The sequence below is a fragment of the Schistosoma mansoni genome, chromosome W, assembly GCF_000237925.1.
Source record: "Schistosoma mansoni strain Puerto Rico chromosome W, complete genome".
Classification (NCBI taxonomy): domain Eukaryota; kingdom Metazoa; phylum Platyhelminthes; class Trematoda; order Strigeidida; family Schistosomatidae; genus Schistosoma; species Schistosoma mansoni.
The window spans coordinates 7,252,545-7,313,492 of NC_031502.1; the positions used below are offsets into that span (position 1 = coordinate 7,252,545).

Genomic DNA, 60,948 nt, shown 5'->3' on the forward strand with positions numbered 1-60,948 from the left:
TTTAGCTTATCGTTAACTGTTTTTATACATTTTTGATAGTTTTTGTTTACTGTGTGTTTTTTTATCGGTCCTAAATTTACTGCTTATATTTTTAAGACAGTCTAAATCACTAGCCATGAAAAATTCATGCAAGAGACCTGGTTGCCGTTTTGCCGTTACATCTGGCATGCAATGTGACAACTGTAAAGGTTGGTTCCATGAAGCATGTACAGATCTAACAGCAGCAGCCTATAGCAGACTCAGCAAGTCTGATCGTAGGTGGGTATGTGTTACCTGCAACACCGATACGGTAGTTATGTTGGGTACTATCATTACTTTACTGACAGGTCTGAGAGATAAGTTGTCTAAGAATTCGGTAAATGATATCATCATGACGGGTAACAAAGCTGGAACGCATAGGGCAATTAAGAAAAAGGATACTGACAGGTCGGATATCGACGGTGCTGTTAACAGCACGAGTGATGATGTGTTGAAACTCAGCACCATCCTAACATCGACTGTCATTGACTCCCTCAGTAAACTTGGGTCCCTCGGGGAACGGTCCTTGAATGAGACAGTGGTTCCTAAAAATCCTGTAGGTGGATGGACTCACGCTAACAGGAGTAATAAAGCCCAAGCGTCCCCTCCGAAACTGAACGTCCCAAGTATCGTGCGTAAATCAATTGATGCTTTGGCCGCACAGTCTACACCCAAGACTGTCCGCCCGGTCATCACTGAGCCCAGGAATCGAAAACGCGCCTCGACATCCAAACAACAAGATACCAAACCTAGACGCCTTGGAAAACCTGGGAAATCAATTGCGGTTCGTGACGACTCTGTCATAATCATGAACCTTATTGACAACCCCGACCTTCCTCTCAGTTTGCAGGACAAAAACGACAGGATGCTCTGGGGAGAATTAATCAAGAGGCTGGAACTCCCTAGAATAGAGCCTTTGACCGTCACACGGCTCACTCGGGGGAAGGACTCTAACCACCTAAACCACCCGAGGCTGCTTCGTGTTACACTTAAGAATGCCTCCGACGTAGAGGACGTCCTGCTAGCCAGTCACTTACTGAGGTCCGATGAGAACGTAAGAATACTGCCCGACATACCGTATTCTGAACGAAATCTCATCCGGAACATCCCTAAGGAATCTCGTGAGGCGTTCTTCCGTGGACGAAATATCATTGTGCAAGGTGTGCCGGAAAATACGGACCCAGCTCAAGCAAACTCTGATATTCGGGAATGGAAATTCATCAAGCATTCCTTAAAACTCAAGAACATATTGACCCAACAGGTAATGAGACTGGCCAAGAGAGACGGAGACTCTAGGCCCCGGCTGCTGAAGATAACCTTCCCCTCCTCCCACATGGCGGCTGCAACTCTGGAAGCATTTCGTGCCAATAGACGTCGGTTGCCAACTGGCATCCATATGCATCCGGGTAGGCCCCACGACAGCAGGATCAAGCACAAACGAAAGCTGGAGCTGACAATTCCACTCGTGGACTGTCTTGATCATAAAAAAAACGTGTAAAGGACAGGGACTACCAACTCGGTAAACATCGTATAGGTAGGCTACCTGTCCACTCACACACGGCTCATATAGACAAACAAGAAGAGGCTCACGCGTTCCAAATTGAAAGCATAAACTGCCTATACACGAACGCCGCGAGCTTGCCAAACAAAATGGATGAGCTACGTGAACTTAGCAACGCTAATGATGCCCATCTGATAGGAATATCCGAAACTTGGATAACGTCTCAGTTTACGGACCAAGAGTTAGCAATAACTGGGATGTCTTTATTTCGCAACGACAGAAAAACAGGAATGGGGGGTGGGGTAGCACTATACGTACGGTCATGCCTGGATGCGCACCAACTTCACAATCAAGAGTTTCACAATCTTGACGAGTCAGTATGGTGCTCAGTAAGATTATCTACCACCTCGAGGTGCCTAGTTGGGGTCGTTTACAGGAAGCCCACTGCCGACATCGAATATGACAAACGTCTGCTGGAAGGATTAACTCGCTCTACGCGTCTTGGATTCTCTCATATCCTGATTCTAGGGGATTTCAATCTCCCTAGAATCAACTTCGTGGAACATACATACATTGGTGGTGCCAACTCTACTGAAGCTCTGTTCTTCAACCTTATCGGCGACCTGGGATTATTTGAAAATGTGAAGTCGGCAACCCGTTGGAGAAACAGTCAGACGCCGTCACGCTTAGACTGGGTATTCACAAACGAAGAATTCCTAGTTGACGACCTCTCAATCCTGGCTCCCCTGGGCAAAAGTGATCACGCCGTCTTATCATTCAGCTTTGTCAGCAAGACGGAGCTACGATATCCTACTAGCAACAAGCGCTGGAACTTCAAACGGTTGAATGTGTTAGCTTTACAGGACTATCTTCAACAGGTGGATTGGAATGTTCGCCCTGAAATTGAAGTGGATGCTCATTGGAATTTTTTACTGCACACGATCTTATGTGCTACTGAGCATTCAGTTCCTAAAATGGTCCCAAAAAGCTACAAGCAACCTGCAATCATCAAGAACCGCACTCGTCGTTTGCTAAGCCGCAAAAGGCACTGTTGGGCTGAATATAAACGAACGGATAACAACGGCGCGTACAGGCAATACAAACATATAAGGAACACATGCACAAAGGCAATAAGAGAAGACAGGCTTCAGTTCCAGACCAAGCTTATCGATAGATTCGTCTCCAATCCGAAAAGCTTGTTCAGTTATGCAGCTTCTCTTCGACAAGGCAAAACTGGAGTTTCCCAACTGCTTGGTCCTAATGCCCCGACCAACAACGACAGTGATGCCGCTAACCTTTTGGCTGAACATTACTCCCGGACATTCCAACTGACCCACATCAACCATACTGACGAAAGCTTCACCTGCACCTGTACAGGACTTTCCGAAGTGGACCTGAGTGCTGACTTGGTGCTCCGTAAACTGCAGAACCTAAAAAAAGACACTTCTCCTGGTCCGGACATGGTTCATTCCGCCGTATTGAGGGAAGCAGCTTCAATCCTGGCGACACCACTTAGCGTGATGTTTGCACACTCGCTAAGCAGAGGCAAACTACCGGAAATATGGAAGCTGGCCCACATCACACCAATTTTCAAAGGAGGTCGACGCAGTAAACCCTCAAGCTACCGACCAGTGGCCCTTCTCTCCATACCTTCAAAAATTATGGAATCCCTAGTATTCGACGGCATACTAGAACACTTATCATCCTCAAAGTTCTTCTCGCCTCAACAGCATGGTTTCAGAAAAGGTCATTCTTGTACGACCAACCTGCTGACTGCGGTGGATGAATGGACAACCATCCTTGATCGCAAGGGGAAGGTTGACGTCATTTACCTGGACTTCTCAAAAGCTTTTGATAGGGTCAACCATGCATGTCTTATCAAGAAGCTTGGACGATTGGGTATAAAACCCCCTTTAATTGACTGGATCACTTCATACCTAGAAAACCGACATTTTAAGGTCAGGGTTAACTTCACTCTCTCTCAGGCTATGGAATGTCCTAGTGGGGTCCCCCAGGGTTCAATACTAGGACCTCTTCTCTTCTTGATTTATATTAACGATCTTCCTCAACAAGTTTCATCTGATTTATTGCTTTTTGCTGATGATGTGAAACTTTGGAGAGAGATACGTACTCACAATGATATACTAGTTCTGCAGGAGGATCTGACTCGACTTCAAAGTTGGGCAGACGACAACGGACTTACCTTCAACACTTCAAAGTGCAAAGTAGTCCATCTGAGACATGTTGCAGACTATAGTTATAACTTAGGTAACTCACCTCTAGAAGTTTCCCAAGTTGAAAAAGATTTAGGAGTGTTGGTACCCTACGACCTGAAATCGTATGCGAACTGTGACAAAAACGCCTCTCAAGCAAACCTTGCACTGGTAACATTGAAGCGCATTTTTGGCCAGTTTGACGGTAGAACCTTCCACATAATCTTCAACAGTTTTATTCGTCCCCACTTAGAGTACGGAAACATAGTATTTCCTCCCTCCCTCCAAAAGGATAAGGTCACTCTGGAACGTATACAACGTCGAGCCACGAAATCAGTTCGGGGTCTCAAATTCAAACCTTATGAAGAGCGCCTCAAATCACTTAACCTTTACCCGTTAGAGTATAGGCGTCTTAGAGGTGATCTTCTTATGACTTATAGCATCCTTAATACTTCTGGTCATCCCCTTAAACAACTTCTTAAGCTTAGTCATAACACTAACCTCAGAGGTAACACCCAGAAATTGGAGACCCTACATAGCAGAACAGACTGCAGACACAACTTCTACTCCGTTAGAGTTGTCAAGTGCTGGAATTCGCTGCCGACTGAGCTAGTCCAAGCGACCTCCCAGGAGTCCTTTAAGAGAAAACTTGACTTATTCCTAAGGACTAAGGATAACATATTATTATGATTTACCAAATTCTTTTTTCCCTCTATTATCGTTCATATACCTAGGTTCTTGCCTGGAGGTATTGGTGATCCACTGCTATCAGACACGGAAGCCCGTTAAGCGAAAGCTTCTTCTATTCCGTCCTCAACCATTTGAACCATTTGAATCTTAAAACCCTCTTATTTCTTGTAAATGCAACTATTGTGCTTATTAGGGAAACGGGGTTTAAATCATTCATGTCTAATCACTTCTTGCGCGTAGATAACTATATTTTCTTTCCAACCGATAGACGTAAAGGAATAGGAGATGGCACAATTATCTATGTCCGTTTGGACATCTCGGCGTGTATATTTGAGAATGCATCTCTTGATGCCATAGATGATTCCACTTGGGTTACCGTAAATCGTGGATCGCGAAATTGTCTACTGGTGGGATGCGTATAACAACTACCTCATGAAGATACAAACTTTGGTAGATTACTAACAAATATATTCTTCACTGCTTCGGACCAACCGCAAACGTCTAAAATGATTGTAGGTGATTTTATTCTGCCGAATATCACATGTAGTTCGACTTCGGTACCAAGACGATATAAAAAGTTAGTTGGAACATTAAAACTTTGCGGATGGGTCCAACAAGTCCGAAAACCGACTACTTACTTACTTACTTACTTACGCCTGTTACCCCTCGTCGAGGAGCATAGGCCGCTCACCAGCATTCTCCATCCAACTCTGTCCTGAGCCTTCCTTTCCAGTTGTAATTCGTCCTTTTCATATCTGCTTCTATTTCCCAACGTAATGTGTTCTTTGGCCTTCCTCTTTTCCGCTTCCTTTCCGGATTCCAAGTTAGGGATTGCCTTGTAATACACATTGGTGATTTCCTTAATGTATGTCCGATCCACTTCCAACGTCTTTTCCTAATTTCCTCTTCAGCTGGAAGCTGGTTTGTCCTCTCCCATAAAACGCTGTTGCTGATAGTATCCGGCCTATGGATGTTGAGTATTTTGCGTAGACAACTGTTTATAAATACTTGTACCTTCCTGATGATAGTTGTGGTAGTTCTCCACGTACAGTAGGACTGTCTTGACGTTGGTATTGAAGATTCTGACTTTGAAATTAGTTGACAGTTGTTTTGAGTTCCATATGTTCTTCAATTGTAAAAATGCTGCCCTTGCTTTGCTTATCCTCGCCTTTACATCTGCATCCGATCCTCTTTGTTTATCAACGATGCTTCCCAGGTACGTGAATGTTTCCACCTCTTCCAGAGTTTCTCCATCAAGTGTGATTGGGTTGGTGTTCTCCGTGTTGTATTTGAGAATCTTGCTTTTTCCTTTGTGAATGTAGAGGCCTATTGATGCAGAGGCTGCTGCTACATTTGCTGTCTTCATCTGTATTTGTTCGTGTGTATGAGAGAGGAGGGCTAGGTCATCTGCGAAGTCCAAATCATCTAATTGATTCTGAGAAGTCCATTGTATTCCGTATTTCCCGTCAGATGTCGAAGTCTTCATAATCCAGTCAATCACCAGAAGGAAGAGGAATGGGGAGAGTAGACAGCCTTGTCTGACTCCTATCCTTACTGAAAATGCATCTGTCAGCTGTCCTCCATGCACCACTTTGCACTGTAGTCCATCGTATGAGTTTTGGATAATGTTGACAATCTTTTCAGGAACTCCATAGTGTCGAAGTAGTTTCCATAATGTTCTCCTGTCCACGCTGTCAAACGCATTCTCATAGTCAACGAAGTTGTCGTATAGTGATGAGTTCCACTCAACTGATTGTTCCACGATGATCCGCAGTGTCGCAATTTGGTCTGTGCACGACTGATTCCATCTGTTCCATAGTTTCTCCATCAAGTGTGACTGATGGTGTTCTCCACGTTGAATTTGAGGGTTTTGCTTTCACCTTTGTGTATGTTGAGGCCTACTGATTCAGGGGATGCTGCTGCACTGTTTGCCTTGACCCGCATTTGTCGTTGTGTATAGAATAGAAGAGACAGGTCAACCGCAAAGTCCAAATTTTCTAGTTGCATTCACTCCGTTCATTTTTTCCATGCTTCACGTCAAATTTTCAGTTTTTCATAACCCATTCAACCATCAAAAGAAAGAGGAAGGGTAAGCAGTGTTGTCTGACTCCGGTCCTAACTGGAAATGCATCTGTCACTTTCCTCCATGTACCACTTTGCACTGTAGTCCATTGTATGAATTCTGAATGTTGTTGGAGACTTTCTCAGCTACTCAATAGTGCCAAATATGCTTCCATAATGTTCACCTAACCACACTATCAATTGATATCTATCAATTACAGAAGTTGGTGTGTGGTGACGACTATCATTCAATTAATTGTCCAACGATAGTCTGTAGTGTCGCGAATCAGTCTGTGCATTTCATTTATCATTTACAACCAACAAAAACTCTATCTCAGTGCAAATCAGTCATGAGTGTTTTGTTAGTGATTATAGAGTTGTATTGAATAGTATTCATCCTCTAAATACTATGCAGTTGAACTCCAAGGCTGCAATAATGTGCCGAGGTAGACAGTTTGATCAACAAACCTGGAAACGCACTGAAACTCTTGTTCAATGGTTACTATGGGAACTTTGTTTTGCCACAAATAACATTGATAGTGCGCTTTCCGACTTATACCACAACCTGACATATTGCGTTGACTACAGTTCTACAATCATTGGCCTATGTAAGTCAAACTACTTTTAAAACCTGAAAAAGTTGAGAAAACTGAAACACCACCACCACCACAAACATCATGACATGTATGCACTTTAGAGTATACTTAACTTGATCGACAGAATTTCTTGATCTAAACTCAAGTATCTTATGAATAAAGAAAATAAAATCCTAGGTAGCAAAAGCCCAGAGTTTTCAATACTTCGGCTTTTCAAATCCCATGTCGAATCTAATTCTCTTGGCACAACTAAATTCTTCATAGTTGACGGAAGCGCTGTTGACGACCCTGATACTAGTTGTGAACTATTCAGTCATCATTTCTTGCAATGCCAGAACACTGAAGCTGAAACATCTATTAATACATTTCCAATGTTTATATCTAGATATCTATCCAAAATTGGTTTCATAGCCACCAGCATCAAGCCCTGAAAAAGTCTTGTGACGGTAGACCTGACAGGTTTCCTTCATTATTTGTGAAATATGGCAGTAGAGGATTCCAAATATTCCTTTTGAAATTGTGCAAACAATCTGTGGAATATGGAGTCTATCCATCTGTATGGAGAACATCTCTTATCATCCCTAGATTCAAAACGGAATCACGTGGTGATATTGCTAACTATAGACCCAATAATTTGACATCTGTGCTATTAAGCACCATGGAAAATATCATCCACAAACAGCTACTATCGTTTTTACTTTCAGCTGGCCTGACAAGCCCGTTCCAACACGGATTTATGACTAAACGCTCATGCTTCACATCGCACCTGCTATTTTTGATCAAATTACCCAGAGAAGAGATGTTGGTAAACCAGTGATAATTCTGTACTCACACAAACTTTTAAAACTCTCTGCATTTGGCATACAGAATCCCCTCTTATCTTGGCTCAAGTCTTTTCTAACGGAAGGTAGTCGAATTGTCTGCTTTGTATCTTGCCAATCCAAGCCTGTAAATGTAACTAGTGGAGTTACACAAGGAAGTGTGATTGGCACACCACTCTATTTCCTTTTCATCAATGACTTATGTTCTCTCTTTCAATAAGGCAAAACCTTCCTTTCCTCTAGTGACCCAAAAGTGGTTTATTCGTTGTCTTCTCCCATCAAAGAAAGCTACACTTCAGCGGCAATCTATGAAGAAATAAATAAGTTGTACGAATGGACAGTGTCTTGTGACCTACCACCGAATGTTGATCATATTGGCCACTGCCTCAACCTCCATCTGGCTATACACAAACATATAGTGAAACATCTCAATACTGCGACTTGAGATATAGAAACAGTTTAAACTTTTCCCAGCACATGGCATCCCAAGTATCCAAAGCTAGAAAGCTCATTGAATTCATAATGTTAGGCTTCAATAACATCGAGTCCAGATTAATACTATGCGAGGAATGTGTATTACCCATTCTTGAATATGGTATTTTAGTTTACAGTAATTGCAGGCATAATGATCTGATCAAAATTGGAGGTGTTAAAAGAAGGTTAACTTAAGTTGTTTTGGGTATTCCGACAACAAAAATTATCACCGAAAATGTCAACAACTCAAATTAGAACCTCTCTGGATCAAGCGTATCAAATTAAACCTTGTCCATATCTACCGGCTTATTCAGAGTATTTCTTACTCTTCGGTATCCACCCCTCCGTATTCTATGATATAATCCCACAACCTATTCAATAAGAAAAATATTCTAGCGATTCCGAAAACCTACACAAACGTACACCAGAATTTTTCGTTATTCCCTACTCAACCATGCGGAACAGACTGCCAGTGAACCTCCGATGCAGTGAAACTACAAACCGGTTCAAAAGTCTCCTTGATGATTTTCTATCCGAAAGTGGATTGTGTCACCTATCAAATATCAATGTGTTTAGCGATGATTTCTACAAACAAGGTCAGTCATCACTGTGACTGACCGAAAAACAAAGTAGAACTCTTGAAACCTTTCCCCTTTATTTTCTCTTTTTATTCACCTTGATATATGAAGTTCGATTACGTTCATATTTATGATAACTATTATTGTAATTGGTCTCCTGACACATCAGACACTCTTTTCGTTTAAAACCTAAAAACAAGTTATTTTATGTTACCATCAGAAAAATTAACTCAGATTCATTTAATCTTCATCACATATTTATAACACATAGGAATTTATATTCATTCATCCTTTGCAATTAGTTGTGACACCTATAGCATTATTCTAAATTGTTATTGCACAAGAGTTTATACTGATATCAAGTTCTACTCAGTATCCTATAACATAAATTTACATGTATTTACCCAAATGGAATGAAAAGTAATGATAATATTTTTAAACTACTGGTTTATTTCAGAGGTCAATATTATGATGTTTGTACCGTTTCACTAGAAGTTTTTAAAGAAATATTTTCCTCTCTCTTTCTTCAAAGTAACCATTATTATTCCTACGTATCCGAAGTTTGTAATTAAGACAATATCTTATATCGTACTCAAATTAACTTCTCAGACTAGCTTTATCTTCACTATATATGTATGTATATGTATTAATATTTGGTTATCCTTTGCTCCTAATAGCGTCGCTTCAAACTATTACTGCATAAAATCCTATTCTACCATCATATCTTACCGTAGTAATTAGTTACATTCTTATTTATTGATTTATAATCTTTTTTGCATTTCCCTTGTGTTATTCATTTGGCAATACATACATAGCCGTTTATCCTTGATCTGTGTTTACAAACATGCTTATTAGACTATTAACGTATTTTGCGTTTCCTTGATTTCTCTTCCCTTATTTTCACCCCAACATTATTGAAACCTGTATAACATTGTTTTTCTGAAGAAACCCGAAATGGTTTCTTCACAACGCTTATGTACTCACAAGATGTTTGTGAATAATAATAGTGAGTGGATGAAGCATGTACTCTGTTATGTATGTACTCAGTGAGAAGAGATCGATGAGTGCACATGCTTTTTCAGCCCATCGCCTTGACAATCATGGAGGATTTATGGTCGTTAGACATAATGAGGCCGTCTCCTCAAACGTACCGGATAGTGACGATAATGCACGTCACATGATGGCCGGACACGATCGCAATTCACTTCGGAGTATTATCAACTTTCGTGCTTGTAATAATCAGAAGCATATACATATCTACTAAAACATGTAAACAGAGGACGTTAAGAAATAGGGCTAACTAAAAAACGTGTGCATTGACAAAAATCCGATTTCATTGATATAGAAATTTATTGAACTCCAAAGTAAATGACATAAAGTCGTATTTGTCGGAGAAATGTATGGGGCGGATTTTTATTAACTTCAAGAGCTTTTGTTAAATAAGATATAAAAAGAGATAACACGAAACCTTCCGGTAGTGGTCACAGACTTTCCACCAAGGAAAGGTCAGATGATAAACTTGGTTATTAGAAAACGTCTATGTGAAAATACACACCAGAAGAAACCCGATGACAGATGTTCTGAAAGTGACGAAACTGGGAAGACAACCTTCTTCCTTCATCTCCGGTTCAATGGAGTTGAAGCTAGTTAAAAATATGGTCAGGGAATAAATAATTAAATAAAGATCGATTACTAAATTAAAAGGTTGATCAAACTATATATAAAAATGCTAAAGCAAAGAAAACACGAGTCCTCTTTCCTCAAGGCCTTCAAATTTAAGTGTCCATTTGCACGTGTTTACCAAAACACACAGTGGGGGAACAGAGAAGTGAGCACATGTTCAAGTTTTCCAGAACTCTCGACTATTTGATACTGAAGGGTTGAGCAGCTGTAAACAATGGATATTAAACGATAGATGTTGACACACAAAGTACATCAGCCCGCGATCACGAGGAAACACCACCGATTTGAAATGAACGGACGTAATCTTTGGGGCAAAAATGCATGGTTTCCAGGAAAGTTGAAAGATTGCTGTGCAAAAGATACACCATTTATCGTGTTCTGCTACAGGGATGTTGCATTGCTATGTAGAATTATGGTCTAAATCGTTATTAGTACTGCTCTTACAATAGACTTGATTCTAAAATTGTAGGTATGTCAAGATGTAACCGCTCAATCTACAAGATCTTACGTGGAGATCACATCGTTGTCTACACCAACTCATCACATCCTAATAATCACCAATATATGATGAAGAACATATTTATGCTGGAGATAGAACAATATATTTAATATGACTAAAAGAGATAAGACGATACGCAAGGGGAACCACGCTTACAAGGCTTAGCCATGCCATCCGATGAAGTGAATTAATTCTTCCCACCTTCTCTGTTGTTTGGTTTTCTCCGGATCAAATGTTGAATATTTATTTTCCCTGATGTCTCATGTTCAGCTTTGAGGATTATGTGATTAGGGCTCAATGACACCACAGTTACTTATTGACATACAACTGCCACTTACAGTGTTAAAATTTTTTATTGGAATTTCCAGTGTATCTTACAATAAAATGGGGTAATGTATACACCATATTAAAGTGATCCCCTAAAATGCCTTATCTAGCCACTGAGGAAACATGAAATGCACTGCATGACGCACCACTTCTAGATGTCATGTGAAATACTTCCAGTCGTATGACTGTTTTCATGTTGACTATCTATAACAAAAGTGAAAGATCTAGAGCCTTTGAACATTTTACCGTTCACTTAGTGTCAGAGGTGCATAACAATCTCCACAACCCCATGCTTTATCGATAGTTCGTTGTACGGGATTTGTTTTAAATTTTCGGAGTTGAACAAGCGTCCTACCAGAACATCACCACCAAGCTTCTCTGGATAACACCCGAAAAGTTTCAGGTCGAAGAGCTTCCACCTTCTCCCATCAAGAGTCAATCTCTTTTAGAACGCTCTCTCAGCCGAGGTGACCAAAGCCTCCTCAGCGGATAGTCCCAAGAGGAGACTTGAGAAACGTATACCCACCCATGGATTACCTTCTCTCACTTGGATTAGTTATCCCTGATGTTTGTCTCGTAACTTATCTGGCATTATCACTGTCATATGTCGTTACCTCATTCCTATCTCGCATGCTATTATTTCCTTTTCCCCTTTTGTCCTTACATTTCAGTCCTCTCACGCTGTCTTCAATACCAAATACTTAGCTTATTTACCTTGAAGATTCCACAGATATTGTATTTTGACAACACTTTACCAGTAACACCTATAATCGAATCGCGCCCACTTGGTGAAATCAAAAGTCAGAAGCGAGGAGGTTGGAAGATATATTTGATGGCTTATCAACATACCGAGAACTGACCGATCTAATCTGGCTAATGATCGCGGGAGATGTTGCGCACGCCGTCCCGAAACGTGATCTGGTATGGATGAATGACCGAGCGCCCTCAGCTAAATGAGTCCAATAAAACTAATGTGGTCAGCATCCAATGTCGAACACTTACAGAGCTATTGATTTGGGGGATTTATTTACAGCTACAACCTATTTTGTCCTCAAAACAGTCGTACTTTTGACTTCGGATTTCCTCTGTATTATGTTTCCTATTTCAGTCAATCGAAATTCCTCATGGCAGTGTATTAGCTACTTGTATCGACAATCCTTGCTGACCTGAGGCAAACGCACTGGCTGAGATTACATGGTCTGCAAACCAACAGATAACTACCAAACTGAAGTTGAGTGGCTAGACTATCACCTGCTGGATATTACTTAACGCTTAAAACCGTGCCAAAACAACAAGAAGCAAGCGCAGATAAATTAATCGCTTTTTAAGAGCTCGTGACAAAGACAGTGGATATTGGATATATTGATTATATATTGGAGCCTTTAAGCCACATTTAGATTATGGAGTTCAAGCAGCTGGTCCTTGTTCCTAGTATAAGGTGGATATACAAGAACGATTTCAATCATGAAGGACTGAAATGGTAACAATTGTCTCTGGCCTACATTTAAAAGACAAGCTGAGACTCCCAAACCGCAGGTTACGGGTTGATCTAACACTGACGTACTGTATGCTGTGATAAGTCTCTCCTTGTATTTCCATACAAGACTGATCACTTTAAGGACGTTTTGAGAAATTTCAGAAACCGAGATTAAATTTTTTACGTCTGCAGTTCAGTGAGTAGCGTATTAGTGGAATTCTCTATTAGTAGCTTCTGTTGTTACAGTGTAAAAGAAATTGGATCTTCACAGTGCTGAGAATTGATAGGTTGATAGACATCCTATAATCACTGCTGAAGACTGAAGGCTGTTTATCTATATCATGTCAAGGTTATCGAAACAAGCGATGCTCCAAAATTAGGTACCCAACATGCTTAAGTGGTCTAAGTAAGTTAGTCTTTGTGTCTCTGTCGGTGACGGCAGGGTTTAGTCGTCTAGAAAAATATATCGTTTTGACCTACAGTCTTTAGACCTCACTTTTGGATTATTTTATTTATTACGTACTTAATCTAGGAGTGCGGCGTAAGTGCTGTTAAAGGTACAGTGGTCTTGAGTGCTGTTAGTGGGGAGTAAACCTATCATGGACAGTCATGTATTGTGAAAAGCACATTGGTCAGTCCCAGGCTCTTAAGGAACTAGGTTTACATATAGTCACTTTGTGTTTGAAATTCGTTTTGCGAAGTTTTCCTGATAATTAAGTGACTAACGAAATTCAGATATTTCACGTTTGTTGTTATACAAGGAACGCATTGAACTTGTAGTTAACTGTTACGGTGTATATAAGTTTCATCTAGAATGTGTGGTCCTGCTAGTGCACGCGCTTATATTGGGATGGGATCTTTACAAAAATCTCTCCAACCTATCTTTTTGTTCAAAATACTGTGTGCAAATGAAAAAAAGTTCTGAGTTTTGGGACATTATCCTTGTGTTAATCCGTGTCTAGTAGATTCCCTATTCTACACAGTTTTCGTAAGTGGTCAGCATTGCAAGTGCGTTTTTTTTGGTATTATATCCCCTAAATTGAGTGATTATAGGTTTCTGTATAATGATATGGCCCATTTCAGTTTTTATGTTATGTTACTAATATAAGTGGTTGGGTTATTCCAGTTTTAAAACGAATTCATAGTAGTTGATAAGCTGGAATATTGTAGCGATACAGATCTTTCCTATAGTTTTCATCAAGTCTCGACGGTTTTTCTCTCCGTTTGTCTGGTTGTCAAAACTAACCAAACTTTCCGTTATACACCGATTGTAAACCAACTATACGGTGCACACTAAGCTAGTCTCTTGCTCTGTATGTTCGCTAAGTTAGTGCATTTTGTCTTCAAAACGGTGTAAAGTTTAGTCAACCTCCGTAGTTTTGGATTTCAAATTATTGACATGTTACTTGTCCAAAGAAAGCACTTACACTTCTTTACAATCATAGACACCCTAACTTATTGTTCTTAACATTAGCGTTTCTTAATCAGAGGTTTAATTCTTCATTACCTCTGGTTTAAATCCGTATAATACGAAGTCCTTAGTCATCACTTTCTGCTCTTTTGCAAACTCCAACCTCACATTGTTCAAACATTCCAGAACAAAACCGACTGTGTCTTCATGAATTGTTTTGGCTAACCCCATTTTACTCTCGCTTTAAGTCGAAGACTTGAAATAATGTAACCCGATGTTTAAGTACAAGTCATATACTCATTTGGGAGCCGAAATTCTATGTAGTGATAGGTGATACTTCTAGACTGCCCTACCTGAAGTGCATATAGTAGGGTTCGAGTTTGGGCTATAGTGGCTAAAATTCAGGTGCTTTAATCAGTAGACAACCACTTGACCCAGATAGTATCTCAGCTCTAGTTATTGACGTTTCAGTCACCCAAATACATTTCATTAGTTGATTTATCCACTTTAGTTGTTGCACGTATGGCAGACAAGTTTCTATGAATGGCATAGAAATATCGAATTCGTTAATATATCAAGAATTCTACCAAATTAAACAAAACGATATTACTATGACAATATAAGAGACAAATTTGTACAGAAGGAGAGAAAGATATTTCATAAGCGTAGTTTGACTAAAAATACAATCAAGATTTATTTCTTTGTTATTAAGTCCACATTACTGGTGTAATAAACAGTATTGAACTTACTTACTTACTTACTTACGCCTGTTACCCCTCGTTGAGGGGCATAGGCCGCTCACCAGCATTCTCCATCCAACTCTGTCCTGAGCCTTCCTTTCCAGTTGTAATTCGTCCTTTTCATATCTGCTTCTATTTCCCAACGTAATGTGTTCTTTGGCCTTCCTCTTTTCCGCTTCCTTTCCGGATTCCAAGTTAGGGATTGCCTTGTAATACACATTGGTGATTTCCTTAATGTATGTCCGATCCACTTCCAACGTCTTTTCCTAATTTCCTCTTCAGCTGGAAGCTGGTTTGTCCTCTCCCATAAAACGCTGTTGCTGATAGTATCCGGCCTATGGATGTTGAGTATTTTGCGTAGACAACTGTTTATAAATACTTGTACCTTCCTGATGATAGTTGTGGTAGTTCTCCACGTACAGTAGGACTGTCTTGACGTTGGTATTGAAGATTCTGACTTTGAAATTAGTTGACAGTTGTTTTGAGTTCCATATGTTCTTCAATTGTAAAAATGCTGCCCTTGCTTTGCTTATCCTCGCCTTTACATCTGCATCCGATCCTCTTTGTTTATCAACGATGCTTCCCAGGTACGTGAATGTTTCCACCTCTTCCAGAGTTTCTCCATCAAGTGTGATTGGGTTGGTGTTCTCCGTGTTGTATTTGAGAATCTTGCTTTTTCCTTTGTGAATGTAGAGGCCTATTGATGCAGAGGCTGCTGCTACATTTGCTGTCTTCATCTGTATTTGTTCGTGTGTATGAGAGAGGAGGGCTAGGTCATCTGCGAAGTCCAAATCATCTAATTGATTCTGAGAAGTCCATTGTATTCCGTATTTCCCGTCAGATGTCGAAGTCTTCATAATCCAGTCAATCACCAGAAGGAAGAGGAATGGGGAGAGTAGACAGCCTTGTCTGACTCCTATCCTTACTGAAAATGCATCTGTCAGCTGTCCTCCATGCACCACTTTGCACTGTAGTCCATCGTATGAGTTTTGGATAATGTTGACAATCTTTTCAGGAACTCCATAGTGTCGAAGTAGTTTCCATAATGTTCTCCTGTCCACGCTGTCAAACGCATTCTCATAGTCAACGAAGTTGTCGTATAGTGATGAGTTCCACTCAACTGGTTGTTCCACGATGATCCGCAGTGTCGCAATCTGGTCTGTGCACGACCGATCCTTACGGAAGCCAGCCTGATGATCCCTAAGTTCGGCGTCTACTGCGTCTTTCATCCGATTCAGCAGCACTCTGTTGAAAACTTTTCCTGGTACTGATAGCAAACTGATGCCTCTGTAATTCTCACATTTGCTCAGATCTCCCTTCTTTGGTATCTTGATGAGGTATCTTTCTTTCCAGTCCGTTGGCACTTGTTCTTCCTCTCAAATCTTCTTGAATAGAAGGTGAAGCATGTTTGCAGTTACTTCAATGTCTGACTTCAGTGCTTCAGCTGGTATATTGTCAGGTCCTGCTGCCTTCCCATTTTTGATTTGTCTGATGGCCATCTTGACTTCTTCGATCGTTGGTGGAGTGACATCTATAGGAAGGTCAGTGTGTGCTGCTTCGATGTCCGGTGCATTCAATGGGGCTGGTCTATTCAGCAGTTCTTCGAAGTATTCTGCCCATCTTTTCCTCTGTTCTTGAACCTCTGTGTTTGTCTTCCCTTTTTTGTCCTTGAATGGTCTCTCTTGTTTACTATATCTCCCCGCCAATTTCTTCGTTGTATCATATAGTTGTTTCATATTCCCTTCTCTTGCGGCTTTTTCCTCCGTCGTTGCTAGTTCTCCCATGTATTTCTGCTTGTCGGCCTTAATGCTTTTCTTCACTTCCTTGTTTGCTTTTGCGTAGTCTGCTTGTGCTTTGACTTTCTCTGCTCGTGTTCGGCTGTTGTTAATTGCTAGTTTCTTGTTCTTCCTTTCTTGAATCTTGTTGAGGGTTCCCATAGAGATCCATTCCTTATGATGATGTTTTTTGCAGCCCAGAACCTCCTGACACGTTGACGTTAGTGCTTCTTTGATCTTTTTCCAGTTGTCCTCCATCGTAGTTTCTTGTTCTTTCAGTAGATCCTGTAGAGCTTGGAACCTGTTGTTGAGAGTTATCTTGAATTCGTGGAGCTTGTCAGTATCTCGAAGGAAGGCTGTATTGAACCTTTGTAGTGCTGTTTGTCCAGTTGTCCAGTGTTTCTTTAGCTTGAGCCCCATCTTGGCCACAACCAGGTGGTGATCTGAAGCTATGTCAGCTCCTCTCCGGGTTCTCACATCTCCCATTGACCTTCGGAATTTTTTGTTGATACAGATGTGATCTATCTGGTTCTCTGTGGTTTGGTCCGATGAGATCCATGTAGTTTTGTGTATGCGCTTGTGTGGGAATATGGTGCCATCTACGACCAGTTTATTGAAGGCACATAGGTTTGCAAATCTTTCACCATTTTCGTTCCTTTCTCCCAGTTCATGTCGTCCCATGACGTCTTCGTATCCAGTGTTGTCCATTCCAACCTTAGTATTGAGATCTCCCATCAGAATGGTCAAGTCCTTGGTTGGGCATTTCTCGAAGATCGATTGCAACCTATCGTAGAATTGGTCTTTAGCGTCTTCATCGTAGTCATTGGTAGGCGCATAGTATTGGATGACGTTCATTGTAATGCCCTCTCTCTGTTTCGAAGGAGGCTTTGATGATCCTTGGTCCATGAGATTCCCATCCAATAAGTGCATTTTGTACTTTTCTGGACAGCATCAATGCCACTCCTTGTGTATGTGGGTCATTTTCTTCTTCATGACGGGAGTATAACAGAAGTTCCCCTGAAGATAGTCGTTGTTGTCCAACCTGTGTCCAATGTGTTTCACTGATTCCAAGCACCTCCAGGTTGTATTTTCTCATTTCTGCAGCAATTTGGAAGACTCTTCCGGTCTCCCACATTGTTGTTAGAAGGATCATCGGCCTCATGACTTCCGAAGGAACTCGGCTTTCATCATGAGACGTCATAATTATTCCTTCTACTCCCAGGGCAGAGTTTAAATGGTTTGAATAATTTTTTCTGGTTAGCGTTATTTTAGCGAGTTGGTTTTCTACGGGATAGGGTCGCTAACCCCATGCCCAACCCTCCTCCTTTACCCGGGCTTGGGACCGTCAGTAGTCCCCGGAGGAGCTACAGGCGGAGTTAATAAACAGTATTAATGTGCCAAAATCAGGTATGGTATCAACTGTAAAGTTATTGGTTTCTAATTTTTCTGTGAACTCTCACCATGCGAACCTTGGGATATTGAAATTTCTCTCCAGAAATAAGATTGTTCAGTGCAGATCCTCATTGAAAGTCAACCAGTCAGTCGCAGCGTAGAACGTAGCACGTGTATGCATCGGTTCAAGTTGCCATATCCATTAGTATATAGAAATGAAATTGTCAGACCAAATCCCAGTATATTGGAAGTAACAACGGTAGTGGTAACAGAAAAGATTAGGCGTCGGAGGTGCAAATCAAGAGAATATAAATTAGTAAAACAAAATAATTATGGGGAATTTAGAAGCTTGGGATCTAAGGGGAGACAAAGAATGGATGAATCTGCGTCATCCCAAACGATTTTGAACCATATCATTCAAAGTCTCTAACCACTGATTACGATAACCACACAGTTCTCAGCCAGGTAGTTTATACCTATTAACATAACTTTGATTGTCAGTGACTTCGTAAACTGGCCCCACGTCTTGATTTGGCAGCCCTAGCTTTCTTCCGACTCACTCCTACACCACACAACATCGCCCGTCGAGGTAGAGGGTGGTTGAACATACGTAACATTTGTCCCAACCATCCCAGTTGATGAAGGTTTACTGCCTCATCAATCGAGCTGCCATATTTACTTAGTACCCTATCTCTGACCCAGTCACTGCTTACCTAGTGGTTCCAAAATATACAAGCAATGCTCCAAGACACTTATGATCTAATACTGTTAACCTACAAATATCTTCTACTCTCAGTGGTCATGTTTCACACCTAAAAATTAAAATAGGTGTGAGGACTTAGTTGTATTAACGTTTTGCTTTCTAATTTTTGCCTTAAAAATATGTAGCGCATTAGCTGTAAATTTCTAACTTCCATTCACTGTTTTCTTACCAAATGATTCAACTAATATCATTAGTTTTACAGAATTCAATCTGTTAGAGGAAATTTAGAATTTAACACACAAGCAACTCTGGATTATATTCATATTCAGACCGTATTAACGAACATTTTGTTAGTCAAATTCATTTTCTGTTGGTCTCTATGACCCTATCATCACTTAACATGTTATTAACTTTTAGGGATAAAAAAGATGAGCAGCCTACAGATTGGCCTAAATATGCTGAACATTTGGAACACTGTGTTGACGATGTACGACGTATCGCAAGTGATGTACACAGAGGTCTAGTGCAAAATGTCCTCGTCAGTAAGAAAAATGTATGTTATCTTGTTCTATAAAACATTTTATTTTTACTTCCAAACTGTTCACGATTTTAATAAAACTTCTTCAACGATTTTTTAAAACATACAATAGTTACCGTGAAACGTTTTTATTTTACAAACCACTTTCCCCGTTTTCGTTTGTATTTCGACTGCTTTGTATAGATTATCTTTTTTAGTCCAGCTAGATATCAACTCTCCATTTCTTAGTGACGCATAAGCTAGTCTATGACTTACTATTTTTCCAACCGTTAATCCGCTAGTTCTAAACCCGCTTTGCTTATTTCAATTATGTCAGCTGGATAGCAAGTACAACTTTTACACAAAAGATGTGGCTCAAAGGTGGAAAAACAAACAAATTTGAAGCTAACACAAGTGTACACCAGTTGGTATGATTCACACCTCCATAGCCAGAAAAAAATAGCAGCTAGGACAAATAATTGGAGGTAATGGTTAGCAATAGTATTGGGAACTAAGCAGGTAATACAGTTCAAAAGTAACAGAAAATTTCGAGGAATAAAAAGTATGGGATGATATTCAGCTCAAGATGCAGGAGAAGATAAAAATAAGTGTATCTGTACCAAAGAAACTAACTTTGAGCCATGCTATATGACATATTTAACCATAGATTACATCAAACTTGCAGGACCAAGAAGTGTCCATGTACGTGCTACACACCTCAGAACAGCAGTGACTCCGTAGACCTAGAGTTTTCTAAACTACTTTTGTTCAATCAGGATAGCTCATTAAGTTAGTGTCTGAGAATGCGCATCATATGCCTCAACCATATTAGTCGATGCAGGTTCACAACCTAATTAACAAATATATCACTTCTATTGTAGTATGCTATATACAACACTGCTCATTTGGCGGTCTCGTCATGCAGCCGCGCATATATAGTCATTGTCAAGGAAGTCTTACTGAATTTACGCGGCGGGGGATTTGTCTATGAAATTGAGAGGACAAAAAGTGAATGTTCAGCGCTTAGACCGGGTTAGTGGGTACTGTTGTAATTTGTAACCGCCTGAATGCCCTGTTAATGCATAACGTGATAATACGGCCAATTAGAGAGCAATGATTTATCGATCGGACCAATGACACACGAAACCCGTACGAGCAGTCTAGAGTACTTGTCGGTCCTGCTTCTGCCTAGCCCAGACAGTTAAGTCCAGAACACCAATAACAGCCCCTGCAGTATGAATCATTTATTTCAAGCATACTGGGTTTATACACCAAACAGACAGACCACATCATACCATAAAATAGGAAACAATATTTGTACAATATTTAGCCAAATGTGGATGTGAGTGTGGGGGAAGTAATTAATAGATTGGGGATAACTCAAGAACGATAAATCGTGTAGTAATAGTTCATAGGTCAAAACAAAGCTTATAATAGAAGCAACACGAATATGAATAGTTAGCAATTATGCAATAGGAAATATACGTGTCATATTGGTCCATAAATAGTTCTCAAAAGTTACCATTCATAATTCTCTTCAGGATATAACAGGTACAGAGGATCCACCTAGGGGAGTTGGAAACCCTGACCACAAACCGATGATGCACATAGACTCCATGATCCTGAGGAAATAAATAGCGTTTGAGCCTATTGTTGGTCACCGGCTACCATGGGACCGCATCTCTTAACATTTTCCCACTACATTGTGCAATAGACCATTTGATAAAAGTCTTGAGGAGTAGTCCTCTAAGGAAACCAACTGTTTCGATTTATGCATTTGGACAGTGTGCAATCGCACAAAACAGTGAGTAATAACCACTTTGTGTATCGCATACATATTTTGGTGCCCCTTAGTACCAATGGTTGAATGGCTAAACAAATAAATAAATAAGGTTCATCATATGCTGGTAATACTTTGAAGATTCTTGTGAATAATTATTCTCAACTTATATCTTCTGTCTTCGAAAGCTACTTTTATAGGGTTAACCAAATACGAATAACCTTCACCGCTCTCAAAACCAAGCAAGCTTAGTACTCAAGGGATATTGTGCAAACCAGTACTTTTGGTTAGTTGATTAAATTACATATTACTAATTGCGAAGACATTACAATGACAAGAAAGCGTTTATGATTAATATCTAGTGATCGTATTCAAGTCTCTCCTGTTGCAGAAATGAATAATATATCAGGATATAAACTGGGAAGAGAGTTGTCCAATCAGATCTTCAGCCACCATATACTCACAGAACACGGACAGCTTTTCTTCATCCTAGTCATCTCTGTAGGTATCATTATCATCTAGATGTTGCTGACTACTATCAAATTTCTGATGAAATCACAACTTCAAAATCTGAGTACTTTACTGTTTATCTTTCCATGAGCATCAGTGTTTCAAAGATGCTTAAAAGGTCTCATAACTATTTTAACAATTCAGTGATATTGTTCAGGAAGTCTTGTTGTAATAATCAGTAGGTCATCATAGATTCGTGGTTAACATTTACATTATTTCACAACTTACATCACAGAAAGATCTCAGTTGGACAAACAATAATAATCAGGGACTAATATACACCCGTTTTGTCCCAGATTGGCTCTCCTCATCAATGGGGTCGTGGCTGTGGATCGTCGTGGAGTACCGCACTATGATGAAACAACTGTCCATTGCCCCCTGGTTTTCACTGTTTGTCCTAATAAGATCAGTCCGTTATATAAACCATGGGATCTAGCTATCTTTACAACCCCCCCCGTAGTAATTACTCAGTTTCTTATAATTGGTTACATACAAAAATCTAAATTATCGTGATGGCAATAACAAAAACAGGTGTTCAGATTCATATACAATAATAGTATACTTCGAGGGATCATAAATATGTATGCATAATAAACACCTTTTTCTGCTATAATTGATCGTTTTCGTTGTAGAAAAAGTATCCTGAGTATGTACTATCAACCATTTTAAAAGAATCCGTCGATAAACCCAATACAGATGACCGACTTTTTGTGTAAGTGCTAATTTATCAACGTTAATTTTTGACGTTTTACTATACTTTTTTATTTAAAGATGAATGTAACTTCTCATTTGAACTATTTTATTATATGCTTATCCGTTTATGATTTAGTTTGCCGAAAATTGAAATGATTGCAAATGAGTAAAATTTGCTTACAGAGGATAAAAAAATCTATTTAGATATCTCGACTTTTCTATTTATAACCAATTTAAATAAGTTTTTCATTTGTAAGATAAAGGGTTTTTGAGATAACATGCTACACTTAATCTTTAGTAAAAGTGAACTTTAGGTAGCTGTAAAATCTAGAACGCACATTTTTTCATGTTTGAGACACATTATCTGAATAGATTCGCATCTCAGTATTGATGTTTACACTAAGATTCGAACCTAGTACCTATCGCTTCAAATAACAAAAACGCGTTATCGGCTGAGCTACCAATTAAATATCAACAATGGGAGGACTCAAACTTTTACATATATATGGCACACTTAATTCTCCTAAAAGTGTTTCATCTAATTTTAATGAAAACGGATTATATTGATCAAATGACCAAGTTTTTGGAATTAAAGTTCACTAATCTGGTTTTTGAAACCCTAGCCCACAGACTAATAAATTCCATATTCATTATGAAAGTAACTGGCTGGAGCAGATGAGTTGTCCATCAATGAAGATTCTAATATTATTGGTATCATTCTTATTATGTATAATATGGTTATATATTTAATACACATTGATCATGAGTACATTCCAGTGATGAAGAAGAGTCACTAAAGATGACTGTTCAATTCATAATTAACATCACTGACTGATCTTAGTTAAACGACTACTGAAAATCACTAAGCACTGGACTATAGTTTCATTTTAATATGGGACTTTTCGGGAGTGCACATCCATGACCCCACCATCAGTGATCAAACTTAAGACCCTCAGTGTCGCACGCAAACGCTCAACCTCTAAACTACTGAGCCGGATTCCAATAGTTTAAATGTTTAACGTCAACCAAATTGTAATATCACCCGACCATCTAGTGTACTTGGTGGATCACTGTCTCACACTTAACATAATCGAAATCCACCAGTCACGGCTTTCCAATAGAACGCTGAAATTGCTTCTCGAAATTAGTAAGTAGTGCATGATCAATTACTATGTGGAGGGGTATGGAGATTTTTCGAATATCATTAGAAAAATAATGTTAATTCCTAACACAGGATATATTCTATTAATTATTAATGAAATACAGAAGCTGATTAGAAAGCAGATGGAGCAGTTTTATAGCTGATGATGGTTGTTTTATTTTCAAGGCACTCAGTCATCCATCTGGTGAGTAGGTTGCTAGTTCGAACTTCTGTTTGTCCCGTTTTGGTTAGGACACCGGGGTGGTATCAGTAGTCCTTACACCAAACACTAGTTGTGACCCCGACTACTTGGTTACTAAGTTAATCGAGCAACTGACATAATCTGGATTACCCAACCATCTTTAACTTCCTAGTCTCTGTACTTTTCATCGCAAACTAACGTATATGGAAAAGTCATTTAAGAAAAATAGTTGCATCTTATCTCAAGACTATTCCATTTGCTGTTGCCCACCCTCTGAAATATTTCAATTCCCACTTATTTTATCATGGTTTTTACCTTGTTTTGTAAACTATCTGGAGTTTCGGAGAGTCGCATTTCATTGAATAAGCTAGTTGTCATGTTAAATGTTCTATAAAAGTACTTTCTTGTCTTCGAAAATGTGAACAGTTTTATAGATTAGAAATAAACAAATTAGCTTATTTAAAAATACTTAGTAGTCCAGTTTTCTTACCTAACGAACTAAAGGTTACTTGTCTGAATAACAAATAATTGAATTGTTTGTTAAACAATTATAGATGACTTATTAAAATATTGTCTTTATCATGAATCAGTATTAGTGAAAAAAATTATTGAAAATTCAAAAAGCCAGATTCTCAGTAATGCATAGATATAATCGATTCTGAGATTGTTAAAGATATCTAAAGAACTCCCGTCAAAATAACCCATTTACTCGTTATACTGTTATTCCCTTTTCTAAAAATAAATTAGATTTCGGTTCCTTTTGCATCAAAACCGTCCATAAGATCCATCCTTGATTTTTACCGCAGTTTAAGATATTTTTTCTTGTTAGGTTGTTACCCTTTCAATACTCTAAATCTGCCTCATACTCCCAAGGTTATTATAAGTCCATTTATACTCAACAGAAGTTTGTCTGATTTATTCTAGAGCTGTATGCAATGTATTCGAATTTAGTCTGAGTTTCTTATCGTATCGACAAGCTGTATCAAGGATCCAACCCAAAACGTATAAGTCATATGACTTTGTGTTCACTTATTATGTTGACTTCAACCATATGTGATAGAGTTCGTTTCCCAGCGCATCAAGTTTCTGATGGATTAATAAAATTAGTGTAAATTTTTCCATCTTTAAGTCTTTTCTGTATTAAACATACTTTTAAAGATGTTTAGATTATTATACAGTTCTAGAACTAAGTTTATTTGAGGATAGTTTCAGGTGTGGGTTGTAATCAAGTGTAAAAAGCATTGGAAACCAAATAGAATTGATAACTGTTTCGCCTTCGTTTGAGAATTCTTCCTATTCTTCCCTGATTTTCAGTAGTTATTTTCCAGCTAATTTTCTTATAATGGCTAACAAGTTCCGGAAAAATTATGAGGTAAGGACATCTGTCGGTCTAGATATTGTCTTAACTGCTTTATTGTTCACTGAATCTGAAATCTTTCCGTACTTATCCACTATGAATTTCCGACATTGTACCCGTCACTTGTAGATAACACATTTTCCTTCATAGTCAAAACCCGTATGCAGCTACACAAAATAATGAAGTCTATTTTTTTCTAAATATACTTGATCTGTTTCTATGATTATTACATTATCCAAACAATCTACAGCATGAGGGAGATCTTATAATATAATTTTCACTACTCACTGAACAATTAAGGGTACTGTATTATCCTTGAATGGTTGTTGGTTATGCAGAAATAAACTTTTATGTGTATCAACAGTAAGCGATTATCTTCATTCTCCAGCTACGTGGATATGTAGATAAACCTTAGATAAATTTAACTTTTACGAATATTTTTACCCAGTCATTTTGTCAAACACAGTTTTCAGACAATGTTAATGGATACTGGTGGGTTTCTGGAGCTGCAAGAAGTCCGGTTGAGTTGTCAACAAACTAGTGGACAGTACCCTTAGGTTTTCTAACTGTAATTAGTGTAGCCCTTGTTAAAAACGCTAGTGGGTTAATGATATTAATCTTCTTAAGTCGTTTAAGTTGTTTGACAGGTACCAGCTCTGCGTATGACATTATTCTTCTAGGATCAAATACTGGTGTTACTCCTGAACAAGGCATATGATTATGATCCAGTGAGATAAAACAATTAAACGCATGTTGCTGCGGCACTTCCACTAAACACTCTAATGAACTCGGTGTATGCTTAGAACTAAATAGGCAAAGTATTATTAAAATATTCCAACACATCGGAAGATGAAATGTCGAAAATCCGTTGAAAATTCTCAGATAAATCCAAGGAAGCATTTATTTTCCAAAGCCATGTCAAAGAATGAATGTTGAGTGTCCTCGATAATTTTGTAGAAGCTAGGGAAAGGACCGAAAATACTTCGTTTGATAAACGTTTTTTGAAAAACTTCCAAGAAAAATTAAGGGAATGATTATTTGCCCACTATTTGTTTTGATTGCAAAACTGTCGAATTTGCTACCAATTTTAGCATTCTTTCTTGAAGACTCTAGAAGCTCAAGACTACCTATCATTTTATGAATACCTTTCTGTATATCCTCTTAACTTCAAGGTAAACTTCAATATCTTTTGCCTTCTATTTTCCGTTAGGGTTTCAAAAGTAGAAAATTTCTATGAACTAGAAAACGATTAGAAAATCAGTTTGTAAAGTTTTCACTGTACAGGGCTTAACAATCGACAATAGACATTATTTTAAAACTATGAAGATTACTTAATTGAAGATTTGTTCAGGAAGCACGTAATGTCCTAGTGATTGAAGTACTCAACTACTAAGTCTCTTGTTAGAACCCCACAACGCTTCGATTTGGGCAGTCTTATGGTTTCGATAACACTCGCATACAAATAGTTTTCCGCAAGCCGAGTGTACATAAAAGCTTGTACTTGTGCAGTGACTGAGTGAGTGATTTTGATGTTAGACACGGGGTACTAGGTAAATATGGCAAGTAAATTGATGAGGTAATGAATCTTCACAAACTGAGGTAGTTGGTACATGTGTTACGTGTACTTAACCACCGCCTATCTCAACGAACGATGTTTGCTAGTGCAGAGGTAGGTTAGAAGAAAGTTAGGGGCATCAGTCTATAAAATAATTAACTGTTGATTTAAATCATTTTGGTGGTTGCAGACTATCTGGTTGGGGTCTACGTGATAATGGTTTTCAGTGTTTGAGAACATTGGGTAACATGGCTCAGAATCGTTCACAATAGCTCAGATGCGTTCACTCTTTATTTTTTTCTTGATCTTAAATACCAGTATCCTTTCATGTCATACCTTCCATTCTATTTTTTCAAACCAGATGTAGTCTCTCCACTTATCCTTGATACTACATTATTTCTATCTCTTTGTTATTTTCATCATATCTCGCTAATTAGGTGTGGTAACAGGCTAATGCACATCTATTTCAGGCTGTATCTTGAGGACATCTATCTGCTTGTACTTGATAGAGAAGTTAAATCAAATCAGATCAGAATAAAATCACACTTATGATTATCTCATTAATTTTACTTTCCGTTTTTATGCTGATAAAATTAGCTAATAACAAATGAGTAAATCAAGTCAAATACTATTAATTACGTACAAGATCAATTAGTTAATTAATGGAGCATTCCAATGAAATAAAAAGAATAATTATAATTTATTGAACTCTTTCAGTAGTTACTTTATTTATGTATTCATTATTTTAGGTCTAGATGTCAAAAGTATCATTTTTGCTTGTTCCTGTATATTTTGAAAACTATGGAACTTTTTTAATCTAACCTTTTTTTTTTTTAAAACAATGTCAGTGATGTTCTACAATATCATACTTTCTCTCTTAATGTATTTTTCGATTGGTTAGTGTTCAATTAGTGAATGACCACGTGTTACTAAATATGGTAGATGTGGTATTCTGAATGTTTTCTAATTTTCCATAAAGTAAACCGTTTTTTTTACTCAAAACCTTCAAATATACCCTATTCCTTATGACTGTTACTTGTTTCCAATGAAATGCATTTGTCAGTGTTACTTATTTTTACAATCTGTGGAAAACCTGCACAGCTTGTTATTCCTTGCACATGTTACTATTGATTACAATGTTTGGTCAAATTCATTCTGTTTCATTTAAGACTGCCCTTCCATTTCATTGTTGATAAAGGTTTCTAGTTATTTTATGTGGACAAAATAGAGTTTTCCCTCTTGGTGAAAGACCACCCATCCGTGAATAATGCACAATGTTTGAAAAAAACCTGTTGCAACCTTAAACTAAAATAACTGAAAATGCTACAAAGTCTTACTATTGATGGTTACTTACTTTCTTAATTACGCCTGTTACTCCTCGTGGAGGAGCATAGGCCATGGCTTTAATTTCTAAACACTTTCAGATGAATTTGTTCACAAGATGTCTTATGTCATGTTATTTGTGAATCTATCACCTCGGTGTCTTTTCTTGTATTTGTTTGTTCTCTTAAATACTCAGGTTGAGTCTTCAATGTTGTCAGAGAGACAAACCCCAAATCGATTTTCTCGTTTTATCGGTAAGCCTCGGACGCCGAAGATTTGACTTACTTATGAAATATACTTGGTCTACACTGCACTGCGGTTTGCTAGCTACCCTGTTGTAGTCTAGCTGTAGCATAAAAGGGGACGGTATATATGTATTTATCTAATGCAAATAAGTAACATTTTTCGGATCCAATCTGTCTTTTCGTTACTCTACCATGTATGTATATAGTGATTCAGTGGATAAAGCAAATGACTTTCAGCCACTCAGTAGTAAGTTCGAATATCGCCCGATTTTCTGTTTGAGCGACTTAATAGTATCACTAGCTCCCATTACCAAAGTTCAACTCAAAGCCAAAAAAAGAGTCTGCCGAGAAAGATTATAATAACTTCACGATCAAACTGTCCGGCCAAGAGAGCACGATACCTTCAAAATCCTCATCTAGAGCTACAAATATTCTTCATAATTTCAACACCAGTCCGTGCCTGGTGAATAAATTAATAAGGAACTTTATTTTTATCTAAAGTTTTGATATGGTTTTACGTAAGGCTTGTATTTTCTTTTAGATAACCTTAGTATTATCACTAAATGTAACACAAAATGTTTTGCTCAAAACCGAATACGTAGATTTGTATTTCGCAGGTTATTATGCTTTAACCAAATTTAAGTCAAACATTAAGACTGATAATTTAAACTTCACTTGTTTAGTTCATTGATTACAGTCAAAATAGAACCAAAGATTCAGTAGTGTACGCTCATATTTTCGTTGGCGCACCATTCCTAACCATTTATGTCCGGTGAATATACTGTATATTGACAATCTATAGTGTAAAACGATTAATCTACCTCCATTGTCTAAATTGAATCTGACCACTGATTGATAAGCAATAATAAGTGATTTGTGCATATTATCTATCTACGAATGGGTTGCAGTTTATTTAAAAATGAAATATTTGTAAAAATCTCAGTGATCAAAGCAAAATGTGACGTTTTACTCGACATTTTAATCCGAGCTTCTTCAGGGAAGTAATCTAAATTATCTGATATGCCCAAGGCTCACAACACAGCTGTATACTAAACACTTGTCCAGTTATGTCGAGTGGTTAAATTCTGATTGTATTAAAATATGGATATGAATTATTTAGTGACATGTAGCGAAATTGTAATAGGAAAAGAAAAGTATATGTATTTGTGAGTGATGTGATGTGAAAAAACCGTTGATAGTATTGTTATGAAACTAGTGGCTCAGATTTGGAAAATAATCCTTCTAAAATATATTTTTTCTGGTTTGTTTTTCTCATCAGTTGTGTTACTCGTGAGGCTAGTAAAGCTTTGTCAATTCTATCTACATATCATCGAGATCATGAGACTAAAGTAGAACGTCAAATTGTTGAACCATTAAATCGTCTAACTGAAGAAACATGTGTTAACATTACAAAAGGTCGACGTAATTTACAAAAATGTTTGACAGATGTTCGTAATGCACGTGGACAATTACAAAAAACTATGCAATGTATTCAAACAAGTACAAATTCAAGTTATCCTGGTTCTTGTAATCCGTCTGTGACAATTGATGCAGTCAATCGAATTAGTCAAGCTCAACATCAATTAGAAGAGAAAGAAAGTGAATTGGAATCTTCAAAAGTACAAGCGAAAAACTCATTGGTTTCTTTTATTTTCTTTAAACACATAGATTTCACTTGAATTTCCCAACAACTTCTTGGGCTATTATTTGTTAGATAACGTATGTTTTTAATAGAGATCTACTGTAAACCAAGGTTGTATGAAGAAAGCAGAGAGATTGCCTGGTTATAGGTATAAAAGACTAGAATTAGTTTGTTCATCGCAACCTCTGTTTGAGGTCCTAGAGATGGTGCCACTCAATCAAACATAGATCAAAATAAAAGCTAATATCGATTCTCCCATGGTTTTCTTTTACATTCTTCACAAAAGTGAAATAAACTTCGTTAACTTAAGGAAATGTCTTGCTTAGTTGTATCGTCAACCGAACTGTAACCATCCATCATACACCGTTCTTATCCAGTTATTTTTTTAAATTGCATTTCCTCTCCATCCTTTATTTCTTCACAGTATAGTCGTTTCGTTTGCTTGTTGTATACTATTTTCGGTGTTCAGTCGTATCAGACTTTATGCAAATTAAATAACAAGTTAATAAAATTAAGGTTTTCTTTAATTTGTAATTTTTGAGGACTATACTAATCATCGGTTGTGCTGGAACTTCACATATTTACAGTATATGGTTTTTGAAGATTGTTGAATTTCATTGAATTCATGAACCGATCAATATTGCAGTATGCATATTGAGTGCCGATCGCATTTTTGATACTTTTGTAAAGTTTATTAAAAGAGAATACATTTTCCCTATTTATTTAGTATTTATTTCTATTAGAACACTCTATGTAATAGTTTTGTGAATAGTACTAAGTAAAATTAACTATCCTGTATATTGTATGGGCTGGGATTAGTACTAATTAGGGATAGAGAACTCTACATGGGTAAAAGAAAACCTGTAGATGTCTCATATCTCAATTGTTGCTTAGAGTGGATGATAAAACTTACGAATCTATAAACAAAAAGATGATATTACACCACATCCATTTGTGTTTTGAAAAATGCCTGAATTCGTGAATAATGGTCTTTTTCTTACAGTTTTGCTGTCACTCTAACAGCATGAAGTTTATATTTCCTTGAGTGAACATGTTCCATATGTGTACTACATTATAGGGAAAGAAAGCAGGGTGATTCTTGTGTCTTAGGGATTTAAGTCTATCATTTAGTATAATCTATTGTTGAAAGGATATTGAGACGCTAAGTCAACCATTATATTTATCTTATACATAAGAGTGTTTAAAATGAATAATAATAATAAATAGGAAAAATAACATAATATCTCGTCAAAGTAGTACATGCTAATCAAAGTTATTTGTCAGAAAGTGATATAAATAAGTAGGAATTCTACATAAGTTATAAAACGAAGACAGACACGAAAGATATACTCAATTGCTGTAAGTGATCCTGGTAAACATTCAGTGTATGAAAGTAGTAATACGTCTAGAAGCCATTCTTGGAGATTCAGAAATCCACTCATTCTTTATCCTTTCATAGATTTTACACCCCAATATTATTTCATAGTCTTAGATTTTGTATCACAGAATGACCTAAGTTAGACAACCATTGAGGTTAAAAAATAATGGACAGCTATCTCGTCCAAATATGGGACTCCTCAGCAATGAACATTTGAGACCCTAGGAGTATTCAACCGTGGATTTTAAGGCCTCATAGCTAGCGTTTGACCTTTAGACTGCTGATTCTGGATTCAATAGTTTACACTAACAATAGTAATAATCGTGTGCTCCCTAGTAAATAATCTCGAAAGGTTCTACGGAGAAAATGTGGTCAGTGGAGTTCAACCATTTTGGCTGTGAGGCGGTTAGCTATTAATGTCATTAGAAGATGATTGGACAATATCGCTAATTGGCTCAAGCTAGATATGTAGACAACTGGATCCCTACTTGATGATCTCAAGGTTAAACGCTTACTGAGAGACCTGAAGGTCCTGCGTCCGACTCCCGGTGGGACCACGAGTGGTCGCTGCTGAGGAGTCCCATACTAGGACTAAACCGCTGTTCAGTACTTCTTGGTTTTCAGTGGTTGTTTAGGACCAGCCGGTGATAAACACATTTATTTAGACAAAGGCTCTATTTATAATTCTTTTTTATCGTTTGGTGTAGAACTCGGTACAAATTCATTAATAATAATAGTAATTCCACCCATCTAAAATTTGTAATTTGTTCTTATCAAAAAATCCAGGAACAATTACTTCGTGATCTGTATTCATTCGCCTCTGAAGAAGAAAACTATTCACGCCTTATACTTAAATACTTTCAATTACAAGAAAATTATTTATCTGATAGTTTACAGTTGGTTCAAAAAGCGATTTCCGATATGTCTCAAACTATCAGTAAGTTATCATTTTAATATACACTTCCGTTAATTTTTACCTTACGACAACTGTCAACATACTATCGTTTTTTTCCATGTTTAAATTCAGGCGTACATAGTGAGTGAGCTATTGTTTCGATAGTGTAATGGAATATGATAGTGCACGATAAAGCTTTATCCACCTTATGCGTTGTATCCTACTTACTAATAAGTGATGTGTTTTACTGGATTTCGATTGATATACTCACCGTCACTCGAAAAGGGTGATGATTTGGAAAATGGATAATTGGTAAAACTAACTTCCTATTTTATGCAACCCTAAACAAATGAGAGAGTTCACTTTCCCTTTCAAAATCCTCCCATATGGCCACGCATATATAGTCACTGCCTTTTCGCGGTGGGGGATTTGTCTATGAAATTGAGAGAACGGAAAGCAAATGTCTGACACTTAAACCCGGTTGGTGGACACGGATAATCCACCTAAGGGAGGCGGAAATCCTGGTCGCAAATTAGTGATGCACATAGGCCCCATGGTCCTGAGGGAACAAATGGCGTTTAAGCCTATTGTTGGTCACCAGCTACCACGAGACCATATCTAACATTTTCCACTACATTGTGGGTTCGACCACTTGATAAAAGTCTTGAGGAGTGGTCCCCTAAGGAAACCAACTGTTTCGATTTATGCACTTGGACAGTATGCCATCCCATAAAAAGATTGAGTGATGATAAAAACTCAAAAGAATTATTCTCGTTTCTATCCTCTCATAAATTATGCTCACAATTATTCAGTAACATTTGTTATTATTTTACATTGCATCACGTGTCGACTGTCTTTTATTCTCACGTTGTATATTCTTTTTTTGTCAATCCATACATCAGCTCGCCTATGGTTGAAAACCTGTTCTATCCAAACGATCTCAAGTCACTGACTGACCTTAAGTCGAGTGCTACCACCAAATGGGAATTTTGAATCGAGCTTTCTGAAATCTCGTGTGTCATTCAAACTAGCCTCCTTCAACTCTTGCATACTAATGCAGGTCGGACTACAGACACGATTGGCTGTCTTCAGGATGTCTCAACATAGATGTCTGTTATCTATCCGAGACCCGTACTCAAGAATCCAGTGAAGTACCACAAATTCGCTCTCCATCTTAAGCTAAGAAACGCTTGGTATATGTACGTTTATCCGTAGACCATTTGGCATATTCATTTTGTTTCGCCGGTGTTGGTGTCGCAGTAAGCTCTAAAGCCGAGATAGCACTAATTGATTAAGTCCCCATGAACAGTCGATTGTGCTCTGTTAGATTAGAAAGCTCTATCGTAGCGATAAGTCGATGTAAAATATCATGTCTTCTCGTTAACTCTGCCTACGCCCTGATCAATGGCAGTCCGGATGCAATCGAAGTTGAGTTTTCCCACCAGTTAAGTGATTCTCAGAAAGTGCGTTGTAGTGCTAGCTTGAGATTCGAATGCACAGGTTGGCCGTCTAGGCACAGAAGAGAGTCGTTTCCGTGGCCACTTATAAGTATTGGTTTCTACAGGCCGCTTGTAACTCGTTGAGGTATGCCGGTCTACCCCGTGCAACTGCTAGTCTGACAATAAACGTGGTTCAAGGCTTTCATTCAGAATGCATATATACTAACAGTGACTGATTAAAATTCAATTCTTGAATGTCAACAGTAGGGTAATAAAAATTTACATATTCGTAAGCTATAATTTTACAGATCACAATTTGTATCTAACGTATATTATTTTAAATGTCTAACCACTTTTTCTTAATTCTCTTGTATACACTAAATAAATTTCCAACATTTCCTCATATTAGCATTATTATTATTATCATTATTATTTTTATAGCTGAAAAATAAATATGGTAACAATCATTTAATCTGAAACTTATCGTCAAAATCAGGCCCAAAACTAAACATTGGGACCATATCAATAAAATCATAGGAGTTTTATTGTTAGGTTTGTCTTAATAATAGGCGGTAATGTTTCACGTTCGTTCATAACGTATATGTGTTTATGCTCTGTCAGTGTGTGGTTGTATAATGTCAAATATATTCATACAAGTGAACCTGTCTTAAACTTACAATCGTGTAATATGTTATTTATTCCATGAAAAAATATTTTCTATGCATGTTTTCTGATCAGTTTTAAGTTTATATATTAACATTATAGTTTTTTTCGATCAATTAAATACGGACTTAAATAGTATCTATGATAAAAGTTTATTCATTATGTAACCAACTAATTTGTAACTCCTTGACATTCAAACAACGTAATCTGATTATCAGCAGCTGGTATTTTGTTGTTGCGATAGTTGAATATTACCCCTAGCTTGACTGAAATAGTTTTTTCCGTTGTCTCGTAACTAAAAGTTTATAATATCGTTAAGTTTGTTATTGAACCGAAATTTAGCCAACGTTATGCGCATCATTGCAAACGCTCAGTAAATGTGTTGCACACTGGGCGTTAAATTTTCCTCTCCTTCACTTAGTATTCATTAGATATTAATGTGTAGTTTTCACCATATCTGTCTCTTCATCCAGCATATTATTTTGGGCTTCACTACCATGCCCGATCTAGATGCTTACAGATTTCTCTAGACGCTTTAAATGGAATCCTTAGGGAAAATTACACACTGATACTCAAAACATCCTCTAAATAATCGGAAAAATGGTTGAAAATGCCTTATCCAACACACTTGTTGAAGGTCGAGGAGCTTGTTGACGAACGTTCAAAAAATAATCCTGACTCAATTCAAAAGATTCATAATTGACGGCATTATTTACTAACAAAACACTATGATTTTTCAAAAAAAATTGATGCATAAAATCAAAGAATACATTTTTATGTTACATAAAATAGGTGGGATAAAACGAAAAGTGCGTCTTAGATTCTACCTCCAACTACATCCCATCTATTATATAAGAACGATAACATTTTTTACAAACTTTCACTCTATTATTTCTATCCGTTAGATCGTTCTTTTTCTTTTTCATTACTGTACAAGCCCAATATATTTATTTATCATTGGTTCTTGTTTTTTCTGGACGACAGGACTACAGAAACGTCTTACTACATTTGGCCGACATCTACCCGATCATCTAGCAGAAACTAAACGATCTATCGCCTATGTTCTAGACGTATGTATTAATTATTTGGATCAAGAATCTATCATGCAAGAAGAGGTAAGCTGGAATGCTGCAGTGATTATTTCTAAATCATATCTTAAATCGTCCATATCCATTATGCATTGTTCAAAAGTTATTTGCTCCGCTATTCATAGCGTATATTACAAAGTCTATTTTCATTTAATTTATGAAATAAAGGTCAATTTTATCGCTTTTTTGAAACCCTAACTACTACTAAATATCATAAAGCCTTATTTTTTAAATATTAATTGTTCTATCGAGGTGATACGCTAGTAAAATCATTTATCAAAAGTTATTATTATTATTATTAATGGCTTTATTCAGTATTATATTTTTGGTACAGAATAAAATCCTCAGCACAAAATATTTCACCAAGTTTTCTTCTCATATTTCTTGATTGATCCTGACGATAAATATGGGGTGGTCGCCAATTAGATGTTAGCAGTTCAGGAATTGACACCCGAATGATGTTCATTTTTTCTAATGTACATTGTCAGCCTCCACGATATCTCTGATCGTACTTTTTTGTAACTTGAACAGTGAAAAGTGGTAAACTTTTCATAGATGCACCTGAACAGGTTATGCGTTTAATAGACATAATGATATGTTAAAACAAACAAAGACATATAACTTATTAAAATATCTAGATGGTAGGAACAGGTGGCCCAGATATTTAAGCAGGCCGCCAAGGTTTTCTTTGTATCTGTCAATTGTGTTTACTCATTTGGCTTTAATATGCACATTGTTTGTATAAAAACTAAATGATAGTACATATCTACCGAAATACCGAAGTTAGTGTAGCAAAATTTGAATGGAAGGTTCAGCACTTGAAAACCAAGTGTTTCAATCCTTAAATCACTGCTCTATTTCTTAAGATTGACTATTAATATGATCATTGAGATGTATCATAGATATAATATACCATATTATCATCAGCTATCATTGGAGATATACATTATATTTGTGTGCACAATGACATGATAGTGTGGCGGCTATCCTTCAACATATTCAAAGTAACACTTTTTCCATTATCAATATATTACGTCTTGTTGTACTATTCGTTCAGTTTAGTGTAACTACGTTTAATTAACATTTACTTTTACATTAGACTGAGTTTAATATCTCCTGTATGATCAGGTATTTTCATTTAGTGGTGATAAATTTTACTATTTACATTAATTGATCCCTACTGGATAGTTGTTAATTTCATATTTGCCCTGTCATTATTTCTGATCGAGTGACATGATCAAGTTGCAAAAAATCTTGATCAAGGATTTTCTTTCAATCGCCTAAAACTAACTAGACATCAAAACACAGTTCATGTTATGTTTAAGTCAGATTAGTGGTTATATTATAACCTGATTGGTAGATTTCAATCAGTACTAAGGACTCAAAAGTATGATATTGACTACCAATCAATGTTCAATCAATGTAAATACTTCAGCCCTATGTGAGGGTCGTATAACTTACTTTTAGCGTCTCAAGTTATAAAACTGAATGGTCCAGTTTCAAATTTACCAGATACCATCAGTTCCGTAGATATTGCATGTACTCTTTGCTGACGAGTACCAACGAGCACAAAACGTAAATCTAAGGTTTTCTCTTGACTACTTCAAACTACCTAACTCCTTAGCGTTGCTTATCCACAACCTCAGGACTTTTGGGTTCCATTCCTGCATATATAACGCCAAAAATTCACATATCTAAATTACATGTCCCATTGTTTCTTTTAGCTAGTATGCTTGAACTATAACTACTAATTGTCTCAATTTTAACTTTAATACTTCTCAAAATATCCCATTCTCTATCTTTATAATTAAGTTCTAAATGATTTTTTCTAAAGTATGCTAACGTATGTCTATAAGTAGTGAAGTTTATCTGAGTACGGGGTTGCCAACACTAAATTACCAATCATTAACTGATGTTATCAGCCTGGTCCTCGGGCTCAGGCTGAATTTTTGATGCCTCTTTAATTAGGGACAAATGTTTTTGTGGTTTGGCAGCCTGCATGAACATCTGGGCTACCTGTTCCTGCTATCTAGATATTTCAACAACTTATCTAATTTTTTTTGTTCTAATACATCATTATGGCTATTAATCTCATAACCTATTCAGGTGTATTTCTGAAAAGTCTACAACCTTTCATTGTACAAGTTACAAAAGGTCCAATCAGAGATATCGTGGTTGCTGGCAAGCAATATACAGCGAAAAGAATGTACATTATTTAGATGTCGACTTATTGGATTGTTAACTTCTAACTGGTGACCACTCAATATTTATCGTCAGGATCGACCAAGAAGTAAGAAACGGAATCTTGTTGAAATACTTTGTGCTGAGAATTCTATATTGTACCAAAAATATAATATTGAATTAAGCTAATAATAATAATAATTTAGTCATTTACTTCAATGAATTTAACTGATTTACATCTAATATACATTGTGCTATTATTTAAGAGATCTAGCGTGTTTTTTTTCTTAAAAAAAAAATAAAAGAATAGATTTATCCAAGTATTCATTGTTCTTTAATCAATTTTCAACAAATCTATATACCATTGGTGTTCGTTCACTGTATATTTAATTCTGAATATTATTGTTGAATACCTTACATCCATTCTTTTTTTTTTCTCTCTCTTATTCGTTATCATTTTGCATTATATATTCTGTCGATCAATAAATGTCAAAAAATAATGTCAAACATTTTTGTACGTTTGTATTTTTTTTTAATATAAACATAGATTATCATGTATAGATGATTGGTGGTGGTATTGTTTCCATCTTTAAAATTTCTTATTGTACCTCGTTGTAAGAATGTGAGTTGGTTCTACCTTTAGATGATGTTACATATACATGTGTAAATGAATTGATTTTACAAAATGATACATCACATGAACATCATGTTAATTATAAAAAATTTCTCAAAAATGTTTCACTAAAGTAAAGTAAAATAAATTGGTGCACCTAAAAGTGAATTGACTTATATGAAGTTATCAGTTTTTGTGAATGAGAACATAAGTGGAGCCAACAGAGTGTACCTCAATACAAAATTACAGAGTTCTTTCTCGTAAAATATGAAAACTATATGTTCAATCTTTTATTTGCAAATTCTCCATCAATTGTTTCAAACTTCATTGTTCCTTCTTTGTCATAACAATTACTCTCTGTTCCAGTTCTCTTCGATTCGATCATCCCAACCTTCTGTTTTCAGGCGTTCCATTTCTGATCGGTGTTACATACTACTTATGTTTGTCGAAATAAGTAGCATACACCACAAAATGACCAAACTTAGTTGATTATCTTACATGACTAGATGCAATCTTAATGTTAATTGATCACTGAATATAGTTAATGCGCCACTAATATTATTTTATCTAGCCGGTTTTATTACTGCTATCGGGGAACAAACTCCGAACCTTCAATCTAGCGTGCGAATAGCTAAGTTGTACACTACTGAATGTTCGTGCACAATACCAGAGGTCCTGGTTTCGGCCCCTAGAGACAGGGTTATGAATGCACACTACTAAGGAGTCTTGTACTTGAACGAAATAACTGTTCAGTGCTTCCAGGTTTCCAATGGCTATGTAGCTGAAATCGGTCTACAATCTCAATAGCACTTAACAACATCGCGTCAATTTCCATAAGTTCGATCGAATCAAGTTTTTATATGAGCATTAAGTGGCTGATTGATGCAGCAGGTCGCATGACTATTTTTTATTTTTATTTTTGTAATTATTGATATTCATCAACGATAGTGCATATATATAATATATCAGATTAAATTTCGAGATTTTTTATTGTATTTGAAAGAACAAAGTATACTAGTACATCACTTTGGCCACTCAGTAAACGGTGTTTTCGTATATGCTTCTATGTATATTCGCTTACTCACTTATTTGAACTAGAGTATAACAAAGAGGATTTTTACTAAAATATGTACTAAAATTAATGAAACTGAACATGTCAACATTTACTATAACATGAGTTCAACCATAATTATTACACTCATTACGACAGATGTTCGTACTGCTTTGTGTACCAAATACCTCTCATTTATGCTATTTTTTCTTTCCTTTTTGGAAGTTCTTTGCAATGATAAACAGAACCAAAATATATCTAACCTATCAAATTGATGCGCTTGAGATCCGAAGTTTGTATTTTGGATATACATTAGGCGGTTACATAGTAAAATTGTGAATCTATTGTTCTTTAGCGCCTTGTACTCAGTATTTATAAATAAAAACAGATCTATTTGTGTATTTAGCTGAATATCTATCATAAATAAATACAATTAACACGTTCTGTAAACTACCGCTATTCGGATTAATCAAGTTCATATGTTCAAAAACAAATTCATGTCTTTAGAAAAAATATGTTTAATGGTTTAATGATGTTATGTCGGAAGGTGATGTAGAATTTACACCATAATATACTTTATTTTTTAACCTATATAGACTGTTAACACGAAAATAGATATGATTAGATGATTATTATTATTTTGTATCTAAGTGCTATCGTGTAATGTGGGTCGCCATATTTTATATCTACCCTTAGTCTTGTTTACAGTTTTCTTGATAATTCCTTAATGTTTACTCTAACAGTCATGATGTTATTCATATATAAACTTACATAAATTTTTTTACCTTCTTTAAGTGCAATATTATTGTTATTTCAATGAGACAATATCCATGTACACATTAATATGTTATCTCTTTTTATTATGGTTATCACTCATCTATGTCTATCCAAGTTATTTAAACAACAAAAAGCCTGGTATATATGTTTATTTGTCATTTTTTCTGTATTCTTATCATATTAATCCTGACAATTGGTTAGACAATAACCTTTGGACCTGTCATATGAATGATACCTTGTCATTTAGTACTAATTACTAATAATGAACACGTAATTAGAAGAAAGTGAGTGTATCGAGAGAAAATGTAAAATTAATCTCAGCTTCACTAATGTCATACAAAACAGTATACAGTGATACCTTAGCTGTATCTAAGTGGTTAGATACATTTCAATAGTAATTTTTACTGAACGTATATGGAACTGTTAATTGATATTGGATTCCAGCTAACCAATGTTAGTAGATTGGAATCATATATGTTATCGGATTAACTTAGTTTTTCGTTTTTCATTCATTGGGACAAATTGTCATAAACAGATTGATCTCAATTTGAATTACTCCTTTTTTTCAACTATTCATCTGCAATTAGGGCCAGATAACTTATCGCCTCTGTTAGTTGGTCGTTTTTACTTCGTTTGACTATTCAGGGGTTCCATATTTCTACTAAACAATTTTCTGTGAATATCTGCATAACAGCTAGTCGCTTTCTAAAATCTTTGTAACCTTCTCCCAGAAATTAGTTTGATTTCAATATGTGGTTACTGTTGTTATATGATGTGAATTTTCAATCGATCAGTGTCAGTAAGGTGGTAATGTTTATTTGTTGTATTTTTACGTACAAGAGTTTCTTGTTTGATACTGGAATGTCAATAAACTAATTCACTGGGATATGGCTTTTCTATGTATCCATTATTTGTTTGTATGTTGTATCTTATATTATTAGTGTTATTCTATTATTTTTAAATTCTTCCTGTTATCTGTTTCAGGGTCTTTTTCGAAAGTCTGGATCCCAGAAACGGACAGACCTTTTAGTAGTAAGTAAAAATACTCATTATAGACTGTAAAAAATGCTTACAAATAATAATATTGTGGACATTTCCTATGACTACCTATGTACTTCTTTATAACATTAATAATCATGACGATAATAATTATAACAGCTCTGTCCAGTGCTATAAATTTCGGTACGGTGAAGAATTTTCAGCACCAGTTGTGTGACGTTACAACAAATCTCTTTTTAATATACATTCAGGTAGTAATTATTCAAAACACTTTTTAAAAATCTTTTTCTGCAGTCAATATGTCAACAATATTCAGTTGACCTTATCTTGATAGGCTTTCTGTCAGTGTTAAAATGATTGTTATACCCGAATTTTTAATTACATTTATGCTTTGACTAAAGCAAAAACAATTAATGTAGCAGAATAAGATTAATATTATTCGCGATTTTTGGTCAACTGTTTACATCTTTAAACATAATGGTATCATTCATTAAAAATCACTGTACATAGTTAACGTATCATAAAATCGGAAAAGTTCTCATCAGAGAAGATGAATGAAAAGAGCAATAAGTATTGGAAGAACTATCAAGGATGTTCACTTGTCAACTAATGTAAATATTCATAGGCTGAATATTTACGAATATCTTAATTATTTTAATTACTGTTTCACTGAAACTGTTCCAAGTCCTTTATCTACTAATTGTCTAACTAATATTTGTTATTATGCATCTATACATAAAACTGATGAGGACTATCTACTTATATGTGCTCTTATTGTTATTTTTACCTTTTGATTTCTATTTGATACAACTTTATACATTGCTTTTATTTTATTCACTCCATTATATGAATATTCAGTATTGTATTCAAATGTTAGTTTATGATTCACCAACTCATAATGTTGTTTTTGGGCAAAATATCCGTCTTCTAACTTGTTGGGGATGTCAAATCCCCAGAACTTACTTGATAAGTGGCTTAATTTTGTAATTTTATTTTGGAAATTTGAATTTAACTGTTTTCGCGCCAAACGCGCTCTTTTTACCTTCACATCATATTTCCCACTTGTAAACTATCTTAAACGCTATTGGTCCATTGTTTCTTTGTGTGTGCTATTTATTAATGATGCCCAAGGACAATCTGTTGCTGTATATATACGCTTGACTTTTTTCCTTATTTGATTGCTGTGCTTCTGGCTGCTACGGAATATGACTTCCCCGCTTCCAACTTGGACTTCTTACTCTAGTTAGCTGGGTCTGGGTCGCGTCAGAATAGCTAGCTTATCGGTCCCTGGTCACAAGTCTTTGTTCCGTTCGCTACTAGTGAATTCGTGACGCTTCAGATATAACACAACTAAAGGATGACTTTACTAAGCAGCTGTTCGCTCTTTCCTACTTTACGAATGTAAAACATGACCACTAAAAGTAGAGGACATTCCTAGGTTAATGGTATCCGACCATAAGTGTTTCTAAAGCATTGTTCGTATATTTTGCGACCACTGAGTAAGCAATGACTCGGTTAGGGATCAGTACTGGGTAAAGACGGGAAATCGATTGGTAATGTGGTAAACCCTCATTAACTGAGGTGGCTGTTACGCATGTCCGACCATCCCATACCTCGACGAGTGATTTTTTTCTTGTGCAGGAGTAGGCTAGAAGAAATGTAGGGGCTGCCGAACCAAAATATGGCATCAGTCTATGAAGTCACTAACAATTGGACTTAACCACGTTAATAGGTATAGATTACCTGGTTAGGGCCCACGTGATTATCGTGATCAGTGGTTAGAGGCTTTGAATGACATGGATCGCAATCGTCTGGATGGCGCAGATGCATCCATTCTTTGTCTTTCCTTAAATTCTGAGATACTAAATTCCTCATAACGTTTCGTTGTTTATAATCCACTAATTTATATTTCATTTTCGAATTGTACCTCCAATACCTTACCTTTCTTTTTACCATTGATACTATTACTGCCTCTACCATTCGTAAATTTGGCCTGCCAATTTCATCTCTTTTGTACTAATGGTCTATGTTAACTTGAGCTGACGTACGCATATGCTAGGTTCTACGTTGTGACTGGCTTTTGCTGATTACTTTACCAAACGTTTTTAATTGAAATATCATAGGATGGACACATTTTTTGGTTATAAGCGTTTGGAAATCACTCGGAGGCTCGTTATTAGTTTATATCTCATGTTTGAAGGCTTATTATTAGTTCTGTCAACCTGAAAAATTGGTAAATAAAATCTGAATACCAATTATCTTAACACTACTTCACATGCTTAACGGTTGGGTTGAGGTTGGTTAAGTAATGTCACAAGCGTTATGTAATGAGTTCCCTAGTAAGACAATTATCTTTTCAATTTTTAAACTCTGAAGTAGGTTGTTGCCTAAGTTGTAATCCAGTGCTTTCAAGTCGATGGTTTACACCACTGTGTCACATTTATGTAATCAATTCACCTTAAATTAGCTTGTTTTGTAAATAGGTGTTTCATGTCAAGTGGTTAGAGGTAGTCTCCAGGATACCATGGACTTAGGTTTCATGCACTTTCAAAAAAGACACGCCTGTCGTCTTAGAGAATTTGTGTTCTCTGTGGTATTTGAACCCGCATTACTCAGCTTCACAGTCTGAGGTGGTATAATTAACTATTTGGGCCGCGACTAATCTTTAATGATACTGAGACACTTACAATTAATTGATCACTAAGTGATCACCAATGTCTTGCCGATTACCTCCGATCATTTGATATCTTAACAGATGGTCCCGTGTAGTATTCCAGCCCTTACACAAATTGAGTGACGAAGTGTGGCGCATATGCATATGTTTAGTGTCTCCTTGTAACAATGTAAATGTGTTTTAATAAACCTATAATAAATGTTGGTAATAATGATGTTATTTCAATCCTATAGTTTTAACCACACATATATAAGTCGACATTTTCTGTACATTACCTCATTATTATTATTAATAACATTTTTTTTATATCATTATTCAGAAAGCCTTAAATGTCATGCAAATCGATGAACATTTATTTAGAAAATGTGACTGTGCTGTTGTTGCTGGTGCTTTGAAACAATATTTGCTTAGTCTTCCTGAGCCACTAATCACTTATGATTTTGCTGATCAATGGGCTGCTGCTTCTAAAAAGTAACTTACTATTTTTGGATAAAAGATTTCAATTAGAAACACCTTATTTTTTTTACTGCATAAAAAATGTTTTGCGTTTAGTGAATGATCATATGTTTCTCTCAAATTGTGAATATTGTTTGGTTTGTGTATTTCTAGGTGATGAATGTGTTATTTCATCGGCGTATCATTATTAATGAAACGCCGATGATCGTTATAAGAAATTTCGATTAAGTAAAGGTTTATATAAAATGCATCGTAAATTTCTGCTTTTCTCGCTAATCATTTTATCTTATCTATTAAAACATTTAACAGATGTGTTCATATTTATATATGCTACTTACAAAATTAAAAGTAGCATTTTGGAGACAGTTTTTCAGTATTTATATTGAGTAGATAAAAATTGGGTCTGTTAGTCAGGTTGCAAATTTTTTTAGCTGATGAGTGACCTCCAAATTAACTTCCTCCAACCGGTTATTTATTGAGTGATATTGAATCAAGTTTGATTTTTGTGTAAAGGTATATCACCTTGTTCGAAGAGAAACCTATTCTGCCAGTTTCTCTTTTCATATCTTGAAAAGCTATCAGCCAATCTCATTGTTTGATTGCTCATCATCTGTCAGTAAGCATTATATCTGTCAGTTAATTAACCATAAAACTTGTACACCATTATCAAAATATTCTCTGTAAACAATTGACATAAAATTACTAAAATAATTAAAGAGATGTTTTGTTAATTCTTATTCTGTTAACTTGGAGAACTACTAGATATGAGATAGTCCTGTGAGTTTGTTTTGTTCTAATTCGACACATCTCAATAGCATTCATCCATCACGACCATACACGTGTTGGGCTTTTAGTACGGCTTCGACTAGTTAGTTATAAGCTGACCTGGGAGGTTGTTTGTTCCGAGAAAGTCGGAACTTGATTTATTTCCCGAATTTGCTTCTCAGTACGTTATGCTTTATATACCCTCTTTAAAGCTGTAATAACCTCATAGTTTATCACTTAGTATTTTTCTGATCTTTAGATAATTTATATTCAGATGGCTATGTTTTTTTTCTTTTGGGTAGTTTAACTTAATAGACGAACTCGTTTTCCCATGATTATCTACTTTTTTAAAGATTACATTATAGTTTTCTTGTCTTGAATTCGAAAATTATTCGATACAGAAACTGATTCATCTTTGCTTGGGGACCCTGTCATAGTAGTAAATAGTTGCTTAAACGAAATCATATGGCTCCCGACATTTTGATGCTTACTCTCGTAATGATCGTACCAAAATTCTACAGTAAAAAAATATCAATCAATTAGTCATACTGCAGATGATCCTAACACATCCGTCAAAGTAACTGTTGTGACTACTTAAGTTCTTATTGCCTTATTGTATTATAAGTAGAATTGTTTGTTTGAATTTCAAATTTAAATCCTCATGTTCACAATCACAGGAGAGGGATTTTCTCAATAACCCAACTTCTTAGCAATAGGTTCTCACTAAAATTATTCACGCTTCGGTTCGATATAATACCTTTTTCAATTGTAATCATTTCTTCTATATAGTTAGAAATAGTTTACTTGTATTTACTATCACTGTTTTTAACACATAAATCATTCATTCTGTCTGTCTTTTCCTCTTTTTAATCATAGACCGAATTCAACAGCGGTTAATCTACAGTTAATTCGTAGTTGCCTTGAAAAAATGCCTAAGGAGTTTCGTTTAAATTTAGGCTATTTAATGTGTTTCTTGCAGAAATTGTCTAGTCAATCAGATGTGAATAAAATGACTTCTGATAATTTATCAATAGTAATTGCACCAAACGTGTATAGACTTTCATCCTGTTCCATGAGTACTGGTAATAATATTGTCAATGGTAGTTCAGTACGACCAACTGAAGATTTGTAAGTAATTGTTATTATTTTCATCTGCATGAATTTTGGATTTATTTTGACTAATCCAGTTACTATGCGTAAATCATCTCAATCTTAATTCTTACATCATGGCATAGTGATAAAAACTGTTTTTATATTTGCTTAACGGTCTGCTACTGTTATTAGTAACGGCTTTGTATGTGTTTGTTGCATCATCGATATCCAAGGCTACTGAGTGTGATTAGTCTATGTTGTTCTGCAGAAAATCCGTAAACTTCATGAATATATCGGTGTCTATCATCACTTTAAGGCTTAGTAGTGGTAAACACCCCGATATTTGAAACCGTAAGTATAAAGTCCTAACATCATTATGATTCTCTAAAAACTAACCCGTACAACAATGTCACATTATTGAAGGATATTCACTCAAACATTCATGATCATGTTCGTATTTATCATTAGCTATCATTATCATAGTTCTACACTGCTAACTTACAAAGTGGGACGAAATACCCTTCCATTGCTCTTTGATTTTCAATGCTACACTAACTAATGCCAATCTGTGACGAATACAGTCTGCTAACTCTGCCAATCACCATTAAACTACTTGAACCGAACTACAAATCATCGTAGTTTTGAACAACTAACTTCTATTTCAAGTTTTGTTAGATCGTTAAGTTGATTAGTTTATTAGTTAGACTGAATAACCAGGCTGCATAAATGATAAATTCAATGATTAAGGGTCTGTAAAACAACAACACATTCTGTTGTACTGTAAATAATACAGAATTCTTTTAGGTCATAAGTGTGATTGATTATAGTCTCGTTATTTAAGGTCAGAGTAACTATGTAGCTTAAAATATGGTATATATATAATATGGTATATATATATATATATATATATATATATATATATATATATATATAATTTTAGTCTTATTTACAATGTAACTCACATAAAAATGATTTCCATTTCTATTTTGTGATTAAGTTTCTGTTTTCAGTTTATTCGTACGTTTTTGTTCATTTTGTGTATGTTATTAGTCAACTTGATTTGTTACTTTCCAGTTGAATTGTTATTCAACATAATCTATTCATCTGAGTACCGAAAATACTGTTTTGTTCTACCATACATAACCATATGACTTCTGTTTAGTTGAAGTAACAATATTTTATGAGTAAAGTTGTTATTGTCATATTCCTTTAAGGGTTGGATAATGATTAGCAATGAAATCCATACTGTGCATTTGCTCTTGCTCAGGGTTTGTCAGTTTGATGTTCCTACATTTCAGTGCTGATATTCATATAGGGATTCGAACCCAGTGTCTATACACGTAAAATTCATAATTTTTTCACCATAGTGACGTTATCGTCAGTTTATCTCATCGTTCTTTCAACTTTTTCTCTAATTTGGAATAATTTAATTTTTAATTGACTGATGTCATGTTAGTCTTAACGAACTATTAATGTGTTTAGCTACCTCATTACATAATCAGTTATCTTTTAGCTTTGTGATCACTTATTATCATATTTGCTGATCCAGAGTCTTCTCTCACGTATTCTATTTATTTACAACAGTCCATTTGTTCAATTTCATCACATTTATTAGAATCACCATTCCACCATGACGATACATAACAACATCTAACCGATTTCACTGTCATTTATCTTTTAACTTATATGATAACTTTGATTTTAAAATATAGGTTGTAAACAGCCGATGAGAGAAGCTAACAAAATAAAATGGATTCATGTCATTGTGCTCAATTCTTCGTTTCTGCTCACTTTACAATTTAAAAAAAGTGGAACTAAGTTTATGGTCTTTTGACTAATTTGTTTTTCAGATGGGATTGTGTGCTATGGCGCGAGACTGGTAGGTCCTGGGTTCGAATCTCGCGAGGCGGGATCGTGGATGCGCACTGCTGAGGAGTCCAACAATCGGACGAAACGGTCGTCCAGTGCTTCCAGGTTTTCCATGGTGGTCTAGCTTCAATTGACTCATAATTTATCTTTACAAACTCAATGAATAGGGAAATTTTCTTCATCTTTCATACATTTTTAAATGTTTTTTTCTTCAAAACCATTTTGGTTTACTTGAGTTTAAGTTTTTAATTTAGAAATAAATTAAGCATTGGGTGGATATGTCTTATGATAATAAAACTTATACAGCAGCAAAATGTAAGAATTCAATTTTTCACCGATTAGGATATTACAAATACATCACCATTTTATCATTCATTGTCTGTTATTATTAATGAAATGTTATAACACCATATTCAATTAATTTTATTATTTTTGTATTCAGAGGAAAATCTTTAGATTTCTTACAAAGCAATGGTCCAGGAATTCATTTAGTAGATATTCTTATTCAAAATGCAGAACAGTTATTTGGTCAAGAACAAGGTAACGACTGATTTGATACATTTCTTCATACATAATTCTGTAGTTTTACAGTAATGAACTAACCTAATTGATTACAGAATTTGGAGTTTCACTACATGATCTAACTTCGGTTGCACAAATATTGAAAACCAGGCAACACTAGACATCTGTTTTATCATAGTATTGAACTCATTTATTCAGTACACATTTACAGCCTCACTAGGGCTTAACCCATGACTTTCAATTCTGACAGCGATTTCGTATCAGAAATTGTTAGTGCTGATTTTAATGATTTAATGGAATTTAGTTATTATTTCTTGCATCATCTGAAGGAATACGAAGAATAAAAAGCACTAGACAGTAGCTTAATCTATCTCTGTTTGTTATTTACTTTTCATCAAAATATATCCCTGATTCTCTTTGCAGTAATCAATTATTAAAGGTAATCCAGGTAAGTACATCAACGTTCTATGGACGCTCTACCCTAACACTATTGGTCGAATCAAAGCTGAATATATATATATATATATATATATATATATATATGTTTGAGTCCACACTGGCTTATATCAAATTTTCTTACCTAATATTTTATTTATAATATGTACTACAGTTTATCTTACAATTTTCTTCTTGATTAGTTTTTGTAGATCTTTTTCTATTAATCGCATTAGCCAACAAATTGAATAGATCGTGTGTTATATTTTATATATTAAGTTAATTGAAAATGAAATTTCTTCACGCTTGTAACTGTTAGAGTGTTTGTCCATATTTTTATTCGATTACTTTTTGCACGACAGCCTCGTTTCGTCTAACTCATGTTCCAACCTATTTCGGAATAAAAGTTCCTTCACATCGTCCATCTGTCACTGGTTCTGTAACTTCATTGAAGTCGTCGAATTCCGGCACTGGTGTTTCCCATGGACTAGATAGCAGTACCATACCATTAAATGAACAATCATCTCAGAATGTTAACCAATTAATTGTTCCCAAAAAACCTGTTGGTGTTGACCATGATTCCGGTGTTCCTACTTGTCATTCAACTCAGTCTGCTATAACTTCCAGGTACTAGATTACCTTAATAACTTATTTTCTTTCTAAAAATATTATGTTTTCCATTCTTACTTGTATGTTCTTGTTATTAGTTATCGATAAAATCATCGTTGAAGAATATGAATCTACGGTCTTTATATGATTATTGACTGAATTTATATAGAAATCCCAGTAAATTTCACTGGATAACGCGAATCTGTAAGTGTAGTTGCTCCTTTCCTTCCCCAATAATTTGTGTCTCATTGAACTTCAGAAATATCAGTTAATAACATCTGATCTCTTTATTTGAAGAATTATTACTTATCGGAGTTACAATTCCTCATGTGTCTCTCTAACCAACACATAATTGCAGTTGCAATATGGTTGAATGATTCACACTTATTCAATGATGGGTCATGTAATGTAACCAATCAAGATCAGAAGTGAGCAAACTTCTACACCTTGTCGATCAATGATTTAAACGTACGTATTTTATTTCACATAGTGTATAGCAGTAAAAAATAAACAAGATAGATGAACAGCCAGAAAAAAAATCAATGTAATCGTGTCATTTAACAGCTGTACTAGTTTTGTCGACCTTGACTCAGTTGATGATGTACATGATTTGATAGTATAGCTAAGAGTCTTAAATGTTGAGATAAATAACTGTTCCTGTGTTTTGTGTATATAGTTCCGTTCTTTAAAGAGAGTAAGAACAATAATTTAAGTATCGTAAGTCAGATCTGATGTGTGATGAAAACAAATTCTAACCATACTAATTTATGTGTTTACTTTCAACCCACTTCGTAATTTTCGTTTTTTAGTATTTCACATTGTAAGCAACTTATGAGAACCTAACAAAATAAACTACATTAATGTTATTCTGCTTAAATCTTTGTTCTTACTCTCGGTATGTTAGCAATTCTTAGTTCTTTTAATTGTCTATAGTTTCCAATAGACCTCATATACTTGATCATTAAGAAACCAACTTTTCAGATGTATAAAATATTAGAATTCGTTTTTTAATGTGGCCCACTGTCATGAGGAAAGAAATTTTCTACCTTCACACTTGTCTTGTACTCAGAGGATAAATCTAGTACATCCAGGGAAATTGGATTTGATAAGATCTCTTGACCGTCAAGTTGCATGTTCTGTTTCCTTAGATTGACAAATGGAAGTTGAGCTGATACTACATACGATGAGCCAGTCGGCACTGAAGTCACTATTTGATATGCCGCTTATATTGATGAAGCTGCTCGACCTTGTATTCTGTTGATCATACATTTTCATTACAAATATCTAATCGTAGTTATGGTTTAACATTTCCGGTCACCTAAGGTAGTCTAATAAACTTTTATTCTGTTGGGAATCCCAAACACATAAGACTCACGCTTTCAACATAAGCATACCTCTAAAGTGACTATCCCGAAAGTGTTCAAAATGGACACGAGATAAGATGACTGGAGTAACAACAATAACAAATTGTTACCAAATTCGAATAGTTACAGTATTTTTTGAAAGTAGACTCTCCATTAGACGTCTAGAAAACTGCGTTTTTGATTGATTGTATAGGCAAAGGGACAGAGTGAAGATTGGACAGATTTCATGACCTTAAAAATGTTATTCCCCCTTTCAACGGTTGCCTTTAATAAAATGCGCCTTTTCGATGGTTGCTCTTATTAAAAAGCCTCTTTTTAATAGTGACTTTCAATAATGCGCACTCTATTTCTCGTGTCTTTTAGAATAGATAGCGATTGTTTACGTATCGTAGTTAAAAAATTTCCAGTATTTCCTAGACTGCGTGCTGTTAGTTGAAGTTTAGGGATGTGGTGGGGAATGAAATATATTTCTCTTTTTTGTCTTTAAAAAACTACTCATGTGATGGGTCCATTCTAACCTTACTGTGTGATTCATACGAATTATGTAATCACTGTTTCACTAATACCCACCATTTTATTCTAATTTGATTGGGTGGGTTCTGTCAGTAATGCCCCATTTTCATGGTTCTATCGTAGGTTTATAAACAGTTGTCTCAGTCGGTTCATTTATTTGGAAAAATATGTTCTCCAAGTAACAAGCTTTAATTAATAGTAAATAAGACAAGTAATGGTGTTTAACTTTTTTTCGGTGATCTAACTGTTCAATAATAAAAATGGTAATTGTCCACGATATATAAGGCTTAACACAAGTTGATGTTGGACTCTTGTCCAAACATGTTCAACAGTTAGTTATGTGTATAGGGACAATCGCAATTATATATACTTTTACCATGTGTAATGTAATATTCAATTGTAAGCTGTTATTAATTTCATCAAAAATTCAATATACAATTCTCATTTCGTTACAACACCGAATGAATCATTGAATGTAATCATGTAACGTGTCCTTTCAATTGTACGCATATATTTTGTTAACGTCACTAGTTTGAATTCAGTGGTGAAATGAGGTATCGATAATGTATAAACGAAAATATAAAAATCATGTCAAACAGACAATAAATACAATCGGAATTGTCTCAGACGTAGAATGACTTATGTTTACTGTCTGATACAGGTCAATTGCTTGACATTAAATAGTTTAATCTGTCTTGGAAACTTACTGATCACAATCAAAACAAAATATTATGTAAAGGTTATTAATACAGAAATTCATACTTATTATTAGGCAATTATACTTGATCTTTTCTATGCTATATGTGGTGCGCACTTAGTAAGAAGCTTACTACATAGTTATTTCTATCGATTGACCGGCTTATTGTCAATACATTGAATGAAAAAAAAGGCCGGAGTTTTAAATCAGTTTTTTGAGAAGGGCCTAGAAAGCGTCATTTTGCGTTCTCATTGAATGCTTGTTGACATCTACAATGAAAATGTATCATTACGTGTGGTACCTACTTACAGAACCCATGACTATTTATCATAGCCGTAGAATTCCCTACACAGGAGGTCATCTCCAGCGATCCTTGCAGGACTGACAAGATGACTGAATGTGCTTCATCTTGAACATCTGACCCATTCACTAGGACCGTTTTCGACGCTTGCGGCTGGAACAAACATTTATCACAAATATCAACATTTTCATCGTTAGTTTCTTCACCAGGCTCAGGGATTTCATAATTCACTTGCATATACACGTTCGCTTCACCCCTGTCTTCATTGTTATCACTGGATATAGGAACATTCAGATCTACATTTCCGAAACCATCACTTCTACTGTTGATTTTTTCCGTTTCTTGGTCTACGGAAATGAATGTTTCGCCAGTGTTGTTACACAAATGGTCAGTTGTATTAAATACAACTTGTGAATAAAATTCAGAAATTGAACTTGGATCCACCGGTGCAGCCATGGAACTAGATAAGTTATGTAAAATATAATTGACTACTAGCCAAAATTCTTGATGATTTATTAAGATTTGACTAATATGTTTCATTTTATCACTTCTAGTCGGCTGCCGTTGGACTACCGTGTTCGGTATTCGTTGTGGTAATTCATTAGGGTTTAAATACTCGCTGAACTAAACCCATCGTTTTGTACAAAAGCTAATTTGGGTGATCGATTCATTGAACTGGAAAGCTTAGTTGATAAGATGTCGACTTAATAAATTCATTTCATATATAGAAAAGCAATTGTATTCTATAACATCCGTATCTACAGTATACCTCCCCGTACTATCTTTAACTGTAAAGGTGTTTTCTGATAACCTGATCGTTTGACAAACTTCTGTACGCATTCCAGTTTCCAGTAACTGACATGCCTTTGAACTAATACGGCTTTTTACTTCTGGTAATTCAGGACTGGTGTATAAAACGACTTTCCTAGACATTCCTTTTCTTGTTTTATGCAACCTAGCACGTAGCAAGTAACCAATTTTTAAAAAAAGATTAGACACAGCCCAAAATCGGACATTTACGATTAGGGTTTTACATTTTCATTATCCTGTGCATTGATTTCAGAAAGTTCGTGTTTATGTATATTAACAGCATTCCTCTTGGTATGAACTCCCTGGTCCACTTTTCTTTTTTGTGAGGAATGTTGTTTTGTAAATTAGTTGACAAATATCGGACTGTCTTCTTGAATATCATTCAAGTAACAGTGGAATCTAAACAAATTTATATATTGGAGTGGTTTTATATTTGCCGTTCAGAGAAAGAAACATTTGAGATGTTTCAGATGAAATATCCTATGAGTAAGTTTTTAGTTAAACACAGTAAACGTACGCGCCAAAGAACATAACGTATTGTATGTATTTGACATGATATATGGTGCACTTCCGTAAAGTTCGTAGATTGTTTATGCTAGGACTGTCGTCACTCATGAATGATCTCACAGGTATTCCTTCCAAAACACTGTCTTGAAAGAAAACTAAGAATCTGGTAATCAGCTCAGAAGTTTCTCTGGCATATGTATATAGTATTTGAGTGAGTATATTTAGTTTTCTTCATACTCGTGTCATTTTCTTCACAGCATTAAATTACCTTTTTGTTGTTGTTTGATTTTGTTTATGTTTCTTACAAGGATGTCAAATTTAAGTACTACTCCTATACTTCAACGAAAGAAAAATGCTGCTCCAAAACCACCAGTTCTTTTAAACCCAACCAATCATTCAATAACTCATGTGAGTAATAATGATCCTGAAAGATCGGAAAATCCCTCTGGCATTGACACGGAAAACAGAAATGATGGTGATAGTAACAGCATTTGTAGCAGTAATAATTCAGAAGTATCAGTTCATCATTCTCATCATGAAAGTCTTCCACAACTTATCAATAGCTCAACCACTAGCTGCACAGAATTAACACCTAATGATCATATTCACAAATTGTCATTACCATCACAAATGATCACGTCACCAACTATTCAAGAAATGAAACTGAGTAGAGATCTACCTCCTAAACGACCCCCACCACCTGATGCTAACTCCAAGTCGAATAATTCTACATCAGAATTAGATACTGATAATGTAACTGTTATGTAGAATAATCGATTTGTGTTCAACTATGAGTGTGTCTGTTTTTTTTTCCTACTCAACAGAAATTATTATCAGTACTCTTCCACTTTTTTCGAAGTTTTTTTTCAAACAATTAAAAACTGCTGAATTTATGAAAACCCCTATTGATTGATTATGTTTGTAATACTTCTGACTACTACTTTTTTCATTTATAAGTAGTAATAGTAGTTTATTTATGAATTAAATGTGTAATTCTCCTCTCCTATCATTTGATATTGGTAACTTTTTCTAAATTCTCTATCATACATTTCCTGATACAAATCATTCATGTGTTTTGTTTTGTTTGTCAAAAGAAACTATAATATTTCTATTTATTACAATTTTGTAAACAATAAACAATATTTTGTTATGCATGATCATACATACATATGTATCCATTTACCAACTTCATCTATATTCGGCTTCATGTGTATCTCTAATGTACAACGACGTAAGTGAACAATGAATGTATGTTTAAATGATTTCACTAGATCGTTCTCAATACTGTTTGTTGTATGTGTGTGTACACACTGCACCAAAGATTTCAACTTCCTTCATAAACCAACTTGTTTATTTTTGTATACTTTAAAAAAAAAGTATAAAAATTATTAATTTTCCTTAGTGACCTAATACATTCCAACTATATTAATTATTTAGTATTCATGTTCGTTAGTTTATTGTATCAGTTTATAATATTGTACAAGAGAGTTGTGATTCTTCTTGGGTAATACAACCATATATATAACTTGTAATGATGACAGTTCGAAGCATATGCATATCAATTATCGAATTAAGTGACACAATATCTTTTGCCTCTACAACAGGAATCAGTTTCCACATTACAAATAGTTTCGTTATTATATTGTCATATTCTTTAATCTGTAGACACTATATACTATTTTTGAATCTATAATTTCGAGTTTGACGGCTTTTTTTTTAATTTCATTTCTTGATTGATTAGTGACTATTCCAATATTTGCTGTGTTAGCTGTCAATATGATCAGATGCTTGAACATGAAATTTTGATTTTATTTTTATCTCCCTAAACTACTTGTACTTGTTTTACTGTTGTTATTTTTTTTTAAAAATCTTTAAGATGGTCGTCTTCCATTTTCTTTAAGAAATAAGCAAAAAATGTTATTTTTGAATAAAAACCCGTTGTTTTCTTTGAAACAATTACCAAGTAAACGAAAATAAACGTGACCAGAGTAGCGAAGACTACTACTGTTACTGACTATTATTACTATTCTTTAACCGATCGTAATTACTTTAATTTTTGTCTTTAGCACGTGGAAATCCTTCCACAATTTGTGCGGATAAAAGTAATTGAATTTTATGTAGTTATCAATTTTTAGATGCTAGTAGCTGTTGTTGGCGTTTATTGTTTTTATATATGATTATTCTGTTTGTCGATTTGTTCAAGTGAAATTGATTTGAAGCCATTTTAATTAAGTCTTTAAAGTATTTTCGGCTTGAATGTTAAGTGACCTTTTCTTGAGTATTATCACATCCTTGATCTGTCTACTCAACAATATTCAGGAGAGAACTTGTTTCGATCTAATTTGAGGCCTTGACACGATAGGCTAACTAGTTCAACCTTGGGGCTAGGAATGTGTGAGTCCGAATGGAACTCAAACGGCCTTGAACAGAGTGACGAAAACTACTCTATTACCTGATTAGTTGACAAGCGAGAGTGAAGACCATTCAACTTAAACACTATTCGGTGTATTCCTGCTTTCGATTAGTGTGAAAGATAAACAAATTAATAGATGACTAACATGGCCTTAACGCACAAACAAATAGAAAAATACAATTGTGTCCAAACTGGGGATTGCGGTAGAAAAATAGAGAACAATAAGTTACGTTGAAATCACAATGGATTGCAATGGAAATTGATTTGGTAGTGAGTCACCCATTAAACGATACCTTATTGTTTATAGAATAAATTAGGGACAAAAATAAGTTCGTATTTCACAACTTTGAATTAAGTGAAATAAGATCCCCCAAAATAGCTCCCGTTCTGTTCACATCAAGAATCATTTGAATTTTCTTTCACGATTTATTTAAGAACATCATCATAGAACTTATATGGTTTACAACTATTCTGTGGTATCTAGGTTTTTTCTGATGATTTGATGAGTTTTTAAATGAAAACCTATCTAATTGGAATAATCACCGTTTACTATCTAAGTGAATTGTCCTATTAATTGATTTCGTTAATATCGGGTGATGATTAATTTCCTTCATAATTCTGAAATAGTCGTTTCTTCCCAACTACTAAACCGTAGTAGTATTAAGGCCTAAGTAATTCGGTTACTTGATTGAAAGTATTGTTAACATCCAATATTAAATAAAAATCACACAAGGTAGTGTAATATTGCTTGTTGATTACCTATAATGTATTTTGGCAACATTTTTTTATCTGATAAAGTCAAATAAATGGTTTCTGACATGCTAACCATTTTTACACATCTATTCTCATTGTTTCATCTGTTAAACCGTTTACAGGACCAATTTATTCATTTCAAATCTTAGGCACACGTAGGTTGTTTGATAGAAACTCATGTAATCATTACTATTTGAAGATATTATTTGGATTTTAAAGCCGTCTAATTTACAGTAAGGAAGAGATCAGTCAATTATGGGTAAAAAAAGAGCAACGATATATCTGAATTATCTGTAGTTGAACTTTAGCGAGAAAAATGAATAAAAATGCGATTGTTTAAAAATCCCAAGTTTCTTCATTCTAACGGCTACTGCCTCCGCCGTTTGAAGGACTTTAAGTCTGACAAGCTTAGGCAAAAAGTTACTGACCCTATAAATAATTGAAAAAGATTGGTTTATACTGGCACTATGACCAGTTTGTACTAAATGGGCCAAAATCGAGCTGTTTACTTTCCTCATCAGACCTTTGCTTAGCCACTCTGGGAGGTGTTCACGAGCACGAAAATGTAAATTCCTAGAACTTCGACCAATATAACTTGCTCCACAGGAGCAGTCGAACTGATAAATACAAAATGAAGTGGTCATTCTAGGAACTTCATCTTTAAGCCTCGGTGTCACCATTGGACGCGTAGAAAACACTAAACGTAGTTCACCTGCGTTGAAAGATTTTTGGATAGATCTGCGTAATCTCTGAGCAAGTATTTCGCTAGCGGCATCCCCCCTGAATTGTAGGCGCATGAACAAGGACTTTTTCTTGACCGTTTGGAATTCGCCTGTTTGGAATTCACTTTAAAGATCATATATTTAATTATAAACTTTCTGGGATACCCGTTCTCCCTCAGAGCATTATGCAATGTGTTTAGCTCATTGTCAACTACATCCGCCGAACATATAGTGCGTATTCGATAGCTAAGGGTTTTGATTAGGTTTCGTTTGTACTGTAGAGGTACAAAGCTAAGGAAGTGTGTATACTGTCCAGTCCACGTACTTTTTCTGTTCATGTTTCTTCTTAACGATCCATCTGATCTCTTAGTTAAGAGGACGTCCAAAAAGGCTATTCGGCCACCACTCTCTTCCTCCGATGTAAACTGGATGTCTGGATACACTTCGTTAAACTGCCTAAGCACATCTTGTTGTGAAATATTATCTTTACACAGGATGAATGTGTCATCCATATACCTGCAGTAAAATTTGAATTCTTGAATAATCTTTTTCAGATGACCGTTCTCTAGTTTAGCTAGAAATATATCAGCTAGTATAGGGCCCAGAGGTGAACCCATTGCCACACCATCTGTTTGTCTAAATATTTCACCGTTGAATTTGAAATTTACATTCATGGTGCATTTCAGTAATAACTCTTTCAAGACATTAATCGGAACTGTAGTTTCAATTTTATTTTCAATCAGTTGTTCCCCTATATATTCTACGGTCTCTAGAAGTGGGACATTCGTGAATAGTGATGTTACATCCAAAGATATCATCTTTAGTCCCAAAGTATTGACATTTTTTACTTTATCAACAAATTGAAATACATCCTTAACACTATGTTTTACCAGCTTTTCGTGGAGAGGTTTCAATAAAGTTACCAACTATTTATCTATAGTGTGATAAGGAGAGTTATACATATCTAAAATAGGTCTTAATCGGATCCCCGGTTTGTGTACCTTTGGTAATCCATACAGTCTTGGCAGATAGGTTCCAACTGGTTTAATCATTTCATATAAACCAGACGAAATAGTCTGGTTGTCTCTGAGCTTCTTGAAAGAACTAGTAAGCTCCTTCTCTATTTTCATATTGAGATCTTTATGGTTAGTTATTTTTTGAAATTTTAATGTCATTTAAGATGGTCCCCATTTTATCAATATAATCGTTTTTATTGAGAAGAACCACTCCTGAACCTTTGTCAGGTTTCGTAATCAATAACGTCTCATCCTTTAGGAGTACGTTAATAGCTTCCTTATGTCTTTTTGTAAGAATACTTTTGTACTTAAATTTATTGTTCTTATACTGGTAGCAACAGTCCACAAGAGTAGATTTAAAGTGCTCCAGTTGTTGATCAGAATTAGCCACTAAATCACGTGTCTGGCTGTATAGATTCTCAGACTGTATATCGGTATCTATGTGGTTACAATTATTACGGGTATCACAAAACTTTAGACCTAAGGATAACACCCCTAGTTTATCGTTATCCAGTTCAACATCCGAGAAATTATGCACATACCTTTTAGAGTCAGTTGGAAATTTGCTTTCAGCTGTGTGATTTTCCAGACCTTTCAAAAGCTGAATGAGTTTCTTCCCTGATCTATGATCCATAACATTAGTAATATAGTCCATGAAAGGTATTTTTAAATCCTCCATTAAGTCATCTACTGCGTACTTTCTGCGGAAAACATTCATCTGTATCTCATTTATGTCCGAATGCAGGGCGTCAATCTGATTTAGGGCGTGACGTTTCAGCGTCTTTCGATTGGGGTAGACACCGTTGCGTCTCAGTGATGTATAGTATAATTTCGGATAGTGACCTGACTCGATGCACTTGTTGATAAAATCAATTGTAGTTTTCGTTTCAGTGAGCTTTACGTTATACTTCAGGAACTCATTGAGCACCTTCAACGCAATGGGTTGTTCACAACATTTTAATCGTTTAAAGATCCCCATCATATTAAAAGACTAATATTTGAACGAAGAATATTCTTTTCGATAGATTCTCTTCAGCTTCTACAATTATATATCCAAATTAATAATCCGAAAAAATGGCCAAGTTAAAGGCAAAGTACATCGTTAAAAGCATGTAAATTTAGGATTGTCAAACCAAATAGAATAAAATTGTTAATGTTGATATGACTCATATAGAACGTTAACTTGAATCTGTATATATGTAAAGTGAAAATTTAAGATCTGTGATCAGAATAAATATGGGTCAGATAGGGTGAGAGAGATATAATAGTGTAATTACAATTCGATCAAGTGGATTATTAATTAGGATATATAATTGTAGAACCTGAAGAGAATTTATCGAAAATGCGATTGGCTACAAATTTTTGAAGTTGAAACTACTAACTAATGAATTCTAATTTAGAAACTCAACAGTGTCTTATTATATGACAAGAAGATACCTAATTCACTTTTACGTTAGACTGCTAGTGCACATTTCTGATATAGTCCTAGACTAGAACGAAGCACCAGTGTCGTTTGGTTTTCTGTTCTATTCTATTGGAGTCCAGGATGGGGAGGGTGATTATTTGCAATCTGTACAGAATCACCTTAAATAACATGCATTTCGCTTAACTAATTGTGGATCAATGAGTTCAAATCGACTTTGTGCATTTCTCATCATTTTAATGACTATATTGACCAAGTTTCACTATAACATTTGTGTCACATAAAGTGACTGTTAATTGATAATCTGATTACAGTTCAATTTTATGCATAAATTATCAACAAGTGTACTTGCTTACGATAATCGCATGACTGATTATTCATATGTATGTTAACTATCTGATTAGTTATGTCCTGATTGTCCAATTGAATATGTTTTGTAAAGGCGTAGTTAAGCGTACTATTATATATATATATATATATATACTTTTCAAAGCCGTTGAGATATGTCGAACTTTTAATAGTTTGTATCACGATTAAACTAAAAAATCACCGTTGCTACCACATTTATTAGGGAAAGAGATTTCCAACTATTAGGTTAGTGATTTTTAAAAATACTATATCCGTTGAGATCTGGACTACTAGAAGACATTACTACTGTCTAAAAAATGTATATGTGGGCCAAAGTCTGAAACATTATCTGTATTGGTTGTTATGTTAAAATCACTTGCTCTTATACTTCAATTTGACTAATTGTTATTCAATAGATGGGAATGTACAAATTTATTATTTTTGATTTAACTAATAAGAAAGAAGCTAAAATTACGTTTGCCGAGTCCAATAATGATCAAGAAAGGACTTGAACGAAATAAGCACTAATCCAAGTTGCCTCATGATATCAGAGCTAAATGAAATAAACAAGAACAACAATGATAGTAATGACAACTAAAAAGAGACTAAATATAAAGAATTAGTTTTGAATGACAAAGTGAATTCGTAAAA

The 60,948-nt window shown here is 35.5% G+C and overlaps 1 protein-coding gene across 1 annotated transcript; it reads left to right on the forward strand.

Moving 5' to 3' along the window:
- Positions 1 to 13,028: 13,028 nt before the first annotated feature.
- On the forward strand, positions 13,029 to 54,915 carry Smp_139070 (3bp-1 related rhogap; the record flags this gene model as incomplete). The annotated part of the gene is made up of 13 exons (XM_018800068.1): positions 13,029 to 13,033; positions 19,377 to 19,512; positions 22,399 to 22,478; positions 29,562 to 29,901; positions 32,089 to 32,239; positions 35,284 to 35,414; positions 40,994 to 41,038; positions 41,260 to 41,262; positions 44,002 to 44,153; positions 45,780 to 46,031; positions 48,307 to 48,404; positions 49,184 to 49,448; positions 53,931 to 54,915. The coding sequence occupies 13 exons, from the start codon at positions 13,029 to 13,031 to the stop codon at positions 54,388 to 54,390; spliced, it is 2,118 nt and encodes a 705-aa protein (XP_018653918.1). The 3' UTR covers positions 54,391 to 54,915.
- Between the last annotated feature and the right edge of the window lie 6,033 nt (positions 54,916 to 60,948).